Consider the following 52,793-nt stretch of genomic DNA (forward strand, 5'->3'; position numbering starts at 1 on the left):
CTACCTTCTTGTCATACAGCAAATATGCATGCCAGCCAAACAACAAATCGTGGCCCTCAAGATTTAATAATCTCTCGTGTCAAATTAATCCAATCACTTATTCCTACTAATGCAGCAGCTTCATAATATAGTTTAAGATTAGGCATTTTAAGACCACCTCTCTCACGAGTATCCTGTATAATCTTAAGTTTAACTCGTGGATCAGTTAAAGTTTTTATTTAATAGAAATCTGCTCAAGCCAGTGAGGTTTTCTGGAACCGGATTCAGGGACTGGTGCCACGACATCCTTAGCTGGGCGGACGCAACGTGCTGGAATCCACAAGGGTCCTGTAGGAGCGAGCACAGCAGCATATCCTCATCCCCAAGTAATCAGAGGGACCGGCCCTAACCATGTTTTGTCTGGTAATGCCCAATAATATACTAGAGGGGGAGGCAAGCTTGTTTTCTGTTGAAAGTGTCTCTGATAAGCGGTCGAATTTTGAATGGAGACATTCAATTGATTTAAGGTAAATAATACTTTTTAACCTGTTTTCCACAACAAATTGGGTACCCTAGAGCCCTCCTTTTTTATTCGTTTGTGAAGACAGTCCTTAAAGGACTGATTAGCGCGTTTCACAATGGCTTGACCTGTGGAATTGAAGGGTAGCCCATGAGTAAGAACAATATTCCAGGTTGTACAAAATTGCAAAAAGGCCGATGAAGAATAGGCCGGGCCGTTATCAGTTTTTAAAGAGGAGGGTTTACCCAAGGCAGTAATAGATGGAAAAAGATGAGAAATAACATGATTAGCTGTTTAACCTCGTTGAGGTGTGGCCCAAAGTGTTCCTGAATAGGTATCAATAGATAAATGAATATACTTCCAGGGAGCCAAAGAGGGAACATGGGTGACATCCATTTGCCATAGTTGATTAGAGGCAAAACCACAGGGATTCATTCCCATGTCCCCCGAGGGGGATGCCCCAGAACATTGGGGACAGGATGAAACAATTTGCTTGGCTTGGTCGAGTGGAATATGGCAAGCTTGTGCCAGCCCCCTGGCATTTTGATGGAAAAAAGAGTGACTGAAGAACAGATCTGAAAACAAAGTGGGTAAAACATGAACAGCAGCATCAGCATGACTGTTGCCTTCAGAAAGAGGTCCAGGAAGAGACGAGTGACTGTGTATGAAACAAAGTATAGAAACAAAGTATAAATGCTTTTGGTCTTGTAGTAGTTGCTGCAAAGTTAAAAACAGAGCCATGAGATTGGGGTCAATCCTGGGTGTGATGTAAGCACCTGGAAGATTAAAAATAAGTTGACACACATAATGAGAGCCAGAGATTAAATTAAAAGGCTGTTGAGAAAAGGTATGGAAAGCTAAAATAGCAGCAGACAATTCTGAGTGTTGCGGGGACGACTGTATTGCAATGTAGGACACCTTCCAGATATCATCATCCATCAGTGTGTCCTGCACAGACACAAAAACATAAAAAAAACCAACTCCACAAAAAAATAAACAAACTGAATTGAGATATTCTGAGTTACTGAAACAGTTTTATATTAAACTTTACTATTGTTTTGAATATAGTCAAATTCCAAATTAATCAGATTCCAATCAGATGGAAACAAACTTCCATCAAGTAGGTTAAAATTTACAAATCTAAACAAAACAACGCAGAGTAATTTCTTTTAAAACTCAAAGATTTCAAAAAGAATTGTCCAACAACTACTGTCTCCTATTTCCAGGGGGAAAAAACTACAAGATGAAACTGCAAGAGTGGGTATTAAATTTCACATTCACCCCCCCTTCCTCAGAGCATAATTCTAAGCAGAGAAAAAAAAACAGTTAAAACGACCAGCCCCCCCTTCTTCTCTCTCTCTCTCTCTCTTTGACTCTTAAAGTAACACAGCGGGGAGGGGGAGAGAAAGAGCCTGGAGGGGAAAAAGAAAAGGTAAAAGGAATTTTACAAAAATCTCACCACTAAAAAAAATAGCTTGCTCTCCTTCACATGCATATTCCATAAATTCACTCACAGATCCCCCATAAAACTCTTCTCATGCACTTACAACAGACATGTCAAACTCACAACGTCATGTGACGTCGCACGACATATCGGAGCTTTTCCCCCATTGCCGGCAATGGGGTGGGCACGGTTTTGTTGCAATGCATCCAGCCCACCAGCCGGCAGTTTGACACCCCTGACTTACAACAATAAAATCAGCAATTTACTGTTCCTTTCACAGCCTGGGACGGAGGTGGGGGTGGTAGGGTTTTGAGGGCTAACACACACACATTTACACATCAGCAAATTAACTCATTCACGTCCATTCCAAATGCCGGCATAAACAATTTTACATACAAAAATTTCATTTCATACTTTCTCCAGGCAAACTAATCACTATTATTATAATTTCAGGGAACTGTTCACAAGCCAATGAGCTCCTTGTTCCAAATCTCTTTTTGTTTGTTTGTTTTTAAATAAGGCCTTTTTGTTTATTATTAGAGGGGATTTTGACCCTCTTCCAAGTCTTGGAATAACACAGAACACAGACATATACACACAAATACTAATAAAACAACATTCATTTTAGACATATGGCTTGTCCTGTAAGAAGCAAGAAAAATCAGGTGATTCCAACCAAACATGGTTTTATAGGGCCCTTTAACCATCTCCCATTTTTCTCACCATTCCAAGTCCAAGCTTAATGTTCCAAATGTCCAAATATATATATATATATATATATATATATATATATATATATATATATATGTTTCAAATGTTAACTATTTAGATTACCTTGCTAGGCCCCAAACATGGGGCAAATCTTTATTTCCTGTTTTCAGCCTATCTTGAAGGCTATCGAACAGGCAGTAGTCACACCGGACAATTCATATATTTGTGTAAATTACTAACAAAGAATTAAAGGGAAACTGAGATGCATTTCTGACTCATTAGTCGTCCTCAGCCAGCTATACCCTTCTGAGATTCGAACCAGGGCTGATTGTATATATGAGGCAGTGTTATTTGCCTCTAAGCCACAAGGTCTCTCTCGCTCTGTTAGCTTTTTTTTTTTCTGCAAGGGAAGATATGTTTCAAATGTTAACTATTTAGATTACCTTGCTAGGCCCCAAACATGGGGCAAATCTTTATTTCCTGTTTTCAGCCTATCTTGAAGGCTATCGAACAGGCAGTAGTCACACCGGACAATTCATATATTTGTGTAAATTACTAACAAAGAATTAAAGGGAAACTGAGATGCATTTCTGACTCATTAGTCGTCCTCAGCCAGCTATACCCTTCTGAGATTCGAACCAGGGCTGATTGTATATATGAGGCAGTGTTATTTGCCTCTAAGCCACAAGGTCTCTCTCGCTCTGTTAGCTTTTTTTTTTTCTGCAAGGGAAGATATGTTTCAAATGTTAACTATTTAGATTACCTTGCTAGGCCCCAAACATGGGGCAAATCTTTATTTCCTGTTTTCAGCCTATCTTGAAGGCTATCGAACAGGCAGTAGTCACACCGGACAATTCATATATTTGTGTAAATTACTAACAAAGAATTAAAGGGAAACTGAGATGCATTTCTGACTCATTAGTCGTCCTCAGCCAGCTATACCCTTCTGAGATTCGAACCAGGGCTGATTGTATATATGAGGCAGTGTTATTTGCCTCTAAGCCACAAGGTCTCTCTCGCTCTGTTAGCTTTTTTTTTTTTTTTCTGCAAGGGAAGATATGTTTCAAATGTTAACTATTTAGATTACCTTGCTAGGCCCCAAACATGGGGCAAATCTTTATTTCCTGTTTTCAGCCTATCTTGAAGGCTATCGAACAGGCAGTAGTCACACCGGACAATTCATATATTTGTGTAAATTACTAACAAAGAATTAAAGGGAAACTGAGATGCATTTCTGACTCATTAGTCGTCCTCAGCCAGCTATACCCTTCTGAGATTCGAACCAGGGCTGATTGTATATATGAGGCAGTGTTATTTGCCTCTAAGCCACAAGGTCTCTCTCGCTCTGTTAGCTTTTTTTTTTTTTCTGCAAGGGAAGATATGTTTCAAATGTTAACTATTTAGATTACCTTGCTAGGCCCCAAACATGGGGCAAATCTTTATTTCCTGTTTTCAGCCTATCTTGAAGGCTATCGAACAGGCAGTAGTCACACCGGACAATTCATATATTTGTGTAAATTACTAACAAAGAATTAAAGGGAAACTGAGATGCATTTCTGACTCATTAGTCGTCCTCAGCCAGCTATACCCTTCTGAGATTCGAACCAGGGCTGATTGTATATATGAGGCAGTGTTATTTGCCTCTAAGCCACAAGGTCTCTCTCGCTCTGTTAGCTTTTTTTTTTTTTCTGCAAGGGAAGATATGTTTCAAATGTTAACTATTTAGATTACCTTGCTAGGCCCCAAACATGGGGCAAATCTTTATTTCCTGTTTTCAGCCTATCTTGAAGGCTATCGAACAGGCAGTAGTCACACCGGACAATTCATATATTTGTGTAAATTACTAACAAAGAATTAAAGGGAAACTGAGATGCATTTCTGACTCATTAGTCGTCCTCAGCCAGCTATACCCTTCTGAGATTCGAACCAGGGCTGATTGTATATATGAGGCAGTGTTATTTGCCTCTAAGCCACAAGGTCTCTCTCGCTCTGTTAGCTTTTTTTTTTTTTCTGCAAGGGAAGATATGTTTCAAATGTTAACTATTTAGATTACCTTGCTAGGCCCCAAACATGGGGCAAATCTTTATTTCCTGTTTTCAGCCTATCTTGAAGGCTATCGAACAGGCAGTAGTCACACCGGACAATCCATATATTTGTGTAAATTACTAACAAAGAATTAAAGGGAAACTGAGATGCATTTCTGACTCATTAGTCGTCCTCAGCCAGCTATACCCTTCTGAGATTCGAACCAGGGCTGATTGTATATATGAGGCAGTGTTATTTGCCTCTAAGCCACAAGGTCTCTCTCGCTCTGTTAGCTTTTTTTTTTTTTTCTGCAAGGGAAGATATGTTTCAAATGTTAACTATTTAGATTACCTTGCTAGGCCCCAAACATGGGGCAAATCTTTATTTCCTGTTTTCAGCCTATCTTGAAGGCTATCGAACAGGCAGTAGTCACACCGGACAATTCATATATTTGTGTAAATTACTAACAAAGAATTAAAGGGAAACTGAGATGCATTTCTGACTCATTAGTCGTCCTCAGCCAGCTATACCCTTCTGAGATTCGAACCAGGGCTGATTGTATATATGAGGCAGTGTTATTTGCCTCTAAGCCACAAGGTCTCTCTCGCTCTGTTAGCTTTTTTTTTTTTTCTGCAAGGGAAGATATGTTTCAAATGTTAACTATTTATTCTTTGTTAGTAATTTACACAAATATATGAATTGTCCGGTGTGACTACTGCCTGTTCGATAGCCTTCAAGATAGGCTGAAAACAGGAAATAAAGATTTGCCCCATGTTTGGGGCCTAGCAAGGTAATCTAAATAGTTAACATTTGAAACATATCTTCCCTTGCAGAAAAAAAAAAAAAAAAAAAAAAAGCTAACAGAGCGAGAGAGACCTTGTGGCTTAGAGGCAAATAACACTGCCTCATATATACAATCAGCCCTGGTTCGAATCTCAGAAGGGTATAGCTGGCTGAGGACGACTAATGAGTCAGAAATGCATCTCAGTTTCCCTTTAATTCTTTGTTAGTAATTTACACAAATATATGAATTGTCCGGTGTGACTACTGCCTGTTCGATAGCCTTCAAGATAGGCTGAAAACAGGAAATAAAGATTTGCCCCATGTTTGGGGCCTAGCAAGGTAATCTAAATAGTTAACATTTGAAACATATCTTCCCTTGCAGAAAAAAAAAAAAGCTAACAGAGCGAGAGAGACCTTGTGGCTTAGAGGCAAATAACACTGCCTCATATATACAATCAGCCCTGGTTCGAATCTCAGAAGGGTATAGCTGGCTGAGGACGACTAATGAGTCAGAAATGCATCTCAGTTTCCCTTTAATTCTTTGTTAGTAATTTACACAAATATATGAATTGTCCGGTGTGACTACTGCCTGTTCGATAGCCTTCAAGATAGGCTGAAAACAGGAAATAAAGATTTGCCCCATGTTTGGGGCCTAGCAAGGTAATCTAAATAGTTAACATTTGAAACATATCTTCCCTTGCAGAAAAAAAAGAAAAAAAAAAAGCTAACAGAGCGAGAGAGACCTTGTGGCTTAGAGGCAAATAACACTGCCTCATATATACAATCAGCCCTGGTTCGAATCTCAGAAGGGTATAGCTGGCTGAGGACGACTAATGAGTCAGAAATGCATCTCAGTTTCCCTTTAATTCTTTGTTAGTAATTTACACAAATATATGAATTGTCCGGTGTGACTACTGCCTGTTCGATAGCCTTCAAGATAGGCTGAAAACAGGAAATAAAGATTTGCCCCATGTTTGGGGCCTAGCAAGGTAATCTAAATAGTTAACATTTGAAACATATCTTCCCTTGCAGAAAAAAAAAAAAAAAAAAAAGCTAACAGAGCGAGAGAGACCTTGTGGCTTAGAGGCAAATAACACTGCCTCATATATACAATCAGCCCTGGTTCGAATCTCAGAAGGGTATAGCTGGCTGAGGACGACTAATGAGTCAGAAATGCATCTCAGTTTCCCTTTAATTCTTTGTTAGTAATTTACACAAATATATGAATTGTCCGGTGTGACTACTGCCTGTTCGATAGCCTTCAAGATAGGCTGAAAACAGGAAATAAAGATTTGCCCCATGTTTGGGGCCTAGCAAGGTAATCTAAATAGTTAACATTTGAAACATATCTTCCCTTGCAGAAAAAAAAAAAAAAAGCTAACAGAGCGAGAGAGACCTTGTGGCTTAGAGGCAAATAACACTGCCTCATATATACAATCAGCCCTGGTTCGAATCTCAGAAGGGTATAGCTGGCTGAGGACGACTAATGAGTCAGAAATGCATCTCAGTTTCCCTTTAATTCTTTGTTAGTAATTTACACAAATATATGAATTGTCCGGTGTGACTACTGCCTGTTCGATAGCCTTCAAGATAGGCTGAAAACAGGAAATAAAGATTTGCCCCATGTTTGGGGCCTAGCAAGGTAATCTAAATAGTTAACATTTGAAACATATCTTCCCTTGCGGAAAAAAAAAAAAAGCTAACAGAGCGAGAGAGACCTTGTGGCTTAGAGGCAAATAACACTGCCTCATATATACAATCAGCCCTGGTTCGAATCTCAGAAGGGTATAGCTGGCTGAGGACGACTAATGAGTCAGAAATGCATCTCAGTTTCCCTTTAATTCTTTGTTAGTAATTTACACAAATATATGAATTGTCCGGTGTGACTACTGCCTGTTCGATAGCCTTCAAGATAGGCTGAAAACAGGAAATAAAGATTTGCCCCATGTTTGGGGCCTAGCAAGGTAATCTAAATAGTTAACATTTGAAACATATCTTCCCTTGCAGAAAAAAAAAAAAGCTAACAGAGCGAGAGAGACCTTGTGGCTTAGAGGCAAATAACACTGCCTCATATATACAATCAGCCCTGGTTCGAATCTCAGAAGGGTATAGCTGGCTGAGGACGACTAATGAGTCAGAAATGCATCTCAGTTTCCCTTTAATTCTTTGTTAGTAATTTACACAAATATATGAATTGTCCGGTGTGACTACTGCCTGTTCGATAGCCTTCAAGATAGGCTGAAAACAGGAAATAAAGATTTGCCCCATGTTTGGGGCCTAGCAAGGTAATCTAAATAGTTAACATTTGAAACATATCTTCCCTTGCAGAAAAAAAAAAAGCTAACAGAGCGAGAGAGACCTTGTGGCTTAGAGGCAAATAACACTGCCTCATATATACAATCAGCCCTGGTTCGAATCTCAGAAGGGTATAGCTGGCTGAGGACGACTAATGAGTCAGAAATGCATCTCAGTTTCCCTTTAATTCTTTGTTAGTAATTTACACAAATATATATATATATATATATATATATATATATATATATATATATATATATATATATATATATATATATATATATATATATATATATATATATATATATATAAAACACACATCAATTTGGAGTTTAAGGCCAAAACAGGCCTCCCCTTTTAATTAAAAGAAGGGGGACATTTATGGTTACTTACAATTTATCCCACCAACTTCAAAAGACAGTGGGGAAAGACTAAAAGGAATATTGAACCTGGGGTCTTTTGCAGGTGTGAAGTGGGAGGTGTCCTCACCTCCGACAAAAGGAACCGAATAGTCCAAAGAGCCAGATTAAAAGAAAAAGACAGAAAAAAAACTTGCTTTCATTTCCTTGAATCTTCTTTTCTTTTCTTCCATGGCTTTAGCTGTTATCAAATAAACTAGCCAACTGGAGGTTTACAAAGTTTGTCAAAGTTGCCTTCTTGAAGATGATTTCGGGGGAATAATTTTTATTTGATCGTAATCAGGCAGACGTTTTTTGGTCAATTGTTTTTCCTGCCAAAGCATCAGAGCCAATTTTTCCCCCTGCGTGACGGCATTGAAACCATAGATGTAATATCTGAACTGGAGCCCGGGGTTCAAGATGTAAAGTATGCCTTATCTTTGCCCAGTCCTGTAAACGGAGCGTCCCACGCTCTGGATATCAGGGACAATGTCTCCCTCTCTCTCCAACCAGCTTCCTTATTTCCGCCTCAGGCACTGTAAGCCCTGACTTTTGTAACAGAAATCGAAGTTCCTGTACATGCTGTTGCTGAGATAGATTGCAACCATACTTACCTCTGAGGGGTGCCGTAGGATGAAGGTGCACCTTGGGGTCTATTCCAGATGAAGGTAAGTATGTTGGGGGTTGCTCCCCCGGAGGGATGTCCCTGTTCAGGCGCCAGATGTTGGATTCAGAAACCAGTCATAGCAGGGTGTCCCAAAATGTCTGTCTGCTTACGCAGTGTTTATTACTTTTATACAATTTTAACAAGCAGCAAAAAGTATAGAGCAACAGCATCGTTATTGGTGTATTCTCCTTGTCAATCTTTAAGAACATCCCAGGCAGGGTAGAGTCTCACATACCTTGATGGTTCCTGGCAGTGCCTGGTGGTGCTAATTAGGGTGAGCTCATAGACAGGAGGTAAACAGGTACTGAAGGCATAGCAGTTTGCTGCACTGGGCCCCTACGTAACCTTTATATGACCCCTATCTCTACATTGGAAGACAGATTATTCACAAGATGAAACAGGAGAAGGCAAACAATAATTCCATGTCTTACTGAACCCATCACTGATCCTATACAGCTACGTTAAATAATTCCTAATTCCTGTTTAATCTGCCACACATATAACAGCTGTGAAAGGCATTTATCTACTGAAAGCCCAAACACTATAACTCTTTCTGTGGCAGAAGGACACAATATTAGACTTCCAAGAACTGAGTTGAATTCAAGGCCCAAATTATTTTTGCACTACTTGGTTTGTTTCACTTTTTGTAAGAGTAGCAACCATCCTATATTCACAAAGCTCTATGTATACATATTCACAATAACATTGCATATACATGCTTTTAGAATCTAGACAAATAAGGATGCTTTTTTCAGTATCTCACAAAGATGTTAGTTTAGTTAACACTGTACAATTATCCGTATATCTAAAATAGGAGTCTTCTCAAATTAAATGCCAAAAAGGTATGAAAATGAGTATCTTTATTACAGCACATAGCTACCTTAAGCTTAGTATGCTTATACAGTCTCTGGGACATTACAAGTTGTCCATTTAAGTCAGCAGTCTAATTGGTAAAATCTATGAATTAGACAGTCTTTTTTTTCAAGGAGGATTATATGCACTGGTAAACAAGCAGTAAACCAAATTAAGGATGCCATTTTATACATTTAGTATTATTGAATCCATTAGGTATAAGAATATTTTAAAACTTTCTAATAACAAATTTTCCCCCTTATCAATCACATCTTGGATCAAAATAGCATACTTGACTGGAACTCCCAAATATTGTCCTTAGTGAGTATTACAATAAATTATGTGATATTTCACAGGACGTCTGGTCCGATGAGGTGGATGATCTATGCCAATCTGGTTCCATCCATTTCAACAAATCACAGTTGCTCTAGAGTTCTGCAGAACATAAAGCAACAAATAAATCAAGCTACACACTCTGAGAAATGTTCACCTTTTCAACCTCCTCCCCAAATTATCCTTAGTCCCCAGGAGCAGTTTTAAGTGAATGAAGGAGAAAAGGAATCTATTAGTAGACAAGCACAACTGAAAGTTTTTTTAAAAAAGATTAAAGCCATCTGTTTTTTAAATTTTGATTTGTTAGTTCTTATTATTCACAAAAAACACCTCTCTTAAAGCAGCATGCTTTCCTTACTTGTGAGGAAACCTGAAAAAAAATCAGCTTTAAAGAACAGCTAAAGAATGCCGGCTGATGCAAAGCCTAAGTTGCTTCTTCCAAAACATTTTTCAAAATGTGCACATCTCTCTTTTATGCTATCTCACTGAGGTAGTACCATTTGCTTTTGCAATTGTGCTGGATAAGAACTTACCCTGAACCAGATTCTATAAGTATGCATTATTTTGTCACCCATTACTTTTGGATGGGTAAGCCTATCCAAATTCAGTGCAATTAATGTTCTCCCTTTATAAAATTAAGTAATCAGAATTCACAGTTATATCACAGTATTCAATTTCAATATGATACTGCAATTTAAACAAATATTTAACATTTCCTCTAGGTTAGCCAGAAACATAGAAAAAGTGCAATTAATTTCAGGATAAGAATCCTCCCCTTTGGGGAGGAACATAAATAAATTATATTTCTGAATGCTTCAAAACTTGACGTCTGTGTTAATATAATTTCTAAATTGGAAACACTATTAAGAAAAGCCATACAATCACATCCATAAATTAACCATACCAGAGCTCTCATTTTACAAGAGGATCTGCAGAAGAATTTGAAAGGTCGTTGGTTGTTTTTGCAGGTTCTTCTATAAGACAAAAAGAGCCCATTTCAACTATTTTATATTCTCAGCATTGAGTAAAAAAATGATGCTTTTTACACATTCGTGCAATTAATTCTGAACTAATGATTTCCAATGGACAGATGTTTGTGAAGGGCTTTTATATGGGGTAGAATCAAAAGGAGTAGAATCAAATATGGAGTAGAATATCAGCAGAAATAAGAGTGAAATGCCAAGAAAAAAAATACGGCTACCATTTATCTAAATAGCAACGAACAACTTAGCTAATATTATTATTATTTATTAAATTTAATATGTGTAAGTTATGCCACACTCTAAAACTATTTTGTGAATAAGACTATCCCACAATCTGAAATTCCTATATTTTATTTTCTGTTTGTTATTCTCTCTTCTAAACATAAGATTATATACCGTATATACTTGAGTATAAGCCGACTCGAGTATAAGCCGAGACCCCCAATTTCACCCCCAAAACCTGGGAAAAGTTGTTGACTCGAGTATAAGCCGATCCGCCGTTCTGCAAGCCTCCGCCGCCGGCGGAGGCTGGATCCGCGCTCTGCAAGCCTCTGCCGCTAGCAGAGGCTCGATCCGCCATTTTGCAAGCCTGAATACACAGGAATACTCTGTGTGGCCGCGGCTCTCAGAGAAGCCCTGACTGTCCGCTTCCTCGCTCCACGCTGCCATTCGGGGCCCGCGCGTTCCCCGGGCAAATCGCGGCGCCCAGCAGGCGAGGAAACACGCCCGCTCCAGTCGCCCCCCCTTCCCTCAGGAGACGCGAAGCAAGTGACCGCCCGGAGCTTACCGAGGACTTGCGCGCGGCCAAGGCTTCGGTGCTTCCAGGATCGCGCGCACCTCTCCTAAGCCGTCGCCGTCCGGAGACCTGCCGAAGTTTGGGGAGGTTTGGGGAGGTGCGCGCGCACCTCCCCAAACCTCCCCAAACGTCGGCAGGTCTCCGGACCTCCGCGCCCTGCCTGCCTGCTTCTTTCCGCTGCGGAAAGAAGCAGCCTGCCTGCTTCTTTCCGCAGCGGAAAGAAGCAGGCAGGCTGCTTCGTTCCGCAGCGGAAAGAAGCAGGCAGGCTGCTTCGTTCCGCAGCGGAACGAAGCAGCCTGCCTGCTTCGTTCCGCAGCGGAAAGAAGCAGGCAGGCTGCTTCGTTCCGCAGCGGAAAGAAGCAGGCAGGCTGCTTCGTTCCGCTGCGGAAAGAAGCAGGCAGGCTCCTTCTTTCCGCTGCGGAAAGAAGCAGGCAGGCAGGGCGCGGAGGTCCGGAGACCTGCCGACGTTTGGGGAGGTTTGCGCGCGCACCTCCCCAAACTTCGTCAGGTCTCCGGACGGCGGTGGCTTGGGAGAGGTGCGCGCGATCCCGGAAGCACCAAAGCCTCGGCCGCGCACAAGTCCTCGGTAAGTTTTTTTTGTTGACTGGAGTATAAGCCGAAGTGGAATTTTTCAGCCCAAAAAGTGGGCTGAAAAATTCGGCTTATACTCAAGTATATACGGTACTTTCTAAAAGAACATCATTCCATTTATCTGATGAAATGGACAGTGCCACGTAATTATTTTTAAAGCATTACAGATCTTTGTTGTATTTAGCACTATAGTCCTCGACTTACAATCATTCAGTGACCGTTCAGTTACAACACCATTGAAAAAAATGACGTATGACTGTTTTTCACACTTACCACCATTGCAGCAGCCCCATGGTCACATGACCAAAATTTGGATGCTTGGCAATTGGTTCATATTTATGACGGTTGCAGCATCCCAGGGTCACATGATCACCTTTTGTGACCTTCTGTTAAGTAAAGTCAATGGGGAAGCCAGATTCATTTAACAACCACATTATTAATTTAGCAACTCCTGTGATTCATTTAACAATTGTGGCAAGAAGGGTCATAAAATGGGGCAAACTCACTTAACGGTCTCACTTAGCAACATAAATTTTGGACTAAATTGTGGTTGAAAGTCAAGGATACCTGTAATAGCCTACTATTTCGTTATGTTTTCTAGTAACTGTTCAGTGAAACACCACATTATTAATGTGAATTATTCCACTAGTCTGAATTTCCTACTTGTTCTCCAAGTTGGTGATAATAAAATTCAGGCTTATAGAAATGGAATGTTATTTTTTTTTACCAGTAATATTCCTCCATGGATTTGTAGCTTAGTGCACATAGGAATGGAAAATAATTTACATTCGGTGCCAGTAACTCCCCAGAGAGCAGAATATTTCCTACTAACCTTCACTGTCTCTTTTATCTTGGTTTTCTTCTGCTGCAGTTTTGGCTGCTCTAAAAAAGATCCTTGCACTGCTTAGTGAGAAATAAAGTAGTTCAAATTCCTATGAGAAATGAAAATAGATCTGCATGTTTTACCATGCCACAGAATCACAGAATCTCCAAGTCGCTTTAAGGTGCATGAATATATGAAACTCCCATAAATATTGTGCACAATTTATACCTGAATTATCAATAGCATCTTTTACATATTATCAACACAATTTGGTGAACAATATTATTCAAAGCATACAATTAAATATATTTTTCTTCATTTTACTGTTAATACTCTACTTATAATGTACTTACTCCTAGACTACCTGTGTTCCTTTCGACAGTTTCTTGTCCGAGATCAATTATTTATAATCTATTAATAAACTTTGCTCCAGGTGTCATTATCCCGAAATAAGAAATCATTTCAGCAGCACTTTTAGATGGCCCTTCTGAGTAGTTAAAAGGAAAATTTTTCATCCTACAGGGTTTTCAATTATTTTGGATGAGTCACAGAGATTAGTGCCATAAGGCTTGAATTAATTTAAGACACTCACTTCAACCCATTAAAAAAAAAAGAATCTGACTCAAATTATTTCCTTAAGATAGTTGAAGCTTCCAGGAGAGGAGAACTGTAGATGGCTCTGCAAAAGACCAAGTACCGTAAGTGGTGAGTAGGCCAATCCCTTGGAACTTTTCCAGATAAGGACAAGATGGGAGATTACCCACAAATGCTCCAGATACGTGGAGAGATATGTAAAGAGACCACAGGAGAGTGGTTTTTTGTGGGTTTGGACGCCAGGAGACAAGAATTATTAGCCATCTTGCTCACAACTGAAGTGGAGACTTTTTAAAGATCACTAAGTTCACTTTCTAATAAGTTTTGGTATTGATGAAACCAGGGCTGATTTAAATTAATTTTCCTAAGAGGGTCACTTAAGAATCTGGGACTACTGCGGAGGGCAACCGCCACTCCCCCCACCATCCTCCCATTTCCAATGCCTCGCACCCTGGCACCAGGGGCTGGGCTTGGACACCCATGGGCCACATGTGGCCCACAGGCCATGAAATGCCTAGGTCAGAGTTAAACATTAGTGATTCACCAAAACTGCCTTCCGGCAAAAACCTATGGGTGTTGAGTATTTTAAAAATTTATTGCTTTATTAGCACTAAATTAATGAAACTTTTAGGAGTTCCTATCTTTCAGTGTGCATATACCTATTTGATGTTTAAAAATCATTTGAGACTGTAATGATTTAAAATACCTGCAAACAGACTTCCAGCCGCTTATGAGTAAGATTCATGGTCTGTAGCAACTTCTCATCTTGACTAGCTGACTGGACATTCTGCTGCTTTGCTAAGGCTCTGATTTCTTTCACATATTTCTCCCGTACTGACTGGAACCAGTGAAGGGAATCAAACTCTTGGTACTGGTCCAGAAGTTTCAAAATGTAAGCCACACCTGAAAGATATGGAAATGCCCACCCCACCCCCAATTAAAAAATAATAACAGATTTTGCACAGTTTGTTTTAAATTGGCCTAAGTTTATTATTCTTGATTTATTTTTATTTTGATCAAAGGCCAGCATAACACAATTACAACTTGAAAAATAAAATTTAAAATACAAAACAAAATAACATTGTAATAAAGATTATTAGAATGCATTTATCCCAAAATACTGATAAAATTACATTTATAAAATACAGATTATAATTAAGAGTATTTCGTTTACAGATTTAAAAATACAGATTACCATTTCAAAAGGGTATTTAATCAATTTACACAAAAAACGGGCAAATGTATACACATCCCAAAAAACCTTTATTCCTCCAAGCAGAAGCCACAAACACAGGACAAGAAAGGAGTCGGAAAGAGGGAGGGATCTATTAAAAGGAGGGAAAGAAGTAAGCTGAGCCAGCTCAGACAAAGTGGGGGGAAAAACCTGGAAAAGGGATGAAAAGCTTTCTGCCACTTTGATTTCAGCAAATATAAGGTGATTTCCTCTTCCCAATTCACAGTTGCTGATCACTGAGTAAATAATTACTCAGTTACTCAATAAAAATATTATTGAGTAAATACAGCGATTCTACTCCTATATATTTTCAAACGGTTAGAAGGGAGAAAGAGGAATACAAGTAGTCCTCGACTTAACAGTTCATTTAGCGACCGTTCAAAGTTACAACAGCACTGAAAAAAGTGACTATTTTATAAGAGTTAAAGTGCGATAGATTTAATAGTTTATTGTTGTTTGCATAAGGTAGACTATGATTGTTTGTATTTTTATACCCTGTATTTAGCTCTGGGAAGTCGGGGAGGGGGGAGGGGGAAGGGAGGGAGGTGTTGGGGAGGGTTGGGGAGAGGGGAGGGGGTTGGGAGGGGTTTTGTTTTGTTAAAAATAAAATGTATTGTAAAACTTTTCAATAAAAAGAAAAAAGAAAAAAGTGACTTATGTTTGTTTTTCAGTTACGACCACTGCATCTTCCCCATGATCATGTGACCAAAATTCAGGCACTTGGCAACTGACTCGTACTTATGAACGTTCCTGTGTCCCAAGGTCATGTGATCACCTTCTGCAATCTTCTGACAAGCAAAGTCAATGGGAAAGTCAGATTCCCTTAACGTCTGGGTTACTAATTAATCAACTGCAGTGATTCACTTAACAACTGTGGAAAGAAAGGTCATAATATGGGGCAAAACTCACTTAACAATTGCCTCACTTAACAACAGAAATTTTTAGGCTCAACTGTGATCTTAAGTCGAAGACTACCTGTACTGCTCTTGGACTTACCCATAGCAAAGCCATCATCAGTAAAAGCTGCACCAATTTTGTTCTTTTTGTTCAGTTTCTCTTTACAACTGATTGAGTGTTCTATAAAATTGAGTGCCTAAAAAGAAGAGACCAGGGATTGCATGAGGTTGCCCAAATAATTACCCCAATTTAGTAATTCTAAAATAATAAAACCAAACCAGAAACTTAAAAAAGAATGCTACACTGGTTACACCACTTGTACACATTATTTCTGATGGCATCTCAAGAGATATTCTTTAGGTCACTGTTAGTTCTCAAAAATGACTTAAGTGGAGAAGAAATATAGTTTTAAATAGAATTTTTTTGTAAGGTTATTGTCTCAGTATTAAGAGTCAGACCAACAGAAAGTGCAATTAGCTATTTGGCCTCAAATAATTATCCAAAACCCTGAGCAGCATGGTAGCTTAGAGGTGGAGCTCTCGCCTCAAAATCAGGAGGCTGTATGTTCAAGCCTAGGTAGCAGCAGATATTTCCCTCTGTCGGCACAAACTCCGCATAGACCTCAGGAAGGGCATCCGGCCAGTAAACGCCCCAACCTCACCCCAAAGCAAGGGATTGCAGGGTCATTAAAAGAAATAAAAAATCCGAAACCCAAAACTTAGCTCTGTAAAGCACAACATGCTCTTTCACTGGACACTTCCAGTAGGATGTCTTCTATGTTGGTAGGTTTAATTATCTGTAAGTGGAGCTTCCCGCCCCACCTCCAAATACTAGAGGTTTCAATATAGGTACATTTTACATTTGTGATCACTGTCCTATCTTTAAGTTGATTGAGGATGCTGTCATTATAACTGTATATTGTTATCTTTCAAGATTGCAATGGGATATAAATGGATTAAGCAAATAGATAATTAAATATCACTTTTGTTATCTAAGAAGGCGAATAATGCAAATACTAACCAGTGGGGGAACAATGATATAAAAATTGCGTAGATGCATGTTCTTTGGACTGCGGAATTCAGGAGCAAAGACATCCACAAGCATTTTGAAGTACTCTGTACCTTCTGCAGAGCTCCGGGTGAGATCGATCAGTACAGAATCCAGCTGCCTGCAAAGCAGAGATATAGCAACAGTCTGGAGGACAAATGTTCTGGTCCTATATTGTTTGGGGATGACCTATTCTTTTCATAATAATTACATACAGAAATTAAAGCTACTTGTTACATGATGATCTTTAGCACCATTTTAAAGAAGTATTTAAATCACCTCTTTGCTACCTTAAATTAGAGTTTTGTCTCCTTTTGAGACCACAGAAAACATTTAATAATATTTTCCTATTTTATTTTTATTTTTTTAAAAAAAACCAGCATTGGCTGGCTGGAGAATTCTAGGAGTTGAAGTCCACAGGTCTCAAAGTTGCCAAGGTTGGACACTCTTGACTTAAAACGATAAATGGAATCTGAGCATTATTCAATACTTCTGGGAGCCAGCTTGCCAGTTTTGTAAAACCTATCATGCTAAATACAGCTGTTGGAAATAAATTTATTTTTATTTTATTTTATTTTAATCTCATTTATATCCCGCCCTTCTCCGAAGACTCAGGGCGGCTTACAATTTAAGCACAAACCAATGTGCTTAGCAATAGCCTTCATTCTATGTATATGCCTGCTTATTAGGGCTTTCGGGGGCCCCCAAGCGGCATTTTTACAAAGTAAAATTAAAACCAAAATCCCATAATCAGTGAGAACAATCTTCCATCATGTATTTGCAATACAGAGTGCAAAGGAAATAACAAGCACTAAGCACACATACTAAAAACAAGTAGATATCCTCAACTTGCTAAAAGAAAGAGACTATTATAAATTCTTTTATCACTAAGCAATTTAAATAAAATTACTGTAACTTTTTTAAAAAATCATGCACTATGTAAATATCAGCTTGACCATGGAGTATTTTGGGACAGATTTTAGTAATCGCTGACATCTATGTAAAGCCACCTACTTTAATGTAGGCAGTTGCGGTAGGGGTTCTTATTTTTCCCATGCAAAGATTTAAACAGTAAGTTTAACAACATTAGGAGATATTTAAAAGAATGGTATGGAAGGACTGGGAAATAAAATCTTCCATAGAGTTCTGTCAAAGGACATATCAAAACAATGAAATCTAGCAATTGGATGGTGGCAAAAGTCAAATGGTTGGGAGTATTATATGCACTATTTTAAGCTTCTGGAGGAAAGATAGACTATAAAACTAATGACAGAATAAACAGTATCAATAACTTGCACCCTGAGCATTCAGTGAACTTTGCTTGGAGTTTTGCCAATGAGAAAATAAATGAATAACCTTGTAATAGAAACAGAAGAATATGAGAAGCACCCCACTATATCAGATCAAGACCTTTTCTGATTCAACATCACATTCCCCCTTGTCACTAAACTGATGCCTTTGAGAAGCCATAAACCAAGCAAAAATAACTCTCCAACAGATGCCTCTGAACTGGTTCCCACAGACTTTTGTAATGAATAGCTAAAATATTATTTTATTGAAAGTTGTTTGAAAAAGAACAGTGCAAGTATTACGGCAGTAGAATATTTTTATACTTGCATTACAATTACCTAGCTGCTTCTTGTGTTTCTTCTGACAGACTTTCTTCTTTCACAAGTTCTTCAAAATTGACAATATCTTCAAGGTCAGGAACAAATCTACAAGTTTTGTTAGGTTTTCATATAATTAGGCATTATTTAGGTGTATGTATATAAATGAACATAAATTTTATATTCTACAGGCTGTGTTTCTATTCCCACCTTATCACAAGGCAGTTCATGCTTTATTAGCTAATAACATTGCTTTGCTCTCAAAAAAGTACTTTTTATAACTTATTTTAAATCAACAAGAAAGCATAGCTTCTAGACAACACATTATCCAGGTTTTCAGGTATTAAGTCACAAAAGTGTTTACATAACAAAATTTCTATATTTACCATCATTAAATGCTCTTTTAACATCATGTATTTGTTGTATTATTTACACCTATAATGAAATCCATACTTGCTATATTACCATAACATTTTTACAAGTATGAATTGTCAAATTATTTAAAATTTAATGAGTATGTGATTTTAAATTTACTCAACAGATGTATAATATATTGAAACAGAAGAAACACATCCGAAGGACCACTGCAATATATGCTAATTGCAAAGAGAAAAATTAAAACAGGAGGATCTGAAAAAGATGTAAAACAACATGGACAGACAAGACAAAAAGTATTGGTGCCTACCTAATTGCACTGCTACAGCAGTGAAGTCCACCAGATCTTATCATTCGTACATAGCCCATAGCATTCCCTTTAAACAAAGATAGTAGTATCTGAATTTATATTATAGTAACAAATGCAACTAATTGGAATACTAGCAGATGAATTTTATCATTTCTTAAATAAACATGGCTGGGCATATCTTACTTTCTTTAGTGCAGTTAAATAGTATTATTTTCCAATTCAACTGTGAGAGTTGGACTATAAGGAAAACTGAGTGCCAAAGAATTGATGTTTTCAAAATGCCTCATTGGAGAAGACTATTGAGAGTCCCTTGGACTGCCATATGATCAAATCAATCCATCCTAAAGGAAATCAATCCTGTTTTTTGAAAGGACAGATACTGAAGCTAAAGCTCAAATATTCTGGCTACCAAATGAGGTGAGAAGACTCATTGGAAAAGACCCTGATGTTGACAAAAGGAGAAGGGGACAAAAGGATGAGATAGTTAGTGTCATCGATGCAATGAAGATGAATTTGAGCAAATCCAGGAGACAGTGGAGTACAGGAGCAACCTGGCATGCTATAGTAGATGGGGTTGTGAAGAGTCAGACATGACGTAGTGACTGAACAACAAAATTTCCTAATTCAAAAGAAAGTTGCCCCATGTTGCTCCAATGTTTGGACAGAAAATTCCTGACTTTTATTCATGCTAGGGAATTTTATAATAATCTACAGTAGCTAGAGGGTAGCAATTTGTCTGTCCCAGCATAAGCAGACTTCATAAATTAGAAAATACATTGGACAGAAGTTATGTTGTGCGAAGACTAGGATATTAGAAAGCCACCGCTGCCTATTTTTCCCATCTTCTGCTTAGAGATATGCAGTGCTTTTTTTGTAAAAGAAAAAGGTGCCGGAACTCACACATGTTATACAACCCGCCTTGCCTACCCTACAAGGTTCCATCCAAAAAAAGGTGCCGGAACTCTGTTCTGAGCGTTCTATGACAAAAAAAGCCCTGGAGATATGTAACAGTATAATCATAGTATCAAGGGACTGGAGGGAAAAACTTATTTGATTTATTTATGATAAGAGATCTCCACAGGCCAGAAATTTCAGCATGATATAGATCCTTCTTTTGGTGCTGGAAGATTCCCTGCCATACCTGACTTCTTACAATAGAAGCTAGAAGGCAATATAGTGATTCAGTCTTGATAACATTAGAGTTTTTCAACCTTAGCAACTTTAAGATATATGGATTTCAACTCCTGGGAGGCCTGCTAGGGAATTCTTGGAGCTGAAGTCCATGCACTCTTTTTATTGCTTTTTTTAAAAAATGACAAGATAATTTATGTTCATACCTATCTGGCTTATTAGCTGCCTGAATTGGTCAAGATAGCTTTGTCCATCTGGTGTAATCCCAAGTTTTCTGATCCCTCGATTGAATTTCTCTGCTCTCTCAAATGGGTACTAGAAAAATTTTGATAATACATTACAAACAACTATTATGAAAAATGATATCAAGCCTTTTTGAATTTCCCATGTATTGACGCATATTTCTTCAACTTTATTAATTTCTATACTCCTAAAAGGAGACATATATATTTTATAATGAAGATTAGTTCAATCTTGTAACAAGTACATTATCCTTCATTTACAAAACATTTTCACTGTTTTTTTTAAAAAAATATAGAACTACAATCAGGAATAATATTACTGATCTAAGCTTCCAGAAGCCATTTTAATGCAGACACACACACCCAACAGCTATAGCAAAAATAACTAATTTGGGAGAAAAGACCAAATTTAAAGTACAAATCTGAAATTTTATCTAAATGCAATTTTGACAAACTCCTATATTCTGGATAAAACAACATATCTGAAAACCTGTTTTTTAGCTCGCAACATACTTTTCTTATTCTGCATCAATACGCCTATATAGAAGTAAGTTGAAAGCTTATGTTTGTAAGTTTATTCATTGTACTCTTATATTTTCTCCAATAATATGAATACAGGGAATCCTTGGTTAAGAATTTAATTTAATTTAATTTAATTTAATAATATTTGTATACCGCCCTTCTCCCTGAGGACTCAGGGCGGTTCACAGGGCAGAATAAAATACTAAATACAAAATACAAATACAAAGAACAGTAATTGGGGTCAGAATTTCCATCGCTAAGCAATGTTGTCATAAAGTGCAACATCATTTAGCAACATTAATCCCAGCAGTCCCTGGTTGCAGTCATTAAACAAGGACTGTGGGCTGTTAAGCAAGGACCTACTCACCGCTTCCTTTGAACAAGCAAAATTAAGGTGCGAAGGTGGCAGAAAGTCATGTGTGTCCCAGATAGTTCACAAGCAAGATGGTGGTGGGTAAGTGGCTACTGTGATATGGTACAAGTGTGTCCTGGTGGGGAATAGCTTCTGCAGGAGGACACCCAGGTGGCTAATGCAGGCTCCTCGGCAGAAAAAGTATCAGGAGTGGGAATGACTTATAGGAGCAACTTGTGACTTTCGCTGACGGCTTCCCCATTGACTCTGCTGGCCATGGGATGCTGCAACTGTCATACGTTTGAGACAGTGGCCAATTCTCTTGATAACAATCACTTGACTGCAGGAGTGCTGGGATATTAGGACCTTTGAGGGCAGATCATAGATACTGTCTACTTTGAACACTCACTGAATGAGTGGTCGTTAACTGAGGATTACTATTATAGTGTCATTAAAGAGACAGAACTAGTGTCTAAATTATAAACACACACAAATATACACACACAGAGATTTAATTATTTTAAAAGAAGCACTTTGAAATTTCTTTATCCTTGTTATTAGCTTTTATCCGTGGGCTGTTAGGCTTTTGAATGGGATGTAATCTTATGCAGAGTTGACTTGGGAGGCCGGTGTGTGGTGTAGTTGGTTCACATAGTGTGGTGGGATGGAGGGTTTGTTGTCACTGTGTGTTGGGGGGAGAGAGCACGGGGGGAGGCTCAGCTAATCTCAATGTACACATGTTGTACTTTGACAATAAAGGTTGTTTATTATTATTATTATTATTATTATTATTATTATTATTATTATTATTATTAATAATAATAATAATAATAATCATGACCATTAAATTTATTGTGATTGGTAATCTCGGGGATACAATACAATGTCCTCAAATACCTTTCTTGGCACCCAGCATATTCCTTGCCTTACTAGTATCTTTTGGTAAATTGCTATCTTGTAACTGGTCACAATGCTTTGAACAATATTTGATACTATAAAAGCCCTCTCATGGCAGCCATTTTCTAACCATATTGTGCCTACTGGTCCCCAAAATTTGCTTATTCTTGGTTTAGCTACCTACAAATCATTACAACAATTATCCTAAAAGTTCTCTGCAAAATAAATCTAATTCAGTTATACAAACCTTATTTTCAAATAAGCAAATAAAGGATTGTGTTCTCAGTGAATTTAAGTTAATACTTTCTCCAAAGAGAACCATGAATATAAAGGCTTGTAACATACCTTATGATCATTTTGATCCTTAATTTCTCTAAAGAATCGTATATCTTTGATCAGTCTGGATTTGATGTGCTCATCATACATAAATTGACTAAAGATGTAAAATTTCTTTCTCAAAAATTGGTATGTGAAATTTACCTAAAAAGTATAAAACAAACACAATTTTAAAAAATCCTGTCCCTATGGATAAAAGAAGTATCCCTGTTCATTCCAATGTCAAAGTACTTGCTTACTGAATAGTTGGGTGCTATTAAAGATGAAGTATGTTAGCATTCAAACACGGTCACTAATCCTAAATGTTACACCATTGCATCAGCATGTACATATTACATGGAATAGGAAGGTGATATCATTAATACCACTACCTTTCTTGATGCAATGCAAAAGCAGTGTTCTGTTTGCAGTAATAATGTATAAATAGGTCTGAGACTCAAGTGTTAACCTTGTTTACAATTCCACACTTCTGCAGAAATGAATAAGTTTTGTTAGGTAAAGGTAAAGGTAAAGGTTCCCCCGCACATGCGTGCTAGTCGTTTCCGACTCTAGGGGCCGGTGCTCATCTCCGTTTCAAAGCCGAAGAGCCAGCGCTTGTCCGAGGACGTCTCCGTGGTCATGTGGCCGGCATGACTGGACGCCAAAGGCGCACGGAATGCTGTTACCTTCCCACTGTAGTGGTCCCTATTTTTCTACTTGCATTTTTACGTGCTTTCGAACTGCTAGGTTGGCAGAAGCTGGGACGAGTAACAGGCGCTCACTCTGTTACGCGGCACTCAGGATTCGACCCGCCAAACTGCCGACCTTCTGATCGACAAGCTCAGCGTCCTAACCCGCTGAGCCACCGCGTCCCTATAAAGTTTTGTTACCTGGAGCTATTTATATCCAAAATTATTTCTGAAAAGCAAACTGCAAGGTCACCCCTATTTGGAATTAATAGTCACATGATGAAGAAGAAAGGATTTTAACTAGCATATTAAAAGTTGTACTTGTGGAGTTGTACTGTTCCTGCTGGTGCACTAGTTAAGTTGGTAGGCAACACATCAGTAGTTGTAAAACTAAGTGTAATAGCTTAAGACAGTACATTGAACAAAAACAGGTATTTCAGATAATTTGTTCTGTTTCTACTAATTAGAATACTTTTAAACCACTCTGAATGTCCACTGGGCAGAAAACAAATTGAAATAATAATAACAGTAATAATACAACAAAAACCTGCCTATAACTACTTGAATTAGCTCATGTTCATCGCCAGATCTCAAAAACAGACTGTGAATGTTATAGTTGATATACAGGTAGTCCTCGACTTATGATCACAATTGAGCCCTTACGTGAGACATTTGTTAAATGAGTTTGCCCCATTTTATCACTTTTCTTGTTACAGTTGTTAATTGAATCACTGCAGTTGATAAGTTAGTAACACGGTTGTTAAGTTAATCTGGCTTTCCCATTGATTTTGATTGTCAAAAGGTTGGTCAAAAGGACACAGCAACAATCGTAAGTATGAGTCAATTGCCAAGCATCTGAATTTTAGTCACACGATCATGGGGATGCTACAAAGGTCTTAAGTGTGAAAAATGGTCAAAAGTCACTTTTTCCAGTGTCGTTGTAACTTTGCACAGTCACTAAATGAACTGTTGTAAGTCGAGGACTACCTATATAGTGATTCGTTGCATGCATCTATATGCATCTCTCTCTGGAAATAGCTACTTTTACCTCTGGATTAGTAATCAACAATCTTTCACTTTCATGCCATGTAGAATACTAGTGAATTATCCAATAGAGATCTAGTCGAAAGCTGCAAAAATTAGAAGCTATAAAACGCTCCATTGATGTTGATAGGGAGTCAGAGTTCCAGCCAATGGCCGTTCCTTTGTAGCATGCCACACGGTTCAGTATTCTCCCCACTCTTTTTAAATATCTACATGAAGCCTCTGGGTGAGATCATTTGCCACCATGGGTTGAGTATCGTGAGTATGCTAATAATACTCAACTTTATATCTCCACCCCTGGTGATGCAGGTGATGCTGTCTACTGTGATGCCTAGAGGCTGAGGGGGGGCCTGGATGGGGAACAACAGGCTTTGGATGAATTCTAGCAAGACTAAATGGCTTTGGGTGCTTGGAGCTTCAAGATCTAGGACTTTTAACATACTTAGTTCTGGATGTGGTTGCATCACCCCAGGCTGACCCAGTCCACAACTTGGGGGTTCTCCTGGACTCACAACTCCTGTTCGAAGAGCAGGTGTCATGGTTAGAACAGCTTTTGCACAACTTCATGTTGTGCGCCGATTGCGCCCTTTCCTGGATTGGGAGTACCTGCACTCGGTCACTCAACCCCTGGTCATCTCACATTTCGACTACTGTAATGTGCTTTACATAGGGCTACCCTTGAAGAGCATTTGGAAGCTACAAGTGGTGCAGAGTGCAGCAACACAGGCAGTTCTTGGGGCCCCTAGAGTGGCACGTTACACTGATGTTCTGCAAACTGCAGTGACTTTCGTTTTGCTTCCAGGTACAATTCAAGGTGTTAGTTATCACATTTAAAGCCCTACATGGCATGGGTCCAGCCAGTTACTCAAAGAATTGTCTCACACAAATGGAACTGGCCATGGCAGAAGGGGCATGCTGTGGCCCCCACTGGTCCAGGGATTCCACCTGTGGGGCTCAGGAGAAGAGCCTTTTCTGCCATGACTCCTATCCTTTGGATCTGCTTCCATCCTTCTGATTTTTCATAAGGGCTTGAAGACCTGGCTCTGCCAGTTGGCTTCTGTCCCCAACAGGGAGAACATCACACTGATGGCTAATGGATTCCTCTCCTCCCACACATCCTGTTCCCTCCCTCCCCTTCTTTTAATTGTATTTTTTATTGTTATCAGAAATATTTTTTAATGTTTGATTGCTTTTAATATAAACCGCCCAGAGTCACCTCAAGGCAATGGGGGTGGCAAATAAATCTAATAAATAAATAAATAAATACTTCACGCCTTATTTCAAAAGGAATAATTTTTCTATCACGATTAAAACTTGCTCTGTGTTGTTTATTCTACACTTAGCAAAGAGATCAATTGCTAAATCACATAGCAATACTTACTGTTGTGTTCATTATTCCTGTGCCATGTGTTCGAATTGAATTAGCTATGTGTCTTATATTTATGGTATTCAAATGTTTATTATTGCTGATTCTTTCAATGAAGATCTGCAATGACACAGTTGTTATATAATTTTAATAGTCACCAAAAGGAAATCAGTTAATATTGGGATTTTATTACCTTTCCCTCACCTGATTATTGAGATTGTACAAGTATCGGGATACAAAGACATGAATATTTCTCATAATTTCTAGAACATCCAAGCCCTGAAACAAGAAGAGGCAATTTAAAATCCAAATAAAATTATCTGAGAAACATATACATCTAGCCATCCAATCCAATCAAATAGGATCAATTCTTTCCAGATGTTGTCCATACGAGACTATCTTCCAATGGGATTTTGGAAGAGGGCATTTTTAATTGCTTTCTTTGGAATTCTTTGGAATTCTCTCCCTGTGGAGATCTGGTCTGCTCCTTCCCTTTTCAGTTTTAGGAAAGCAACTGAGACTTGTTTTGTTTCATCTAGCACAGAAGGAATGCAGGTTGTGGTTGAAAATTGGAATTTGGCAATTTGGTACGTTTTCTGTTTCTTACTTTAATGTTGTTAATTTTGGGAACAGAAGGCATACAAATAAATAATATTTAAATACAGTGAATAAATCTAAGTGTAGAAGGAAGTCCATTTCAGGCTAGAAAATTTATTCACTCATTTGGGGAACTGATATTTAATTTCATCCTTTAAGAACAATTTATAAGCAAACCATAGTAAGAATACCACCTCCAAAATAATAAAAACACAACATCTCCAAAGGCCCATGCAACTCTATCACATCTCTGTAGCATATAATCTCAGGACAACTCTGAGGGAGATGGCCGGTTGAGAAGTATGAAATATAAATAAATAAAATATATTTCTTTTTATACAGGAGACTACTCAGCAAGAGGAAATCCTATCTGCCTGTTCCCTGATTATATAGCAGAAAAACAGGAGCAATCTGTATAATCTTATTTGTTTATAAAAGCCACTGGATTTTGGAAAAATAAATATTAATTACTGGGTGATAGAGAAGACCCCAACCCTACTCCGCTCGAGCCCTTGACTTTTTTTTAGCCTGTATTTAACTCTTGCATTTTAAATTATTTTTATGTTTGTAATTGTTTTCATATTATTTTTCCTGTATTGTAAGCCATGCAGAGTCACTTTGGGTAGTGAGACGGGCAGCGTATCCATTTAATAATATAAATAAATAGATAAGTGAACGCTGCAAACTTCTGAATAACTTTTTAAAAATACAAAGTTTGTATATACATTTTGTACCTGTTCTAAAGTCTGGCTTGGAAGATGTGCTTCTGCCATACTTAAACCATAGTGCTGAGTTGCTAAATTCCTCATTTCACTGTAGGTGGCCCAGTCATGCAGAGCTACTGTAGTTAGATTGTAAAAAGTCTTGTCTAGGTAATGAGTCACATGAGCTGTAAAAAAGAGGGGGAAAGTAACTTTGCCCAATTAATATCTGAAAAACCTTATTGCAGATGTTTCATTTCAGCATTAAATAACGGAGGAAATGCCTCTTAAAAATAATTCCCCAAGTTGCAGTTAACTGAAAAACTGAAAACAAGCCAAGTAGCTGAGTTTTAGAACTGTAACAATAGTGACAAATAAACTGCCAAAATCATGCAGTTTAAGTAAAAAATAAAGATAAATAAATGTCTACCTTTGATATCTATGAACCGATTAAAAAAGCGAATTGGATTTAAAGAGAAGAAGTGAGCAAGATCCTTCATTCCAACTTTGAATGGATTTCGGTCATCTAATTTTAAGTGCGTGTGTACTGACAGGCGCAAATCCTTTTCGATTTCTTTGCATAACTTGTCTAGAAGGTGCTGTTCAAAACAAAAATGTTAATAGATATTATTTTCAGAGGATGGCATATCTTTATCTTCACAGCATATTTGTTAATAGATAAGAATTCCATAGAGCAACACAAGATTATACCTTTCACAAGGAACTCAAAGTGGAAATGAGCACTTGGCTGTGGCAGTATTTTTCACCTGAAAAACTATCCACTTTAAAATGGCCTTTTACATAAAAATTGCAGTCTTGCTAGTTACGTGCAGACTCATTATAAGATGTAAGACAGTTTCTCTTGAGTGTCCCAATACCTTTTGATTTTAAATAATGACCTAAGCCAGGGGTGTTAAACTGCCAGCCTGCGGGCAGATGCGTCATGTGGAAGCCGCGCCCGCCCATTGCCGGCTATGGCAAAACTGTCCCGATACGTTGTGTGACGTCACATGATGTCACAAGTTTGACATGTCTGATCTAAGCCATAAATATATTAAATATAGCAAATACTAAAAATATCTAAGATACAACATTTTCTGCCATGTTCCCTACATCCTAATTATTGGTCACTAACAAATAATTATCAGTCATCTTTGAATATTTTATTTAAACTGTAAGAATAAATTATATCCATTAACTGTCCATCACAAGTTCCATCCTAAAGTCAAAGAGAGAGAAGGTAGAGGATGGACAACAAAAAGAAAGATGAGGATAGTCTGTATACATGCTTTCATTAAAAAAATGATATAGCTACAACTAAATAATCTCTTGTCTAAGTGAAAACAATAAGAAATAGCTAGAAAAGAACCATATACATTTTTATTTATCCTCCAATAATTGAGAAGCAATTTTTATGAACTTTAACAACTTGAAATTATCTGTACGTATTGAGATTGATCATCACTTGAAATATTAAAATTAAATTAGAAATTTAATATTAAACTACTTAATAAATATATTTATTTCAATTCTAATGGAGTAAGACATTTTTCTAAAGGTCTATAATAAATTACATGATGTTATTCTTTATCTTACTTATACCTACAGTTACTAGACCACTATATATTTACCTTTATGTAGACTGTTAATCTTTAATAGCTTTTAAATACATGCTCCTTATACAGGTGTAATTCAGAGTAAATACAATACATGCACTCTAACCTTATTGAAAACATCCATGATTTCTCTGTCATAGCTTTCTAGGAGTATTTCACAGGATTCCAAATGCCTTGAGTGCATCATTGCTGGTACACAATCCCGCAATGCTCTAAACATATACTGGGGGGGAAAAATCAAATTTAATACAGAATGCAGACATTCTGCCTCCTTCTTTCCCCTTTGGACTGGGACGGACCTGGGCACAGGCCACAGTGAGAGAGTGGCCTGTTTTACATCGGCAGCCCCATAGAGGTGGGAGCTCTGTGGGTGCTGCCCCACCCAGGGTGGGCATTTTGGACCATCCCCGGGGGCAGACTCGCGCCCCGTTGTGAGAGGACGGGTTGTGGTGTGCCCCTGGGAGCATCCAACCAAGTGGCAGTTGGTTGGTGGATGGCCCAAATGTCCCACTCCTTTCCTTCGATCCTCCTGTTGATTTTAATCATTGGACTGCCCTCTCTGGACTTGCTGACTGTATGCATCGATATTCCGATACGGACTTACTCGCCCTCAGGGGTGCCCCCCTCTCCTGGGTACGTCCCGCCTTCTTTTCTATCCCTAGTCTCGATGAGGGGCCCAATTGTTGGGACCCTGAGAGATGGCCGGGTAAGGCCAGGGGTTCTCGATATAAATTTAATAAGAGGCCCCTGGTTAATTTTTTAGTCAAATTTTTAGGGGGTTGGGGAGGGGGGTGGGGGGTAGTGGTTGTCTGGCTGTGGGGGGTAGCCAAACAACTGTGTTGCAGGCCAGGCCTGGGTCTGACGGCGTTCGGGGGGGAGCGGGTTGTGGTTACATCTGGGGCTCATGAGCGGGTCGTGGGATTACCAATTCCCACGATGGGGAAAGGCAGCAGGCGGATAGACAGGGGGCCATATCGTTACCGGGAGGGCCGTCTCCGCTGTCTACAAGCGGTGAGGCGCTCCGACCCTCTGGTTCTTCCCCGAGGTGCCGGGAGCGAGGATGTGCAGCCTCCTGAGCTCCGGCTGGTGTACTTGAATGCCAGGTCCGTGGCTAATAAAGCTCCCCTTGTTAGGGATTTAGTTGAGGGTGAGCATGCGGACCTGGCTTGCATCACGGAGACTTGGTTGGGCCCAGAGGGTGGGGTCCCTTTGGTTGACCTCTGCCCACCAGGCTTCCGGGTGCTACACCGGCCACGAGCTCAAGGTAGGGGTGGGGGAGTGGCGGTTACCATTAGGGAGACCTTATGTCCGCGGGAGACCACCGTTCCTCAGATAGTCGGGTGTGAGTCTCTCTTTATGAGATTTGGTCCCGGGGCGCAGTTGGGCTTGCTGCTGGTGTACATTTCGCCTAGTCGCACAGCGGCAGCCCTGCCCGAGCTGCTCGATATCCTCTCGGGTTTGGTGGTTGAGTTTCCTAAACTTATAGTTTTGGGAGACTTCAATCTACCATCCCTGGGAGGCTCATCTGAGCTAGCTCGGGAGTTCATGGCTTCCATGGCGGCCATGGACCTGACGCAAGTAATTTCAGAGCCAACTCATGAGGGAGGCCACACCCTTGACCTGATTTTTTTATCTAGACGGTGGTTGGATGATCTAGGTGGGGGCTCTCCATTTATTATGCCCCTGTCATGGACCGATCATCATCTCCTGCGGCTGGTCTTCCGTTTTGCCACCCCCCGCCGTGGGGGTACGGAGCCAATTAGATGGTACCGCCCCAGACGCTTAATGGATCCTGATAGATTCCAAGCGGCGCTGGGGTCCCCACCTGCCTCCACTGCTCACAGCTCGGCTGATGCCTTAGTGGAAGCCTGGGAAAGGGCAGCCACTGAGGCACTTGACCGGGTTGTACCCTTGCGGCCCCTGACCCGGCGCAGATCCCAGCGAGCTCCATGGTTTTCCGCGGAGCTCCGGGAGATGAAGCGTCGGAAATGGGGCCTAGAGAGCTGCTGGAGGTCTAGCCGATCCGAACCCGACCGGTTGCGGTTAAGAACCTATATTAGGTCTTATCTCGCAGCGATGAGGGTGGCGAGGTGTAATTACTTCTCCACCCTCATCGCGTCCGCAGATAATCGCCCGGCCGCCTTGTTTAGGGTGACTCGCTCACTTCTTAATCAGGAGGTGAGGGAGGATCCCTTGCAGGGTCGTGCCGAGGAATTTAGTCAACATCTGTCGGATAAAATCGCTCGGATTCGGACCGGTTTGGACTCCAGCTGGGCAGAGTCAGGCGATCAGGACACGGGCGGTCTTGTCAATGTTATCTGGGAAGAGTTTGATTCTGTGACCCCTGATGAAGTGGACAGGATTATGGGAAGGCTGAGCTCCTCCACATGTTTGTTGGACCCGTGCCCTTCCTGGCTGGTTTATGCAGCTAGGGAGAGGACACGAGGCTGGCTCCAGGCGGTTATATCTGCTTCTTTGAGTGAGGGTTATTTCCCCACCGTCTTGAAGGAGGCGGTGGTGAGACCTCTCCTCAAGAAGCCTGCCCTGGACCCAGCTGTTTTGAACAACTTTCGTCCAGTCTCCAACCTTCGCTTTCTTGCGAAGGTTGTTGAGAGTGTGGTGGCGCATCAGCTCCCTCTAGTCCTGGATGAAGCGGATTATCTGGACCCCTACCAATCGGGTTTCAGGCCCGGGTACAGCACGGAGACGGCATTGGTCGCTCTGGTGAATGATCTCTGGAGGGCGCGGGATAGGGGATATTCCTCTGTCCTAGTCCTATTAGACCTCTCAGCGGCTTTCGATACCATCGACCATGGTATCTTGCTGCGGCGTCTCAGGGGATTGGGAGTGGGAGGCACAGTTTTTCAGTGGTTCTCCTCCTATCTCCTGGGATGCTCGCAGTCGGTGTTGGCAGGGGGGCAGAGATCGGCCCCTAGGTCTCTCGTTTGTGGAGTTCCTCAGGGGTCGGTTCTCTCGCCTCTCCTGTTCAACATCTATATGAAACCGCTGGGTGAGATCATTCGTGGTTTTGGAGTTGGGTATCATCAGTATGCCGATGATACCCAACTTTTCTTTTCGACCCCAAACCACCCCAGTGATGCCCTCGCCGTGATGTCCCGTTGCCTGGAGGCGGTTCGGGTCTGGATGGGGAGGAACAGACTTCAACTCAACCCTGACAAGACTGAGTGGCTGTGCATTCCGGCATCCCGGGACATTCAAAATGTTCCATCTCTTTCTATGGGGGGTGAGCTCTTACCCCCCGTGGATAGGGCTCGCAACTTGGGAGTCCTCCTAGATTCACGGCTTACCCTGGAAGATCATATAGTGGCCGTGACTAGGGGGGCTTTCGCCCAGGTTCGCCTGGTGCGCCAGTTGCGGCCCTATCTGAACCGGGATGCCCTGTGTACGGTCACTCATGCGCTCGTGACCTCTCGCCTTGACTACTGTAATGCTCTCTACATGGGGCTTCCCTTGAAGACCACTCGGAGGCTCCAACTGGTACAGAATGCGGCCGCGAGAGTTGTCTTGGGAGTTTCCCGGTACTCCCATGTTACACCTTTGCTCCGCGAGCTGCATTGGTTACCAGTTGTCTTTCGGGTGAGGTTCAAGGTGTTGGTTACGATCTTTAAGTCCCTACATGGCATGGGTCCGGGATACCTCAGGGACCACCTGCTGCCGGCATCGACTCCCCTCCGCCCTGTGCGTTCCCACAGAGAGGGCCTCCTCAGGGTGCCGCCAGTCAGGGAATGCCGACTGGTGGCCCCCAGGGGGAGGGCCTTCTCTGTGGGCGCTCCGGCATTATGGAACCAACTGCCGGTGGAGCTCCGGATGGCATCAGACCTCCGAACTTTCCGTCGGGGCCTGAAGACCCACCTGTTTGAAATAGCTGGTCTGGCCTGATGGGGGATTATGGGTTTTTAATTGTTTTTTAAATTTGTATTATTGTTTTAATTGGGCATGGGTTTAATCTTTTTTAATTTTTGTATTGTCTTTTTTATATATGCCCTGTGAACCGCCCTGAGTCCCTACCAAGGAGAAGGGCGGTATATAAATCAAATAAAATAAAATAAATAAATAAATAAATAAAAATATAAATATTCATGAACACTAAAAAGGAAACACAAATTACTCAATTATTTTTATAGTGCATCTTAAAAGTTGCCAAGGTTGAGAAACAATGCACTGTTTATAAAAATGGAATGAAAGTTACTGAAAATTTTGTCACAGCTTTGCATGAGAGGATGAGCATGTAAACCCAATTTACTCAATCCTAAATATTATCAAATTCAGCCTCAAGTCCCAATTTCATATAAACTGTTCTCCACTAAACCATGATTCGGGAAATAAATGCATTGTTTGGTCTCCTTTCTTTTTCCTCTTTTAATTTTCAATCTAGAATAAACTATATTTCACATTACCATATTTAAAAATTTGTAGAATGGACTTGTTCTAGCAAACTCGAATTGGCATTACAATTACAGGTAATTCTTGCCTTACAACCATTTGTTTAGGGACCATTCCAAGTTACAACGGCACTGAGAAAAGTGACTTATGATGGGTTTTCACACTGATGATCATTGCAGCTTCCCACAGTCACATGTTCAAAATTTGGCAACTGGCATGTATGTATGGAAGTTTCCCTGCTCTGGGACTGTGTTCACCATCTGTAACCTTCCCAGACGGCTTCAAAACAAGTCAGTGGGAGAAGCCCGATTCTCGTAACCAGATGATTCACTTAAAAACTACCTTGCTCAGCAACAGAAATTTTGGTTGTAAGTCAAGGACTACCTATACAATTTCTTTGTAAATTTCCTGGCTATTTCAGATTTAATGTTTTACTTACATGTAACCTTGCAGCATCTACTGCATTTTCATAGACATCATCCAGATAAATTGGAAATATCGTTCTGTGCCAGTACAAAAAGCAACAGTCACACTGTGATTGGACTCTAGAATGGAAAAATTAAAGTTACTGAGAAAATAAATATTCACAATTCATACAGAACCAATTTCAAAGAGCCATATATTTTCAGAATGCATTTTAGAATCTATCTTCATAATCATAAAGAGACAAAACTCAATTTATAAACAGGCATACATCCTTAGCGATGCTGACTTGTTTTTAAAGCTCAATTTTACATTGAAAATATATCATCCAGTCTACAGTAAAGCATCATTATCTGATGAACCCTCTACCACACCACTCTATTCTGGGTATCTCAGGATGTAGGACCTCATCGTTTTATAGCTTTATTTACCGTTCCCTAAGTTCACTGATTAAGGCCAACTTTTTCATAACTACTTGAAGAGGAAGGAGTTCTTCATCTTTAAATGTTTTCTAGAAAAAAAAACAGAGGGGCAAGTTATTTGTTGCATCAGTGGTTGCTATCAAACTAATATTTGCATCCATCATTAACCACAAAACCCCTTATATTATTGTTATAAATATGTATAAGAGCTGATAAGGAAGGAAGTGTTACACTTACCATTTGTGTGCCCACACTAAGGGCAAGAGAAACTATGAGTCTTCTTTGTTTTGTGCTAGGGCCATTGAGGGTGTTTTCAGCCAGTACAAGAGCAGAAAGTACATCAAGGCGCTGTTCACTGTACTTTTTGTCAGAAATTACTCTTTTCTTTAGATGATAAAGAGAAGGGGAAGGGGCGGAGAAAACCAGCATTTTGGGATTAGTTACCCATCATCAACCAGTAAACCTTATTTCAAAGACTGACAAATATATTTCTTTTTTTAAAATTCCAAACTAAACCAGATTTAAAGCCAAAACAATTTAACTCAGTAATTAAAATTTATATACTAGCAAACCAAAGGATCCCTTATTTTAGCATTTTCATACCCAAATCTGAGCATAAATAATGTCAGGATTTATTCTTGTGACTGTGAAGTTCCTTATAATTTTATTCAAACAGCAGCTTGTCTAGTCTTTATAATCACTGAGCTTAACTGCAAAATGTAGATGTTGATTAAAATTGCTTTCCTACCTTAGCTACAGCAATGGCATTGAGAGCTTGATGCTGAAGATGCTGGATTATATGTGTGACTGAATCGGCAACAGTCATACTTCTTCTGTAAAAAGTATATTCTATTGCCTGAAGTTGTGCAAATTTCAGAGCACAAAATAAAAAGAAAAGTTAGTATCAAATTCTGCAGTGCTTTAAATCAATGAATTAATCAATTCTCACACTCATTGTCTCATCTGCATACAAATTTAAAACAAATTTAATTAAAATGAAATATATGATTCTTTCAAATCAAAGTCTAAGTATATGGTTTCTAACATAGTATGAACATTTGAAAGAATCATCCTTGTTATATTAACAAACCACAAACTATGGTAATATTACAAAGGCTATGCTAGATTTCTAGATAACTATATATTTTTATGTGTGCCCCATGTGCCATGAATGGGTTAAACATTGCTGACACAAGAGTAATTAGTTAAACCTTAGCATAATTTTGGATTCTGGTATCATGTTTTAGCCATTTTCTAGAGTTAAAAGATACTGTTTTACTAAGATCAAAGAATGCAGCAAAGATAACAAAACATGCAACTATGTTTCACTTACAAAATATTACTTCAGATTGTGAATATAATAGCTGTTTGCAGCTCTTGAAAGCATCTGTAGAGCATCTTTAGAAGATATAATCCTATGAAAGGATGCAGCTGCTTTAAAAAGTACAGAAAGGTGCTAGATTCATATGCTTGTGCATTCTGAAGGACCATAACAGCTTATTGTCCAGTTTCAACCTATCTCATCAATTAGATATGCATCATTTATCCTAAAATGTTATTAAAGAACCACTGCTGATATTTGTGTCAGTGACGATATACAAATATCTCGACTTACTTTGAGTAGTTCCACAAGCCTGCATAATGCTTTAACTGAGGTTTTAGTCATTGGCTTCTGCATTGACATGTGCAGATTCATTGTAGTTGTGATTATGTTTCTAAGGCTGTAAGCATAGAGAAAGCCCTAAAAAATGACAAAATGAATCAATTACATTTTCCTTATATCATTATAAATTTACGTTTCTAAAACTGGCTGCATTTGCCAGTATCTTGACTCTTTGTGGATAAGATAGCGACTGGTATAATGTCTTTCCATATTCAATGAGACATCTTCTGTCCTATGAATACTGAAGGAATTGATTCAGACACCTGGCTTTTCTGGAGGTGGACAATATCTTGTTTTGAGAGGAAGTATTTTTTGTGATCTTGAAGAAGGCACCATCTCCTTAGGAAGTCTTCCTTAAATGCAACTGTTTCATACAACCATTGCTCTCTCTCCAACTTTCCCTTTTTAGAAACTGTTATTGATATAATGAAGGAAAGACAACTACAGAACACCCTAAACAGCACTTTTCACCAGGATTGAGACCCCTTGAAACTACCAGTGTCCATAGTATTGTTCCAGAGAATTTGCATGAATTAGAGATCAGAGCCCTGTGCTCCAGTGGTTCCACTCTTTCCTCAGCAGGCAGTTACATATGGAATGTCAAGAGATCAATCCTCTCCCTAACTACTTTTTTAATATTTATATAATATTTATATATTTATGTAACTTTGTGTTTTATTCTTGCCCTGTACACCGCCCTGAGTCCTTCGGGAGAAGGGCGGTATAGAAATATTAATAAATTAAATTAAAATAAAATAAAGCCACTGATAGAAGTCAATCATTTATTTATTTAAACAATTTATATGACCGCCCATCACAAATCGTGACTCTGGGCAATGTACAAAGATTAAAATTCAGCAATTAAAATAACAACCAATGGCAGCCTAAGTAAATGATGCCTTCCAATCATAAAATTACATCAACAACGGTGCTAGCATAGTCTGGACATTACCAGAATATGAATGGGAAGAAACAGGCCGAATTTGCTATTTGTTCACTAAGATTCCCTACTAGCTCCACTGCTGTCATTTGATGACATGGCATAGTCCCTATAAGAGCAGTTCTGTGACTTGGACATCCTTCTGAACTGATAGTTATTGCTATGTGGCCTAATAGGAGAGTCTTTGCTCAGCTTTGCTAATGCACTGATTATGGCCTTAGATGGAGAAGGAAAACTTCACAACAGAAACTCAAGCACTCATCGCCACACGACTGGAGTACGGCATCATACTCTATGTACACCTGCCCATTAAAGGCCACTCAGAAACTAGTTAATAGAAATTCCATGGCTAATAAGCATATCATTCCAAAAGTGCCCAGTAAGTTTCCAGGTGCAATTTAAAAGTGTAGATTACAACCTATATATTCCTATGTGGCTTGGTGTAAAGATAGCTCCATAATCACCTCCTTCAGCTAAATCAATCCTATTTTGGGATTCCCATTTGGGAAAATTGTTCACAGTTCCCATAAAGCAAAAGTACCAAGGCCAAAATACTTCTCCCCATGGCCTCTGTTGTATGAAACAGTTTTTCACCAAGGATTAGAATGGTCCCAACCATGTTGGCCTCACAGAAGTTAGCTAAAACGGAGCTTGTCCTGAGACCGTTGCAACTATATTAGGATATCACCATAGGGACTGTTTATATAGGAGTCCAATTCTGAATCAATGATAATATTGTTTTGAATTAATAACATTGTTTTATGGTTATATTTTTAAATTTTAAATATCATATCAATCAATAGTAATATAGTTAAAAGAATGATATATTAAAACATATTTGGGTGCCTACACATTGAGTTTCTTAAGGCAATTTACTTATTTACAGATATATTATTTTATCAAGTTAATTGATCAGGGTTTTTTTTAATACCAAGTAAATATTCTACCTTTTGTTCTTCTTTCCAGTGTTCTCATTTTATAGAAGTTTTTTTTAAAAAAAATTCTTATTTGAGATTTATAACTCTATTTGTAATATTTTGTATCGGTCAATGACTGCAATAAAATCCATTCATAACTTCTAACCCATTTGTTCATAAGAATGGGGGATTGTATAATACAAATCTGACTGTATACTATGTATGCAGTATTTTCTAATCATTTTTTTTAAATTGAGCATATACATACCTGTATAAAAACATTGCATCTGTTACTGAGATCTTCAGCAAACCTATCCAGCCTTTGTTCCCTTGACAAAAGAGATTCCATTTTCATCATCCAGGAGTTCACAAATACATAATAAGACTGCATCTCTCTAAAAAGAAAATTAATAATACTTTATTAATCATTCTGATACCATATTAAGATTTGGAAGTCTAAACACTTATTTGAAATGGTGTCTGAATTCAGAAACAATGGCTTGTTATCAAGTGCTAAACTTACTAGGAAAAAACAGAAACCTGTAGGTAAGAAAAAATAAGTGTTTACTCCCCAAACTTACTTTGTGAGCAACTGAGCCTTTTGCTGTAAAAAACTTTCTCTCTGTAGTTTAACTGCATGGAAACTTTTTTTGTCCAGAAGCTTGGCAACAGCTGGCATCTTCTGAATCAAAAAGTTGTCAGCAAACCAAATGACATTAGCTGTTAGTGTGATAGCCGGCACCTATAGTATTAGCAGAAAAAATTAGGAAAATAAGAGGAAAAAAATGTATTCCAAGACCCTTAACAAACCATTCTTTTACTACACAAATTTTACAATTATAGAAATGTTCTAAGTTTACTTGCATTGTTGAAGTTCTGCTAAGCATTCCAAGAAAAAAAAAGAAATAGGTCTGATCTCAGTCCTATTGTAACACTTCATTCCCCAATGTTATTTCCTTAGCATTTAAAAACAGTCTTGAGCCTATACAATATTTACAGAAGAAACATGGACATGGAAACAGTAGGCAATTTTTAGAAGATACTGTAAATGAAAAGGAAATTTGATAACATTCCATACTAAAGACTATTTATATGTCCATACATTTTTGTGAAGGAGGAGCTAAGCCATACATGAATAACAGCTCTCACTGAAATCCATAGAAATTCGTTATACAGATGATTAAACTATTAGTTTGATAATACTTATTGTTGAACTACTACAGTAGACATTCTACACAATGGCATTATACAAAACCTGCACTACATCCTTTATCAAACATTCTAAGCACTATGGATCTGGAAATACGGTTTTGGCAGTTTCTTTAACTGTGGTTGGATATAAAATTTGTTTTGCAAATCTCTTATGCAAATTTTCAAGATATGACAATATCATGAATGCAAGTTCTTATACACAATTTGAGGGAAGGGCATCTATTATTTATGAAAGTATGTCAATAAAAAGTACATCACAGTGCCAGTTTATATCATTTATGAAATATTTCATTTGCACTATAACATTGCATTTATTGTTTGATAAAATGATGTATATTGTTAGAGATTTGAACTGATCTATGCAAAGCTTTTTGTACTGAGGTCCACTAAATCAAGCTTTCATTCTTGCTAGAACAGCAACACTCTGTTGGAATTATCAAAAAGACTGAATATGATCGTATATTTAATTCTGATTATTATTTATTAGGATCTCATTCACAAGCATCTTATCTAATTTTATGTTGGTTATGAAATTTTAAGGTTGATAAAAGTTACAAGCAGTAAAATAGTCACCTTTTTGCAAATGTCCAGTAACAATTTGTAAAATTTCTTGTCTACAGTCCGAAAAATCTGAAAATGTAGTACGAAAAGACCACAAATTCCAACATACTTATCTCTCTGGTCAATTTCAGAAGGTTCACCTTAAACAAACATGCACAAAAATTAGATTTTTGAAATTTGCAAAAATATACAATCTTAATATTAATATAAAAAGGTTCTATTCTGCATTACCGAGTTTAGCTTCAACATTTGCAAAAATTGTACGAATACTATGTGCAAACTCTTCAGCAAATATGCTGTTTTTTGAAACTGACACGCCTCCATTGAGAGAATCAAATTGCTGTTCTATACAAGCCTAGTAAGAGAAATAAAAGCAGTTTACAGTATTAGTATTAATGAGAACACAATCATATTCAAAACTTCATCAAAAACAAATCATAGCATGTTATTCTTGCTGTGTTCTATTGAAATAAAAGTTTTACTGGAAACTTAAGAATATTAACATTTATTTATAGGGATTGTTGGTTGACCGTCTTTATTTTTTATATGTTAGATTAAATGTATACATTTATGAACTTAAAACCAGCAGTATTTATAGGACCCACAGCCCATTTATTTTTTACTTTGCTTCCTTCTTACCAAAAGCAGTGAGAAATTACTGTAATCTATATGATGTTCAACCACTTTTTTAATTTGTGGTTTCCAATAGCAATAGCAATAGCAATAGCACTTAGACTTACATACCGCCCTGCAATGCTTTACAGCACACCCTGGGCAGTTTATAGAGTCAGCAGGGATTAGGACAACTCGCTGTAGCCAACTCACCCTGAGCCAACTCGACATGGCCAACTCACCCTGGTCTAGGATTGTCACATTTTCACAATCAGCAATTATTAATTGTAATTTTATCAGTTTAGCAATAGCAATAGCACTTAGACCTACATACCGCTTCAGTGTTTTACAGCCCTCTCTAAGTGGTTTACAGAGTCAGCATATTGCCCCCAACAATCTAGGTTCTCATTTTACCAACCTTGAGCCCTGAGAGGATTGAACCCCAATACCCTCTCCTTGAAAGCGAAGGAAGTTTTAAAAACAAGTGGAAACAAACTTTCTGAACAAAAGTCCCAAACATCTCACCACCAACAAACTAATTTCTGCCTGCACATAACATTTTGACACCTAACATGCCAGAATATTAGGTGTACAATTCAAAAAAGAAATAAAAGCATACAAATTAAAATCATCAAAACATTTGGCAATTTTACACTATAGATTGTACTGTATTGTACAATTTTACACTATAGATTCTATAGACCACATTTATACTATATAAGGGAAATTAGGCAATATTTATCATACTACCTGGAATATCATGCCATCCAATAATTGACTTTCTAACTTTAACAATAATTTTTCAAATGGTTTTAGTTTATCTTCTTGGATTCCAAATTTAGGAGGATTGCGATGGACAGATTTTAATAGCCTGGTTAAAGAAAAGCAAAAAACAAAATTATGGAAGATTCAGAGTATTTCATGGACACAATTAAGCTTTAAGAACTTTCAGAGGGTTAGAGTTAAACCAAGCAATTTTTTGCTTCCTTTTAACAAAGGAAATCTTTTGCTACAGAAGTAGCTTTGCAGTTTGGCTGCATTCATGGGGCAGCAGACCTGTGGAACAACAGGACAGATTTATCCATAGGGCTAGCCTTGGTGAAAAAAAGAGGGTCATCTACATTATGGCAGAAGGCATGTACCAGCAAGGGTGATTCTAAAACATTTCATAACAGTTGGTCATTGTACAAATAGCTATATAAGAGTGACTTTGTAGGGGAGATGTGTGGCATAAAAATGCAATGAATAAATAAGTGCAATATTAAATGTTTTATCATTACATAAGCAAATATTTAATGGTCCATTCCACCAAAAGTGTCATCTTGTTGGACACAAGTTGTGCCTTCTCAGTACTTGCCCTGTGGAACAGCCTTGATCTTGTTAGCTTTTTGGAACACTCTGAAGACCTGGCTGTTTTCTCCAGGGATCTGGAGGTTAGGTGAGCCCTGCTAGTTATTATGCATTCTTTCGTGATTGGAGATTACTATTCCAACTTTGGGCTCATTGGTTTTATGTTTGGTCTTTAATTTCTGTAGGACATTCAGAGTCACCTTTGTAAGATAGGTGGCCATATTAAATACAGAGAAAGAGAGAGAGAAAAAAGATCAATTACTACTAACAAGGAATGTCCTACAGAGATTCTCAGTCATCCAAGTCATGACTGTGCCAAAGGTGCTTTTTCAAAAGGCAACTGGACTTTGATTTTCCTTGATACCGTTTCACTTCTCATCTAAGAAGCTTCACAACTGTCAGAACTGAAGAAGCCTCTTGGATGAGATGCAAAACATCTTCAAGGAAAAACAAAATCCAGTTGCCTTTTGAAAAAGCACCTTTGGGATACTAACAAGGAACTGCGAGACCTTGTAGAAATATCCAGTAGAACGTCCAGTCAAGATCCACTGTTATGAACAGATAACTGCATACTTTTAACTATTTTGTCGATGTTATTTTCTATAGTATTCTACAATGCTCTATAATAAAAGTAATTATTTTTCTGTAGAAAAAATAAGCAAATTTACCCACATACCTTTTGTACGTAGTCCAGTGATCTTTCAGTGTGGCATGATTATTTATTATCTCATCAAGTGTAAGTAGAACTGTCAGAAGTTCTCCAAGATGCTCATACATAGTCTGCTTGAAAAATTACATCACTGATCTGAGAACATATTCCATACAACCAGAAAACCTTACTTTAAATATAAGCAGTCATCGGAATGCACTCGAAATATCCCCCTGAAAAATACTAACCACTACAGATATAAATATGTAAAGTATAAGAAGGTAATAGTATTGAATATAGTGCTTTCTTCGCTGTATTTTTTTTAAACTTACTGGGAAATAGGGATCCCAAGAAAACAGATATTCTGGACTATTAAAGAACACAATACAATGTATCATTCTTTGTATTTAAAAAAAATCTGCCAAGGAAGATTTGATACATTTAAATCAAATCTTAAGGTTAACAACTTAAAAGAATTTTGTAATAAACAGTATAAAAATAAACTTTTACCTGAAAATGAACACCCGAAGTCTCTATCACATTAGGAATATTCCTGGAAAATAAAACATATTTCATGTTACTTAATAAACAGGTTTTAAAGACCCAAGCCTTTAAAATTTCAAAATAAATCTGGAAATTACTTCTAGTGTGCAAAACATACATGGGAAGGTAATTCTTGTAAACCGAGGCCTACTAATACAATATTAGAATCAAATTAACATGTCTCATGTAATTATAGAATGCAGGCCTATTCAAGCTTTGATCCAGAACACTAAACATCACCCAACAGCCAAGTATGCTACTGTGCATTTTTTTTTATTCTAATCCACTGTCTCTACAATGCAAACCAATTGTGATTCCAAAAAGACTATGGTGATATAATTATTCAACTTCTGATAATCCATAGTGGAGAACATTCAATTTAGTGAGGCACAACTTTGCATCATGATTGGAAAAGCGCCTCGGCTTAACTTATTAATCTTTTGTTTAACTCTATATTAAAATATTTTAAGTTTTATTACAAAGGAACTGATTGCCAATATCCCACTATTATGACGTAAATAGTCAAACTTCACATCAAATCTCATCTGTTAAAAAAGCAAAATCTTAAAAAGATAGTCAGGAGAGTTAAGAGACTAGAGAAGCAAACTACTTGCAAGATAGTCAATGCCTGAACAAAATACTGTACAGCAGTGATTCTCATTTTTTTCCTTCACCACGGACCCCTTTTAATACCTTTTGTGGCCACTGTTCATGGCCACAGACCCTCAAGACTTAACTCAAGATTTAAATCGTAACATTTCTTCAAGTCTTTGTGGACCCCCTGTGATAACGTTGTGGGCCCCCAGGGGTCTGCGGACCACAAGCTGAGTTCCACTGCTGTAAAGCTTCCAGAAATCTAAACATTTTAGCCCATGTTTTTAACATTTTATGAGGGCGTGGCCAATCAACAACTTATTTAAGAGAATATGCTACAGTATGCTTTTGGCTTGTGCAAGTGTACCATTCCTTTGGCACTCTTACAAAAAAAGGATATGGAAACATTACCTGCAACTTGCCATGTTAGCAAACTATGAATAATGGAAATAATACACTTTCAAACCACAAAATATACTGTATATAGTCGGCTTGCTTTCACTTAAAATTGTATTAATCTAAAATCCGATATTACATTATTTTCATAACAACACAGTGTGATAGTATTACAGGTACTCTTCGCTTTACAACCATTTGTTTAGTGACTGTTTGAAGTTACAATCACTGAAAAAAGTGACTTACGACTGTTTTTCACACTTACGACTATTGCTGCATCCCGGCAGTCATGTGAATAAAATTTGGACACTTGGCAATTGGCATGTATTTATGACAGTTGCAGTGTCCCAGGGTCCTGATACGATCAACTTTTGCAACCTGACAAGCAAAGTCAATAGGGAAGCCAGATTCACTTAACTAACTTAACAACTGCAGTAATTCACTTAACAAACTGTGGCAAGATCATAAAATGGGACAAAAACTTACTTAACAACCCACCTTAACGACGGAAATTATGGGTTCAAGTGTGGTCATAAGTCAAAGACTATCTGTACTTTGAAAGACAATCAGACACTTTTTATAAGTGTAAAAACCAGTAAGACACATAACATTTCCCTTATCCTTGAACTAATAATCTAGAAAGCTGATTAACATGCTAGACCTATAATTTGTTCTTAGTTAGCAAATAATTACTTGTTACTGGTATAAAGGGCAGCTAACTGGTGAACAACGTTCATCACCACTTCACAGCACCGTGTCACAAAACAAGACAGCTCCTGCAATGATAAATTTGTACTGATCAGTAAAATAAGCAATTTCTCACTAAATACACTTATTTTACTCACAAATGGTTCCGTATTACTGAATGAATCACATACCTTTCCCCTGGGAGTACAAGATGGCAGTCACAGGAAGTCCTTCCTCATTTTATCCTCCCAAGAACAATCCTATCGGGTAGGCTGAGCTAAGAGATTACAACTGACCTGGTGATATCCATGATGAAGAAGGAACTTTGGCATGTGGCATATATTTTAAGAACTAAGCCAACTACAGTCATAATAAACATGAGAGATTTCTTGGAATGTTTTGTTTTGAATGGTATCAAATCCCTTTGGCTTTAGTACCTCAATGCTTATTTCTGTTTATCCATCACAGCCTATAAATTCTTAATAGTTTCTGTTCTGTGCTATTATTGTATTGTTTAATCCTCTGTATTCAATGCAACAAAGAAAAACATGATACCATGCAGGTGTTTTGAACTTTAATTTCCTGCAGCTTCAAACAACATAACCGATTACAAAAAAACCCCTGTAAAAACTATAATTCAAGACCTCTGGAGCATATCAGTATTTTATTTAGCCTTTTCATAGACTGATGTCTGAAAGTGAAAACAGTCAGCAGCACAACTCATTAGTTATTTAACAACTGCATAGAACCAACTGTAACTTGCTCTGTAGCAGGAAACTGAGTTATAGTCATTTACGACTCCACCTAGAGAATGAATCTGCATCTATGTTTTCTGTTCTGTGGAAACAGATTTACTTTAGAAAGTTGTAAAAGAACAACAGTAATAAGATGAAAAATCTAAACTGTCTGAATTTATCTTCAAACAACATGGGAGACTGGCTTTTAAAAGACTGCCAATGTGTTGCAGTGCTGGAAAAGCTGGATTAAAACAAGAAGTCTCAGGTTCAAGCCCACACTCAGCCATGGAAACTCACTACGTGAGTTTGGTTCAGTCACTGTTTCTGAGCCCAGTCTAGTTCAGAGGGTTGCCATTGTGAAGATAAAATAAAGATAAATCCCAATGTAAACTGCCTTAAGCTTTTTGAAACAGACACAGGATATGAAACAAATAAAGAAAATTAGAAGACAATTATTCCTCTGCAATTCTAAAATAAAAAATGCAAATGAAATCTAGTAAATTGAAATAAAAAGGGCATTTCAGAAAGTTGGCTTCAAGCTCATTTTACTGCCAGTTATTTTTTTAAGAACCAACTCCCTTTTTATTAAGTGATGCTTGGCAAAACCCAATCACAAGGTACTGAAATTATGCCAAATGCACAAAGATGACTTTGAACTACATACAGCAAATTCAGCTCCTCTCTTATTAATAAATATATTATTTTCATCCAAAACATTCTCTTTTGTTTCCTGAGCTATACTTGCAGCATCAACTAAAAGTGATTCTTTAAATAGCTACAGTTTTTGCAAAACACACAATTTCATACAATTTTTAAAAATCAATTGCCACAATGCATATAATTTTTCTGATTTTCAAGGGAGGAAATGCTCACAGCACTGAATCCCTTGTTAGGGCACCAACAGAAAGAGAAGAAACAATAAGAAGTAGATATTGGATTCATTCTCTGCCATTGGATTGTCCATCAGCTGAACTGTCTTTCCATTATTAAGCAAACCTAGCAGAAAGTTAAGTCTTGCTGTTATTTTTCTTTCCAAACGCATACAGATGCATCTGCAGATGGGGAGTGTTTTAATCCATCATAGACACACTACAAATCGATGCATGCAAGAGTAATCTATTAAAATAGAGTCAACTGGGCACTGCTATAAAATCTGCAAAGCAAAGTGAACAGAGAAAAGAGAGAAATAGAAAGCTAGGAACAATACAGTGCTACTTACCTCTAGTTCACCCAAGGATTTTTACCTAAATCACTTTTGTTGTTGGCATGGAAAAAAAAATCCCATAGCACAATTATGAATTCAACCACTTAACAAAGAAAAAATTAACAAAAATTGGTATTATAAATATTACCTGGAGAAATGAAATAAATCTTCCCATCTGTATTTGACTATCTCCTTCCCCCTTACTGGAATCCACAGCTTGAAAAATAAACATGAAAATTACCCTACTTTGAGAGAACCCAATCATTACCAATCAATTATCCTTAAGTTATACCGTAGCCATTTTTTCACGAGTCATAATTAAAGCATACTATTACAAATCATATAAAACCAATGGAATTAAAATAAAAGCTTATCACAACATGCTGCTTTCATGTTTAAATTCGGCTTTATTATCCTATACCAGGGGTAGGCAACCTCGGCTCTTTTATGACTCATGGACTTCAACTCCCAGAATTCCTGAGTCAGCATAGCTGACTCAGGAATTCTGGGAGTTGAAGTCCATGAGTCATAAAAGAGCCGAGGTTGCCTACCCCTGTCCTATACCATGCAAAAATTACCTAGTGCACAATAAGAAACAAGGGGAGGAATTTTATTCTTTTACAGATTTGGCCATTTTAGGTTTATTTGCTTGGATGCTTCCCAAATAAGTGTGCTTGAATTTGCCAAGCTTTTTCCCAGTCCCTACATCAGAGTCAAGAAGAAGCTATTGAAAAAACAAATGTGACTTGTGCAGTTCTTTAAACGTTTTCTTTGCTTCCTGCCAATGAACCAAACAATAGTCAGTGTCTTGTTTTCATCTTGGCGGCATCTCACCACATCTTTCAAAATTATGGCATGATGAGAGAACAAACATGATAAAGGTATTACCTGCTTAACATACTAGTGGTTCATGTTACATTATTAAAAATACTGAAGAACATTTTGAAACATTAATGAGCTAATAACAAAATACTACTCTGAAAGCTGTGCATATTTTTTTATTTTATTTTAATTCCATTTATATCCCGCCCTTCTCCGAAGACTCAGGGCGGCTTACAAGCTTAGCAGTAGCCTTCATTCTATGTATATGCCTGCTTATTAGGGCTTTCGGGGGGGGGGGCCAAGCGGCATTATTACAAAGTCAGCTTATTGCCCCCAACAATCTGGGTCCTCATTTTACCTACCTCGGAAGGATGGAAGGCTGAGTCAACCTTGAGCCTGGTGGGATGCGAACCTGCACTAATTGCAGGCAGCTGGTGTTACTTAAGGAGGCATTAGCCCACTGCTCCACCAAGGCTCTTATATTCATTATACTTAGATAGAAAACAGACAGAAAGTCAGCTACAGAAAACATCCAATACTGGTCAGGCATTTCTATCAAGTACTTGTAACTTCTGTACTGGCAGCTCACCATTTGGGCATTAACATTCTATTCATCACAAGATGAGTTTCATGGTTTATCCGTCAAAACATACAAACTATTTCAGCAATGAAATATGCATACTGATGACATGCTTTATTTCTTAAGCAGGTCATCAGTATTACCATGTAATCTAAAAGTTCTAAACTAAATTAAAAATTGGTTCCAACATATAAAATGCAAAATGCACGTGACATATGGTCTACTATTGCTCTTCATAAACTTACTTTGAACATGCAACAGGTAAAATAAATCCACCTAAAAGAAGCGCTTCCTATTTTAGAGGTACTACTTGCAAGTTGTCCCCATAGCTACTGTTGGTAATGGGGCTGGAAAGAATTCCAAGACTTGTGCTCTGCTTTTCCTATCTTGTTGTATAATTGGTTAAAGACTTAAGAAAGTCTGTTTCCCAACAACAAAAACATATTTAAAGTTCATTACTGCACAGAGAATTTTAGAATAAATGTGTCCCATATTAGCATAATTAATATACAATACTTACTTCCTTCGCCATAAAACAGGAGGCCATTATAAAACTTTGTTTCTGCCTAGGAATAAAAGCAGATTTTTTTTCTTGCACAACAGTCTATATAGTTTTAGGTTATAGAAATGCATGATTACATCTTAAATATCAAATGTGAATTAAAATGTATGCAGCAGCTTATGCATGATACAAGATATAACAGAGATTACCTCATATTTTAACTTTTTGATTTCACAGCAAAGAGCAGCATATACAGTGATGACTTTGTTCAGAACCTGGATGAAAAGGGGAAAAATTCCAGGCTACTTTTATAAACAGAATAACTTTATAAATATAAAGGAGGGGATAGAATGTAGGTATGATATCATTTCATTCACATATTAACTTTAATACATAAATAAATGCTTAATTTAAGATGGATATTTCAACTTTAAGGACTGGGGACTTCCTGAATTCCATCCTTATCTATTTGTCACATCTTTTAGATTATAAACCTGGGAACAGAGAATATCTTGTTTATTACTGATTTTTGGCAAGCAGTTCTGGAAATATTATTAGTGAGAAACAAGATAAAATGATTTACAACTTATAAAAAAGATATATTTTATAAAGCACAAAAAGTAACAAAGCAATATCTTTGAAATAAGTTTTTGACATTGAGCAACATACCTTGTTTTCTGTCTTTATGAGTTCAAGTAAGGAAGACTGTTCATAAGGCAAAAGCTAAAATTAAGCCAAAATACGAATGATTTAACAGAAAATCAGAGATTTGCAACATGATTGTTTTAGCTAAATGAAACAGGAAGTTTAATCCAAACTGCAATTACAAAGGACAATCCCTGCACTATACTCTGAGGAAACAAGTACTATACTGGAGAGCCAAGAAATCCTTTAAAAATTTCATTCTAAAATTATTAAACAGGTGATGGTTGTCACAAACTAAATAACAATGACAAAATATTGAAATATAAATATTGGAATGGGGTGGAAATGTTATACCTTACTTCCAGAAGCTTATTTATTGAGTAAAGTGCTATCTTATCAGATGCATGGAAAAAATGTACATATAAATACATAAAGGGATTTTTTCCCAACTAGAATATTTTGGCAGATACATAACAAATGAATAGTTGAACTTACTAAATATAAACAAATACACCAGCCAACTTGGGGAAAACTGCAAATGTTTCTAATGATGGCCTGAAGCCAATATAGCCTACAACAAAGTGCATGGCAGCAGTTAAAAATTAATTATTTAACAGAAGGTGATTCTAGACAGATGGCTCTCAATGTAATTATTCAAAGACAGCATGCAGGTATTCCCACTTTAGTGATGTTAGATTAATCAACAGGATGTTCAGCCTGTACCCAGAATAGGAAGTGGGAGAAAGTCCCACATAAACAAGGCATTAGGCTGGAAAAGTTGCTCTGAATGTCTGGTTGTCTTATAAAATTCTGTGCAAGTACAGTATGTAGTTGAATAGTAAGAGACTTGGGTAAAATGACATAGGCACATAAGGCATACACATACACTTAACGCAATGGGGTCGAGATTGAAGTCCCAAACATCTCCAATGGAATCATCCAATGCATCTTCAATTCTCTTCAGCTGGGAAGTATATGCTTCCAGGAATTTTCCATAGTTCTTCAACTGCACCTCAACATGGATTTCTACAAGTAAGCAATATTTTCATTATATTTGCAAATATGCTGATTAAACTTGGAAGCACAGAAATTACCTAAATTCAAGCAATTACTTATTTTTTAAAAAATCATTCAAAATCATCTCTTCGTTTTCTTCACAGATGTTTTGTATTCCCAATCTGTTATTTTAATATTATTAATCAATATATTATAAGGATGTATAAGAATTTTAATACTGTAGCAAAATAACATTTCACCACAAGTCAGTCATTCTGCTATTTTGATAATGGAATTTATTACAGGAAGACTTTTGAAACAGATTTCATTCTAGTGTAGTCTTCCTAAAGCAGAAGTTTTATGTTGATGGGTTACATTGTTTTACAAATTTTACACTGATATTCCAACCAACTGAAGGGTACTAGGCTGGGGATGAATGAACTATAAACTTCATTATTATTGTATAAGATGGTATTTGCATTTTGCAGCTTTGAACTTTATTTAAATGTTTAATCATGGAATTGGAATTACAACAAGCAAAACAGGAAGCTGTTTTTCTTTTTATAAGCTACTAAACATGGTTGCTTATAATAAAGCACTTTCAATTCCTTTTAGTACAACCAGAGACAATTTCAAAAGGCTCAGCTGCTTTATAATTTCAGCAACAATATACATGTGAGTTAAAGATGTAAATGCACACTATATTCTAATAATGACAAAGCAAGTTATAACAAAATGTCAATGCAAAGGTAAAACTACTCAAATTAGTTGTATTATGATATTTTATGGATAACTGTTATGCAATTTGATAAGACAGTTTTGCAATATCTCATAAGTGACAAAATATGTATTTTATGCACAACAATTTAAAACATATGCAAGCGTGCAGAATATCTCCAAAAATACCGTAGTATATATTCCAATTAATATTCATACCATGTTAGCACTTGCAGCTAAGGAACATCTGTAAAAAAATTACAAAATACAAATGATACAGACTGTCACGTTCCAATTTCTGCAAATTAAGAGAGATGCATACAGCAACCCTCTTAATTACTTCAGCATGACTTCATATTTCAGCTAAAGCAGAGTGCAGCTGCAAGAATAAAGTCTGTATCCAAAAAGAATGTGTAAAATTTGGAGAGTATCTGCAGATTGCCAAAAACAAAACAAAAATAGAATAAACTACTCTGGAACAATGAAGTGAATCAGAAACCAACAGAAATCAAAGAGGAAGTGAAGTATTACTCTACTATCAGCAGGGAAATTGCTGTCAAAAAGAGAAGAAAGCATAATCTCGACTGGGAAGAGCCTTTACAGGAAAAACATTCTACCATCATAGCAGCAGAAGTTTGTAACATTTAGTTCTTATAGTTTATTTTACAATAGACATTATACCATGTTACATCATTTTTAGAAAAAAATTATCTCAGAATTAATGAAATATGCAGTGAAGATATTGCTGTTTTACTCAGTATTCATCTGAACCAGGGGTCTTCAAACTTAGCTCTTTTATGACTTGTCGACTTCAACTCCCAGAATTCCTCAGCCAGCATGCCTGGCTGATGAATTCTGGGAGTTGAAGTCCACAAGTCATAAAAGGGCCAAGTTTGAAGACCCCATTTCTGAACTATCTCATACTTCATCACTCACTACCACTAAAACAAATGAGACTCCTAACCTCATTTATAAAAATGCAATACAAATGAAGAAATCTTTTATTCACATCCTATGTATTATCAGTCCTGCAGAGAGGAAAATCTCAATCATATTCACTATAATATATATGATATATATTCAAGAGCCACTCCAGTTTTAATCCAGATTAAGCTAGGTCTAACCCACCTATCCCTTATATTCCGGATTCTCAGTAATTATCTTATATTTTTTCCCCAAACTTGAGCACTTTTAGATAGGCAGATGCAGTTATGAGACCATTCCTCCAGATTATCTATTAAAGTGCTCAATTAAAAAGTGTCCATTTAAGAAAAAACCTCCTAGTTTAGTGTTGAACAAAAGTACTTTAAATCAATTACAAAACGTCAACCATTTGAAGCCATGTTAGGAAAAAACCAAATCTTCTGCAGGGCACACACAGAGTTGCCATGTTCTCAGTCTTATATTTGACCTCAAACAAGTTCATTATCATCTACAGAAATTAGGGTCTACATTTCAATTTCAAAATACAATTGAATTATTCATTTTGGGAGTGGACCCTTACCGCAGCGTTTTCCAACCTTAGGAACTTGAAGATGCGTGGACTTCAACTCCCAGAATTCCCCAGCCAGCTATGCTGGCTGGGGAATTCTGGGAGTTGAAGTCCACGCATCTTCAAGTTCCTAAGGTTGGAAAACGCAGCCTTACCGTATGGTAGAAACGCTAAGACTGAATAATACAAACCGGCAGAGTGTTATATTCCGTAATTACTGGAAAGAGGAATAAGATTTCAGAATAACTTTTAACCACAAACTTTCCTGTACGCATACCTGTTACGGGAGCATATCTGGGTATCTGGCACAGGATTTCATCTTTAGGCAAAAGACTGGGAACTTTACATAGGGGGACCCAAACTCTCCTTTTAACCCCCAGCCACCTTGACTAAGAAAACGGATGGCCGCAGCAGCCTACGGACAAACCTCTGGGCATAAGCTAAGGTCCTTCCTTAAGGTTCGGGAGGAAAGAGTTAAGTTATCCCGGAGGAAAGACCCATTCGCCGGGACGAGTAGGGGGAACCGTTTGACTGAAAGGACTTGGCCATTCCCCCAAGAACTGGAGCTCGGTTGCAGACGCCCCTCCGCAACCACTCCCTGGTTTTCCCGGATTCGGAGCCAAGGTTCCCACCACAGGCTTCCGCCACCCCACCTCTTACTCTGAGAGCCGTCGTCAACGCGGTCGAATTCCCAATCCGGCGAGAGGGTCTCCAGCGCCATAACAGACCTACATCCAACGGCGGCGGCGGCGCCTAGAGCACCACTCCTACTACAAAACACGGGATTTCCTGCCACGCCCGCAAGGCATATTGGGCAACGTAGTTCTCAGATTTAGAGGGCGCTAAAAGGAAGCGGAACGGAGAACGCGTGCTCGATAGCGGCTCCTGGCGGATGAAACGTCGATAATCAGTAAGGAAAATGGCTGTGATTACTCAGGTGGCGGCTAGAGGGCGCTATTGTTCACTTCACAGCTTTTACACAGAGAAGT

General features: G+C 38.1%; 1 protein-coding gene across 1 annotated transcript; it reads right to left on the reverse strand.

Annotated features, from left to right (window-relative positions):
* Nucleotides 1–8,907: 8,907 nt before the first annotated feature.
* On the reverse strand, nt 8,908–52,557 carry WASHC4 (WASH complex subunit 4). The gene is made up of 34 exons (XM_083366516.1): nt 52,465–52,557; nt 49,486–49,625; nt 48,624–48,677; nt 48,164–48,229; nt 47,973–48,018; nt 46,199–46,266; nt 44,116–44,198; nt 42,400–42,442; nt 41,917–42,020; nt 40,641–40,761; nt 39,510–39,633; nt 39,291–39,418; nt 38,087–38,247; nt 37,774–37,900; nt 35,601–35,726; nt 34,734–34,841; nt 34,223–34,369; nt 33,995–34,074; nt 33,580–33,685; nt 28,843–28,959; nt 27,551–27,719; nt 27,154–27,308; nt 26,027–26,101; nt 25,838–25,942; nt 22,754–22,888; nt 20,602–20,710; nt 19,265–19,331; nt 18,601–18,687; nt 16,946–17,093; nt 16,025–16,121; nt 14,501–14,697; nt 13,210–13,309; nt 10,912–10,981; nt 8,908–10,109 (listed from the first exon to the last, which is right to left on the reverse strand). Exons 1-33 carry the CDS (start codon nt 52,523–52,525, stop codon nt 10,920–10,922), a joined length of 3,516 nt encoding a protein of 1,171 aa, XP_083222642.1. The 5' UTR covers nt 52,526–52,557; the 3' UTR covers nt 8,908–10,109; nt 10,912–10,919.
* Nucleotides 52,558–52,793: the final 236 nt, after the last annotated feature.

Source organism: Vipera ursinii, assembly GCF_947247035.1.
Source record: "Vipera ursinii genome assembly, chromosome: 6".
NCBI lineage: Eukaryota > Metazoa > Chordata > Lepidosauria > Squamata > Viperidae > Vipera > Vipera ursinii.

Bases quoted from the DNA above. Each gene is read 5' to 3' on its own strand.
- WASHC4 (XM_083366516.1), bottom strand. From the start codon at position 52,525: ATGGCGCTGGAGACCCTCTCGCCGGATTGGGAATTCGACCGCGTTGAC. The intron at 42,021-42,399 runs GTAAAAGTTTAT...TTTTTCAAGCAG, and splicing joins CTTCGGGTGTTCATTTTCAG to ACTATGTATGAGCATCTTGG. The intron at 18,688-19,264 runs GTAGGCACCAAT...CAAAACTTGTAG, and splicing joins TGCTGTAGCAGTGCAATTAG to ATTTGTTCCTGACCTTGAAG.